Source organism: Dryobates pubescens, chromosome 9 (assembly GCF_014839835.1).
Source record: "Dryobates pubescens isolate bDryPub1 chromosome 9, bDryPub1.pri, whole genome shotgun sequence".
NCBI classification, from domain to species: Eukaryota; Metazoa; Chordata; class Aves; order Piciformes; family Picidae; genus Dryobates; species Dryobates pubescens.
This window is the reverse complement of record NC_071620.1, coordinates 12,797,364-12,869,187: the sequence shown is the minus strand read 5'-3', so window position 1 is coordinate 12,869,187 and position 71,824 is coordinate 12,797,364. Positions and strand designations below refer to the sequence as shown.

Here is a 71,824-nt window from a genome sequence, read left to right as displayed (position 1 = left end):
GTTTGGGTTTAAGCAGGGAGCACATAAGTCTTTGTACCAGTAGTAAGTGAGCCTGGTGTGAGGAAAAAGGAAAAGATTTCTGGTGTTCCCCCGTTTTCTGTGGTTTTCATTCTGTCTGACAGGCTGGCCATGGTCTTTGTATGATTTAGTGAGATTGCTGTTAAGCTTCTGGGAATTAAAACTTTTCTTGCCAGAGAGGAGACCAGCATTGCAGAGGGATTTCTCTGTTCTTGGATGCAAGATAGATTCCGGACTTTGAAAGAAGGTAGGAGAGACTCTTTTGCCACTGTCTTGACTCTGAATATTTTGACTTTTGTAAATAACCATTTTTCTAGGTATGGTGCATTATTTGTAGCACAAATACACTGATCTGTCTGGTTTAGTTGGCCAAATTATTATATTGCCTACCTAACCTTAATGAGAAGATAATTGATTGTCCATTTACCTGATACACCATACTGATAAAGTTCTGTAAATGAATATCTGCATTATAAAAATGAATTATTTTTTTTGTTTTAAAACCCAGGTGCCATTTTGGGGCAATAAACAATATAACATGAATCACACCAGGCACCAGTCTCTGTTCTTTGTCAGTCTGCCTGAGCTCCAAAAACTCTGTGCTGCTACAGTAACACTGAGTTCTTGCGTACCAGAATCCGAGGCAAGGAGCACACAGATAAAGATTTGCAGGTAAGGAATTTTGAGGGTTATTTCAGAAGCTACTGGTGGTTGTTACTAAACGATTTTAATGGCAGTACTAGAATTAACTGTGCTAAAATCAGCAAAAATCAAGTATGGAAAATTAGGTTTTCATTTTTTTTCTTTGCCTTTTTTTTTTAATAGGCAATTGTTATACCTCCATCAAGAAATCCTTTCTGCACCTGTTATTGGAACACTAAATCAAATTTCAGTTGTGATGGCGGTCAGTATCACTGTATTTTGTTTATCTTATACTTTGGGGGTTCAACACCACCTTTTGAAATATTTTTCCAGACACCTTCACTCCCTTGTACACGAGTCAAGAAGGGCTTTCCAGCTTGCACGTTCATCCCAAGGACGTGCAGCCTGTTGTTTCTTGGTCAGTCTGAACCAAACTAGTACTGATTAATAGTCAAGTGTCTCCATCACACATTCATGCATGTTTCTCTAAGAAGTGTTTCATTTGAGAATCAAGGGTAGACAAAATTAAGCTATTTAATGCAGACTTTTATTTTTGTGCATTACTAATGTAGATGACAGCATATTTCTTCTTACTCTTTTGATGAAATGATCTTTTCAGATGGTGAACCTTTTGTAAAACAGAATGGACTCAGCTGGTAAGATGCCACCCAGTTGAGAGCAGCAGGGGCAGAATTCTATGATTTTGTTTTGAGCAGTCTTTTGCTTGCTTGTTAATCTATCTTTAGCTGCAACTGAGATTACACTGACAAATGCCTGAACTAATTTCAGTTATCGTTCTGCTCTAGAATACAGGATATGACATTTGTATAACTACGCCTTACGATGTTTTTCATAGGCAAAATCACCAATGGAGCAGAAATTAGTTTGTGGTTTGCTGAAACACCCCATAATTTCAAACACTCAACTTTTTTTTTTTTAAAATTTTTAGATACCATTTTACAAATCAGGGATATGCCAAGCCTACATAAAGCAACAGGGAGCTACTGTAAGTGCTGAAAGATGTCACAGGATTGTTATGTTTCTCTGCAATTGCTGTTGCCAGGGCCTGCAGTTTGCACTATGGAAGCCAAGTTTCAGGGTAAAAAAGTCTGTCCCATAGACAAAATGTCTCTTACAAATGTGCCTATAGTAAGTATGCTTTGTCAGAGTCAAAATTTTTAAGACGTTCTTGAACAATTTCACTAGATTTCTCTGCTGCAGTGGGATTCTGGTCCTGCTCTGTGGCCTTGGGGTTTGACCTCAAGGCAATGGCAGACCTGCCCTTCAGGCTAGAGAACTGCAGCTCCCCTGTAGGTGTCATCTCTTCAGTCTGTGCTTTGTAGGTTCCACAGCTGCAGGTTTTCAGCCAGTTGAACTGTCTCCCATTCCTGTTTGGGGTCTATCCAATCTGTGTAGGACAGTGTCAGAGAAACAAAACAAAAAATATAGAGAAGAAATGGAATCCAAGAGCTTAACAGCTGGTGTGCTTTAGACCATTACACTTAGGAACTTACATGTGGATGCACTAAAATTTCTGAGTCAAAAGGCTGATTGGAATCCAAGCCAGTAGCTCTCATGGTTCATTTGCACAGCCAGTGTGGTGTATTTTTCATTGTTCCAAGAGATATAAATGCATGTCTGGATTAGTAAAACATAGACTGCTCAAATCTGCTGCTCTTACTTTATGCTTTATGTTGCTACACGTAACTAACCTGTCATTGTTAGTTTTTCCTAACACCAGCTGATTAGTAGTACAAAGTATATTTAATAATGATGAGCTGGCTCCTTGCAGGCTCTCATTCAAAGCATTCTTCTGGTGGTGTATTAGTTAACTCTTTTTAACCCATTGTAGTTGTTTTCTTTTTCTTGACTAATGCCAACTGTCAACAGAAAGCTTTGTTGGGGCAGGCAAGCAGGCAGGGAAGTAGTACTGCTGGGTGAACAAAGCTATGGATGTCTTGTTCTAGTGATTGCAAGAAAATGTCTCTTGAGTTTGACAGCAGAATCTGTATATGTGAATTTTGGACATCATGCCTATTATCTGAAAAGAGATGCATATTCAATAAAATACTCCAGATTGTTCAGTTGGTCTCCTCCCCAAGACTATTATCAGAACCTGTGGAAATATTAAATGAATTGTTGTGCGCTTTACTTTGATGATGCGTGCAATTTAAATGCTTACATCAAATAATATGCTAATTTCTTCTTGTAACTAAATAAATGAATAGTAAAGATGTGTAGCATATACTAGGATTTGGCTCCAAAATGCAGCAGCAGTATTTTTTATCAATTTTTGTCTGAAAGATTTCAAATCTATTAAATTATTAATAATGTAATTAATAATTTTTCTTTTCTCATTGATGTCACTAGCTGGAAGCACCACAAACTGTTAGTCCACCTATTCTCCAAGCCTGTCTCTCCTACACACTTGTAGCCAAACTTGCACCCAGATGGAACAAGGCTGGTCATCTCTTGGTGCAAGGTATTTGTTTCACCTGGGTCAGCGATCAAGCATTTAGTTTTCAGTTCTTTATTGCTGCCTTTGTTTTGCATCATTTTCTTTCCGTCATTACATCATTCATTATATTAAATTATTACATTGTTTCTTCCTAGGATTTTTTTCAATTGCAATGTTATTTTTCCTTCATCTGAGTTCAGTTATTCCAGTACACAATCTGAATGGACATACCATTCACTTTTGCATCTTCTCATCTTTGTAATAGACCAAATACTTATTTCAGCTGAACACCACAAAAGTTGTTGGACAGTAAAGGTCTTCTAAAAATTGCACCTGCTTTTTCAGATTCTTGCTTTCATCAGTGACACTTCTGCCATGGTTTGCATGCTTTTCTAATACAAATGTGGTTTTCTGCCAGGCCCTCTACTTCTACCAAGTTCTGTCTCTTCAAATGGTAGTTCCTTTGCCTTGCACCTCCCTACTAACTCCTGCATAGGATAAATGTGAATCACCATAGGATGGAAAAATAGATCTGTTTCAGATACCATGGTGTGCTCCTAAGTAGAGCAATTGTAAAAATACTTCCAAATATACACTTAGAAATATGTGTATATTATTACCTTACTCCCAGCCACAATATTAACAGTATCTTGTTTTCAATATCTTCAAAAAATGTAGCTTACCGAATGAAATCAGTTTATTCAAGAGCAGCAGCTAGATGTAGATAGCTAGGTGGTAGCTGATATAAAACTGATTTCAACTGAAGACATTAAGCCACAGCAATGTGACCTGGTACTTGCAGCTTATCTAATCATATATGTTGCTAAACCTGGGCAAAACTGATGCTTTCTGGTAAAATAGCTAGTAATGCTACACTGATTTGCTTTTGAACCTAAGAAATTTATTAACTATTAGTCAATGAAAAATAGTTCTATATATAAATTCCTTACTGGAAGGAAGAAACAATGTGTTAATTGCTGTCCACTAATTATACTTTCTTATATCTTTCTTTTTTATATAAGATGTTAATGAATCAGCGACAAGTTAATTGATGAGGGGATTTTCTCTCCTTAAAGAGAACAAACCTTTCAGTATTCAGGACACACACAAACCAAACTGTATGATTTAGCTTTTTTTTTGCATAAAGACATTAAGCATATGGTTTAAGAAAATAACATCTATCTGTTTTATTTATTAAGGAAGAGATTTTTTGTCTTGTTCAGGAAAGCAAAATGCTGTTGGTAAGTACAGTATACTGTTAATGGTAAACTCGAGAGAGCAAGGCATGGTTACGTGTTTAGATGCTGCTCTGATCTCGGTATTATCAACACAGTGTCTTTTTGTTTATCATTCTGATTTAACCTCTGTCAAAATACAGTTGATGGCACATGATGCTCTGTATGTGAAAGTTGTTATCTCAGCTGCACCTTTAAAAAAATCACCCACAAAAAAGGTGATTTTTCTATTATCAGTCTGCAGCCACAGCTTGAAATTTGCCATGTAAAAGTTATGATTATTACAATTAAATGCACTTGTCTCAAATGATGTGTCTGGCAAGTGATGTAGAAGTTCCATAATCATAGACAGGGAAGTGAGCTGAAGTGACCATCCTGTATGTACTATGTTTGCTGTTCACAACAGTTAAGTCACAAAGCATGCTGCTTAGCTATGGCACAAATTGCAAGGTAATATTTTTATTCCAGTATAGAAGTTAAAGACATCTGGGGGCAATGGAGCCTGAATTTTTAACAAGGATACATGCTGAGGAACATAATACATTCAGTCCCTGTCTTACAGAGTGCTGAAAGCTGGGTGAATGTTCTGAATGTATGTCAATAAGTGCTTGCCATGGTCCTTCCCATTGACCACTTCTGGATGTGTAATACTGGGTAGATGACTCAATAATGGTCATGAGAACTGAATTTGCTTTGAAAAAAATCAGTGTTTGTGTATCAAAGATGTGAGTGTGAAGCCACCAGTTGCATGAACAGCCATGAATTCCTAGGGAAGTGTAATGCATGAATGGTAAGTCATATTTTTTCACAGTTAAAGTGTGCTTAATTTTAATTTCCATGTTGAGGAAGTCTAGCCTTTTGATTTTCAAATGCATCATTTTGACTAAGAATTACTTTGAATAAACATTTGGGTTAGCTTTTGTGTAACAAATGGACTGTAGTTCAGAACAGTGCTTTGTGCTTTCTTTTTGCTTTAGTTTTAGACCTCAATGTATCAGAGAGACAGCTTTGCATCAGCGTGGAGGCTTGTTTAATTCGGTTGCCACCCCCTGAGGTATCAAACAGCTGTATTTTTTAATGACTGTGCTTGCTTTATTAACAATTCTTTTCTGTTAGGTGACTTGCATTGTGATGGTAATTGTGTTCATTGACTATCTGCATCTGCTAAATGCACAATGTCCATATTACGTCTATAGTGATGCGTTCTAGCAACCATTATGAAAGTGAGATGCTAGACTATTTAAAACACTGTTCAAAAAACTCCAACAGAATACAGTATTGAAGTGTCTTTGTGATTCTAGATTTCCTTCTAGCAGTGTTTTCTAGAAGGCTTTCAGTGTCTCACTGTAAGACAAAGACAGTTTTGAGTAGCAACCTTAAAGTGAAGCTAAAAGTAAGTTGTCAGCACTCTGCTGAAAGTCCTTGTATGTAATTGTTCTGGAATCTGCTTCATTTTCCACACATTTTCCAAAATAGTGGAGTGACTTGGATCATGCTGTTTCTAAGCATAATTAGTAGATTCTTTAGGAAATTGTGGCTGAGGTTGAAAAATTACCATCCTCCATGACAGCCATGTTACCTTCACTGATTATGTGCATACATGAAGGAGTGTATTTGCCAGGCTTGCTGGTTTCTTCCCAAATAAGTGTTTCTGTTCAAAATTCTTCTTTCTTAGAAAAGAATAGAATTTATTGTGTGATGTAGCTGGACAGCATAAACATTAATGCTGTCTATAGGAATCCCATTCCAAATGATACAAAGCAATGCTGGAAGTAATCATGATGTGGTTTCTTTATCAGTTTGATCTTTGTTAAGCATTCCTAAAACAGAAATGACAGCTTTTCTTGTCAGTGAATAAATGAGAACCCTGGTAGACCATAGAGAGGAAAACGTTTTTCAAATCTCTGTTTGATTGGTCCTTACAGTCATGGTTTAGTCATGAGGTCTGTGGTGACAGGTTGGAGTTGATGATCTTTGAGGTCTCTTCCAACCTTGGTGATTCTGTGATTTTGACATTGTCAAAAAATGTGGGTTTTTTAATTCTGCCAGAGTGAAACTACATGTCCCATTATTTCTGTTTCTTGGATCTTTGCACTTGATGAGGCAAGGTGGTCTGTGCAGTTACTACACTGTCAAACATGGGTTTCTCATTTGGACTTTGAACAATGCATGAAAGTAAGACAATTCTTAGACTGAGAAATTTCTTCTTTATTCTTACTTATTAAAACACTTCAAATAAAGTTTAAATCTCGCTGAATTAAATAACCTTTAAACCTTGCACTTGCATAACTTTTGGCAATGTAGTTTCTTACATAAGGTTGTGTGCAATTTGATAGTAGGAATACCTTTTGAAATGGTCTGTGAGAGCTGATAAATAATGATGTGTATTGTGATACACTAAAAAAAAATACTGATTTTGTACTGCTGTAAAAATATTTGCAAATAACTTCCCCCCCACCTCTGTTTTCAGCTGGAAGAATTTGGTATTTTATCAAATACCTTAAAGCAGTTTGACAGCAATGAGAACATGGTTATTCACCAACATTCCTTATTAAGTAACTGGTGCTATGTTTTGCCAAGGTAGGAGTCTGTTTACATTTCATCAGCAATAAGCATTTCCTGGAATGATTGCCATGCCAGTTGTGAATTTGGTACTAGTGATAAGAACTCTTTTGCTTTACAGACTGCTTTAAATTTGGGAGTCTTTTTTACTTCTGAAGTCTCAGTGTTATGGAAAATGAGAAATACTAATCAGTGGATCATAAACCATATATTTAAGTGTATCAAGTTTAGTAATCTCTGCTATTTCTGTGGTATGCTAGGGCATTTTTCTAAATTTTTCTAAAATATAATGCTAGCAGGAAGTGTCAAGTCAAAGCAAAACCACCTTTGCCACAAATTATCCCTATTTTTGCCTATAATTTTCATCACACAAACACAAGAACCAATGATACATGTGCTTTTATTCTACATTTACTGGTAGTGAGTTTTAGAGACGTGAGAAATTAAGAGTTGTGGGTGTCAAGTTCTTTTCCATACTTTAAGAAATACTGCTATTGTTCTGTCATAAATTTATGAGCTAAAGGTATTAGTCCTCCAAACATAAAAATAATCCATAAATTGTTTCAATGCCAAAAAAGGGTTTGTTTTTTCCCCGAAGTCCAGTATATTTTCAGCTGAATTTTATTATACCCTTTCTAAGCATCCCTTTTTTACCCATGTACAGTATGAAAATGGGTCAGATCATAAACATCAGCCATGTAATTCCTTCAGAATCTCCTTTCCATTCCTATGAAGACTTTCAGATGCACTGGAAGAATATGGTAAGAAACAATACACACTGCTTTCATTTCCCCCCTGCCTTCTGTACCTATTGAATTTGTGTTTCTAATGCACATTTGTGTTGGTTTTGTTTTTTTAAGTACGGATACGTTCTTCCAGAGGATCATGAAGAGACAAAAATATATGCCAGTGTTTACTTCAAGCCAATAGGGGAAAGGTTCTTTACGTATCCTTTCAGTATATTGTTACATTTCCTTTACCTCTATGGCGACCTAAATTTTCAGTTTTGACTGCGCTACATTTTCTTCTTCTATTATTTCATAGAAGTCAGTGGACAACTGTTGCACTAGACACACAAAGTGGAGAAAATACATAGTCAAGTCTCTATATGTCGAGTAATAGTCAAATAGATCAGTCTGCTTCACAACTTTTGTAAACACAGTAATGTCACTCTGGGTGGTGATGTACAAGGAATAGTTAAATTCCCATAAAAAGTATGGCTAACAAGGATTTGTTTTGGAGAGAATATTCCTGGTAGGAAAGATCAGACTAAGGATTAATTATAATGAGTAATCTTTGCTATGGTAGGTTAGTATGGCATAGTCATATTGAGTTCTATAACTTTATAAGCTTCAGTTTGTTTAGAAAGTAAGTGCTTTTGATCACTTTCTTTTCAAAACCTTGGGCATGTTCATGCTTTCTCCCCAACAAAGATGATTCATAGTCATAGAAATGTAAAGAAACTTGTTATGTAACCCTGAATACTTGTTCAGGTACCCTTTAAGTTGCATTCGGAGTCAGCCAGTGCAGTATTTCCCCAGAATAGATTCAGAAAGTGTGTTGAACTCATTTCTTTCTGACATGAAGCTTAATCTTTCACATCTCTGTGGATTTCCAGTGAAGATGACAAGTAAAGCACTTTATGCTACACAGGAACTCTCCAGGGCTCCGGTGCGTATGAAGTTTTTTATAACCATATTAATGGCATGTACTTTGCTCATGGGAACAAGTGGTCTTTGTCACATTCAGAACACAGTAAGAGCGTGAAACAATGCTTTTCACAACAAGCACTATCAATTGTGTGACTTTTAAATACATGCAAAATTAAATATTATATTGCCATTGTTATGGTGTTGCTACATCACAAATACATTAAAAATATTGGATGATTTGGTGTTAACTAGTTGCTATCAATATTTGCAGTTCTTTAGACCTTATTTTACTGTTTTGCACATCGAGAACTTTCTCACACCTCTTCTGTAATAATCGTAACAACAATAAAAAGTATCATTATTGTAAAACACCACACTGGGAAAAAGTTAAAGTTCTGTGTGCTTATGCATTTAAAAACACTCAAGCTGTAAGATTCACTCCGTGGCTGGTGATGGAAAGGAGGCAAGTAATCAAAACTCCTTTAATTTGAGGTTGTGACAAAGGCTGAGACTCAAATTTCTTTGGTGGTAGTGTGTGAAAGAAGAAATGAAGTAATTAATTCTGAACAAAGAATAGTGACAGAAATTGCAGAGATTCTAAAATACTATAATCCCCTTTCAGAAAGCAGTTCCTGTTTATGTCTCCTTGGTGATCAAAGCTAGAATGGCTCCTCTTTGTCATCTGCAGTTTTTATAGACATCCAAACTATCTTTCTCTCAGAATACAGATGCCCTTAGAAGTCTTAAGAGATGAGGAGCTCTGTCAGTCAAACTCTCTGTAGACCTCCTCAAAAGGAGTAGGCAATACCCAGTTAGAAAGCACTAAAGCAAGATAATGACTGTAATTTAAGACTTTCCTTCTGGGAAGTACAATATTCCAGCATAGAATATAAACAAAGAGCAGGGAGGAGAAAGCAGATCTTCATTTATAGTGACAATAAAATATTGATTAGAAGTATAGTTCAGATTAATTCAAAACAGGAAAATGTATGGTTCTGCATTATATATTGTGACATATGTTAAGTTGATATCGTAGAGGGATGCATTAAGTAGCACTATCAGGTTTTGAAATCCACTTCATTCAATTTAGCAGCTCTTGTTGTATTGCAGGAAATAAAATCTGAGCGCACAAAATTGGCTGGTGAGATGGTTTGTGTAGTATCTCTAACACAGGAACCTCCAAGGAAACAGACTTTGTCTGCAATTCCTTCATCGTGCAGTATGGAAAACAGCCACTGGATGGAGCGTTTGATCAGAGAGCCAGAACAGCACACTTTTTTGAGTAGCTGTAAGGGTACAGAAAATGTTTCCATTGAAGCCACAGAGAAATCAACGAATAACAGGCAAACACCGGGAGTACCAGAGTTACCAGGTGGAAGATTTTTAGGAATGCCTGTGAATTCTGTCTTGGAACTCCCTCCCCCAAAAGTCAGCAAAATTATACCAATTTTCAAAGGACAGTTGATACAAATGAATGGAAGGAGCACAAATGACATGGGTGGCAAGAGGAGAGAAAACACTGAAAGACATTCACCAATAGAAATGATGGGTGTTTCATCTTCTATGCTGAGTCTGCACAAGACCAGCATAACTCAGGTTTGCAAACCTGTTCAAAATACGTCAGTCAAAAATCCTGCTCAGAGCAGCATACTTCAGGTAATAAATATGAAAACATACACAAAACGCACTACACGCATATTTCGGTGGAAAACACAGTCTGGCAGGCAAATGACTAATTCTGATTTTGCTGCTAGCTCAGTATCAGGTGGGAATTCAAGTGAAGTCAATCACAAGAAGGCCAGTTCTCCCTTTCCTAAGGATGTTGGGTCAGTGCTTCAGAAGACAAACACCGATCTGAGTCTGAACAGTTACGCATCAGCTCCTTCCAGTGCAAGAAGGGGAAAAAGGTTCGCAAGTCAAAGTACCTCACAAGTTCTTGAGAAACAACTCCAGTCAAACAGAGTACCTTTGCAGATTTGCAAATTAGACAATGAACTGACAAATACTGCTCTATCCCAGCAACAAACAAAGAGATCAAATGAAGAAACGGGGTTAAATATTTATGGATCTGTCTCAAATGCTACAATGTGCATTGCCGGCGGTGAAGCAAACAAAGCAGTATGCTATTCTCAGGCCTGCATCGCTGCAACAGCCACTCGGCATTCCAAATCTAACTCTGAACAGGTACAGTAAATAACAGAGCTTGTTCTCACAAATTCTGTATATTCTAAAACAACATGAAGCAGTAAAGAGCATGATTTCCATCATGTTCTACAATCATCCTCAACATAGTTTTCTAAAACTTGTACCATACAAGTTAATGTTTTCAGCCACCGCTGCTTCTCTTTTTCTGAAAGGGAAGATGATTTACTGTGTTGTTTGAGGTACGTGCTTTTTCTAGTTGGGACTTCTAAGGTAGGATAATTAGTTTTCCTTTCTTTAAGACAGTTTATCAGTTTATCAAGATTTGTGTGAGGTTAGCACAGTGAAATATTCAGTGTTCAGTCTGTCTTCATATGAAACCACATTAATGAAAAGAATCTCAAACCTCATCTATCGTGTCGTGCTGACTGCAATGTGTGTAAGGCTTTGTGCCGTTAGACAAACATGGAAGTTTTGCAAATACAAGTTTAATTACAACTTCACTAAAAGCACAAGTTGCAACAGGAAAAAATTCCTACTGTGCATAAAGAAAACTCTTCAGACTGAGAGTGGTGAAGTATTGGAACAAGCTGCATAGAGAGATTGTGGATTTGGTTTCCTTTTAGATTCTCAAAATGACTGGAATGTGGATATAGCTCCAAAGTTAGCTCTATTTTGAATGAAAGTTGCAATTAGATTACTGCTAGAGGTACTTTACAACCTAAATTTTCTCTTTCTGCCTGTTTCAGTTAATACAGGGGAAACAAGAAATTTTATTGAGCCTAGTTCTGGTTAAAATTAACCAGGATAAAATTAACCTTAACCATTGGTTATGTTGATGTTACTTCAAGCATGTTTGTCTCCTGCAAAAGATGCTGCTAAAATGAAAGCATTTAATGATGTTACTTAATGTAAATATATCTCTGAGGCAGATTTTCTGATTCTACAGAAAGCAGGGTTTATCCTGCCAAGTATAACTGTGGGCATTCTCAATGGCTCTGAAAGTGTCTCATCTTAAGTGCTTGCATTCAACAACATCCTGTGGAAATGAGTTCCAAAAGCCTATTTGTAATGCATTCTGTCTTTAAGTTATATTCTCTTCATTATTTAATATATTTAAGTAGTTATTGCATTACTAGATGGAGCCAGCATCAGCAATTAGATAATTTCCTACCAAGAATTGGTTTTTTAATACTTTTTCCTCTGGATGCTGCTTTGATGATAGTGGTGTGCACTTTTAAATTCCTCTTCATAATATCTTTTTATGATACTTGAATGTTACTTTTACCTACCACTAGGCTACTCTTCTGTTTCTAAAAATCCGCTCTTTAAAGCTCAGTTGTATCTTCCATCTCCCTCTCCGTATAACCACATTTTCCATGCTTTAACTACTCAGAATTTAGGCCCATTAAAAGGAACAACTCCCAAGTATCCAATGCTCAATACAACTGTATTTTCTTACATAGATACATTTGTTTAATTTCTGCTAATAGCCAATTGAGATGTTGTGCAATAACTCTGCTGAAATCAGAAGGAAAATTGGCTACATTTTTCACCCTTTTCATCCAGGTTCCTTTGCCTTTTATATTTCATTGCAAGTGTGACCCATGCTTGAGTCTCATTACCCAGTCCTCATTACCCATTGACCTGATGTGCTTTTGCCCAGTGAAATATTGTGGTACACAAACTTACCTTGTCAACAGACTCATTGACTATTAAGAACTTAAGAGTGTGTATCCATAATTTGGATTCTCCCACTTAATTAGTGCTTGTAAACATTAAATTTTAACTGTCATCTTTTTGTTTGGTTATGCTTTTAAAGCCAAGTACAAGACAATTCTGTCCAGCTGCAATCCATGCAGTTCAGAAGGGGCAGGTAGAGCAGCCTCAGGGGCCTGCTGTGGGAACACACTCATACCCTAGAGCTCAGACTGTAGCAGGGAAGAGAGGAGTTGGTGTGGGAGATGCCAGCCCAGATGCTCTGAGCTGGCCCCAGCCAACTGCAGCTGGGAAAGGCCCTTCTATAGGGCTGCAGTTGCTAATTACAGACCCAGCTTTGCAATGCTACAGCAGTAGGCAGGAGTCAATCTCACAAAGAAAACAAAATCTGCAACTGAAAATACCTGTGGTTGTAAGAATAACAACTCCAGTGTCCAAGAGAAAGAGTACTGAAGGGGGACATAAACCATAATACATAGTCCTTTCAACTGGGAATGACCCAACTACACTAGGGCTAGGGAGCATAGGAGCTAGCTCTACAGCTTGGGCAAACGGGGCAAGCAAAGAGCTTCTATCTGGTCTGGCAACACTGCTGGGATTGGGAAGGGACACTGGCCTGTCCTAGTCATGAGTCCCTAGTGCCCCATGCCATTCCTCTCTCTCCAGGCAGGCTGTGAGTAGCACAGGTACCAACCTGAGCCCTGCAAGCTACTTCTGGGAAATGGCAGGAGAGCAAGTTGTCACTGTCTGCCTGCCATGCTGCCACTGCTGGAGTGGATACCCAACTCTAGGGATACTTCAGCTGGATTCTCATGAATAGGAGCAGGACTGCTTAAAAGGGCTTATGATGATAGGACAAAGGGCAATGGTTTGAAAATAGAGCGGGGTAGATTTGGATTAGACATTAGGAAGAAGTTCTTTAACATAAGAGTGGTGAAACATTGCAATGAGTTGCCCAGAGACACCTTGTCCCTAGAAGTGTTTAAGACCAGGCTGGATGAGGCTTGGAGTGGGATGTGGCCCTGCCTATGGCCGGGGAGTTGGAAATAGGTGATCTTTAAGGTCCCTTTCAACTCAAGCCATTCTATGATTCCATGATTGTCTGCTAATGGGTGTAGAGATAGACTCTTCAATGATCACTAAGTTGTTTCCTCCTCTCCTGCATTAAAATATGACGGTGCCAACTGAGGATGCCACTAAATGCTTCTCTGAAGAATAAGCCATTGTCATCATTGCCAGTTTAAACAACAAAAAATGATCAGGATATTTTCAAAATAACTCTGGTTTTAAGTATTTACCCACTGTACATATAAACATACATTAAATTATGTTGGAAAATAGAAACCTTTATTAAGTACTTCTCAGATCACTTTTTAATTGAGTTCTTAGTATTACTGCTTTGTTTTGCTGGGGTTTTGCCTGGTTTTTGACGTTGTTTGTGTTGGTTGGTTTGTTAGCAGAAAGAAGAATGTTATTCAAAGGTAAAGAAAGCTAAAAGAAGTAAGCTTGCTATTTAGGATGTTCTACAGCACTGAAAGAAAACTGTAGGTATGCTCATTACACATTTTAAATATTTTTCTTTACAAAAATAATATTTCCTTATCTGTAATAACTTCTCTCTTTTGGATCATGGTAATGATATCTGGTGTCTCTGGTGGAACCACTTTACTAAACAAATGGCTTCTAGAGCAAAATAAGGAGGTAATAGAAACTAAGATTTTTGGGTTTATTCAACACTAGCAAATAAAGCTGTGCTTTATTTTTGTGAAGCAGGCAGTGTTAAATACAAAGACATCCTGTACTTAATAGAACTGAGAATTTGGCTTAAATTGGTAGTTTGATTGGCTCATTTTCTTTCAGACTGAAATAAACCTGGTTCTTGTGCTGCTGAGTTTCATTTGAATCTGAGCTGAAGTTAAAACAGGCTGTTATAAAATTTAATATCATTAGATTAAGTGGGGTGGCAAAATGCTAAGGTCTAATCCAAGGACAAAATGTCTGTTCTATAAAATGAATAATTTACAGCTTTGTGACCATATATTTCAACCTGCTTTGTCAATAATTGTCTTTCAGAATTAATCCTCCTTTGAATATTCCTTTGAATATTAAGAATACGTATAGCAGATGAAACCCACTGCTTTTATTGACCTAATGCTTATCACAAGATATCAGTAGTAAAACATTCAAGAAGGAGTAGCAGTAGTTAACTGCTTCAGCGATAAATGGAAGTGTATTTCTTCCAAGGAAAATATTGATGGTCACACAGACACAACGGCACAAATATGTGTATTACACAGAACAAACGGGAAAATGTAGCAACAAAAAAGCAAAATATAAACTATGCATCTTTTAATCTGGCTTTTGGCATTAATGGAAATGATAACAAGTAGCCAAATGTGCATTTTGTCTCCAAGATGAACTTTACATTCTTCCTTTTTTGTGAGAATGAATTTCCTCCAGAGAACATATATATCACTTGTCTGCTTTCCCTAAAGAAAGTCCATTGTATGGATGGAAGCATTCCATGTAGAACCTTCATATTTCAGTATTCAGCATATCCTATTCCTGGGTCTAGCATTTCCCTTCTGCTGCTTTAAGCCAGCAGTTCAGACATGGTCCTTCTTCAGAGGTGACCTGTTTTAATAGTTCAGCATAGATATCTGTAAGTTTAAAGTCTGTGACTTTGAGTGAGGACTGATGAACAGAAATGGTGTCTCTGAGAATGGTCAGAACATTACATTTTTTACTTTAACTCCCCCCCCCCCCCCTTATTTATGACTTACAATGCCGCAGGATCAAGTTGATTATGGTAAATATCACTTAAACCCTGGAGAGGAAAGAATGTCTTCCATTAAGTGTTTAAAATACAATGTTTAAGAACCCCATCAGTGTGGGATTTCACACACTCTGTCTGTAGCACTGGATTCTTCATTGATATTGATAATGTAAAAAGAAAACTAAAGCTGCAACAGCTTCCACTATTGGATCAGTGCCTAGAATTCTGATTCTGAAGAGCTTTGCTCTGAATTCCTTTATTATGTATTACTACGGTTGCATTCAGAGTGCATGTTTTCATTTGAACACTTGAGAATTACTTGTAAGATTTCAAATTTACTGTGTAGCAAGATTCATGGATGAGAAGGTCTTACAATGGAGTTCAAGGCAACAGAAAGGACTTGGCTCTATAATTCACGACAATAACAATAGTTTTTTACAATTATCATGCAAAAAGGGTCAATTTTCATGAGTAATGTGCCAAGTTGCACAGCCTTTTAACTTGTTCAGGAAATCACATCATATTCCTAATACTCTTTTTTGCTTTGCTGGTGAGAACAGTGGGTATGTTAATAAAACAATGTGAGAGAAATATTTAACATCTTAAGAAGCTGAACATTGGATTCTAATTCCAAGCCATTCTCATTCATTCTGGTTTTACCTATATGTAGACCATTCTCCACTGTCTGGAAAAAGTCTCGGACTTTTCCCTTGGCATAAAAAGAGCATATTGATATTAAGTACAAATTTGAGATACTCCCCTCCAGCCCCCATATGGATAAATTCTTGTTTTCCAGGTCCATGTGGACTGGGACAGTGCAACCTCCAAGGCTGCTGAGGTGTCCAGCCTGTGGAGTGGGGTCAGGCCATCTGCTGTCGAGTGAGATCTCTAGTCTATTAGGTCCATCTATTTAGGTTTTAACTGAATTTAGTGGGAGTTTTGATATCTAACACATATCTAGACAGCTAAATTTAAGTGGTCTAAATCTGGACCATCCCAAGAGTCAAGCTTGAATTGAGTTTAGATAAAGACCTGCCTGACTGCAGAGTTTTCAGGAGAGGTTTATATATTCTTTTAATGCTATTTTGTATTTGCTCTCCATTTTTTAAAAGTCCCCCAAAAGTCATCCTATCATTTTCAAATTCAAAACCTACTGTGGAAGTTTGGCTTCTCAGAACAATCAGAACAAAACTTTGATTTTTTTTCATTGCTGCAGGATTGTTCCTGGTTCGGAATAGTCTAATTTACTGTATGCTTGACCACCGAAAAATGCTAAAGAATACTTTCTAATCATTCCGTCTCTTACTTTCTTGTAGAACTGAGAATGTGGTGTGGCTACCTAAGCTCAGATGGTTAAGAATGTATGATTAGCCTCCCTTCTTTCATCTCTGAACTTACTGTAATATTTTGAGGGCTTTAAATTTGAAATCCCAAGCAGAATGGCAAGTAAATGCTGTGCATAAGAGGAAGTAAATGCTGTGCATAGTACCCTAGATTTATCAAGGAGAGAATTCTTTCTTTTTCTGTATAAAAATGCAAACATTTAACCTGAGGGCCCCAAATCCAAACTTTGTAAACATAGTACCAGTACAAATAGGCAATACAGCAACTTCTGTTTGCATATTAGCCATAAAGCTCTGCATTTTATTCTGGTTTCTTTCACGAGCTAAACTTCTCTGCTTTCCTCCATTCAGGTTCCCAAGACAACATTAACATTCGTGAGGATCTCTGAGCTTTGTGAATATTGTCTCTTTATTTTACATCCCTGGTACCTGTTTCTGCATGAAAAACTGAGGGTTAAATACATACAGGCGAATGTGCATCAACAGCTTCTCCAGACAGTTTAGGTTAACGAGCCTCCTCATTAACCTCCAAATTTAGCTCACTTCTTAGTTTTTGAACCACTTTATATCTGTCCTAGTACTCACTTATACACTAATTCTTCCAAGTTACTTTGAAGTTTTAAGTCTGTCTTTTCATGATATGATTATATTTAATTCTTTGCTATGATGTCTGGGCCTCTTTGTTTCATCACTAGAACATTCCTAAATAACTTTTCCTTGTCAAGTCAAATTGTTAGAAAATAAGTAAGTGGGACACTTTTTATTAGAGGAATAATCTCAAGGCTGGATTTGATTCAAGCTTCTTCATTCTTACTATAATTCTAAATGAATTTCCATTTCCAGAAAGGAAATGACTCTGTGAAAGATTTTTTCAGGTCCAATTGGTAATGCCATTCTTCAGCAGTTTGTACAGAGTGTGTATAGCTGGCCTTTGAATAATTTTATCAGCAGAAACCTATCTTCACTGTCCTCCTTGAAGGTGTAGTGTAGTTACAGATATATGGTATATAGGCTTGTTGTCCCATGTTCACTGGTTTTAAGTGAATGTTATTGTGTTCCTTGGAAAATAAGAATCAAATGCCCCACTAGCTCCCAAACTCAAACGATACAGAACTGTAGTTTAACACTTGCTTTGGATATACATTTGCACACCTTTTTTCCCTGAAGGAATTGCTACAGTGGAGCTTTATGTGCTTTAGGAAAACTCTTTTTAGGGTTATATTGCCATAGCTGTATGTTTATGTACTTCATAAACTTCTGTGGCTTTTTTTGTCTTTCTGAGTGTCGACTGTTAACATAGCTCTGTTTTAATGGTGGCAGTGTTTAAAAGGAGGTGGGTACCTCAGCAACATCTAACTTTTTCACATGTAATATAAAAAAAGGAGAAATCCACACAAATATTGCAAAAGTTTGAGCAATATGCTCAGCTAGACATCAAACTATATTTCCGTTTGTCTGGCCATTGGCATACAAAGCTACTTTGCAAATGCTAAGGATTCTTTCATAGGTTCATCTATATGTGCTCAATCTTGTCTTATGATACAAAAATGCCTGTAGAGAGTTGCATTCCTACTGTGCTATATAAATTAGTGTCCCAGGTGATCCACTTCCTATTGCTGCTTTTTAAGTGCTGCCGGTTGCCATCATTTGCCTGTTATTAAAAGAGGAGTAATTGTGCATTATTCTTGCATTTTCAGATGTTTGCATCATTCTGTGTTATCTGTTGTAACACTGACAATGCAGACAATTATTGCAGATCCAGTTTCTTCCACTTAAAATAAACTGTTGAATTACTCACTTGTGCTAAATTGCTGAATGCTTCCTAGTCTGTGCCGTAGCAGAGCACCCTCTTATTCTACCCCATCCACCCACTCCTATAAATGTGTACTAGGGTGTTGATAGTGAGTGGAGACATGGTGGGTGCAGGAGTGTTGTTGGAAATTACACTGATGGTGGTGGGGGGAAAGAGATGAGTGCTGTGGCTGCCTTCAGCGGATTTGGCGATGCTGAAGGAACCTTTGCTGCTACCTTACTCTTCACTCTTTATATGGAGGGGTTGTGCAAGCCTGTCTCAGTTTCTTCTTTTAATCAGTTCTTACTAACTGGGCAGAATATTCTAACTTCTGGCAGGTACATGAAGCTGTCAAAGCACCTGAGCCCTTGGCATCTAGCAACATCTGGAGCCTCCACACATAATATCTGCAGGTTATTTATGAGGATTAAAGGCACAGACCCCTCCAACCTGGCCAAGACTATAAAAATGGAACATCAGGAACAAGTGGAAATGTAAAAGTTTAAAATAATCCCTAGGTGTGAGAAACTGGTAAGAAATTAAATGGCAGAAGATGTCACCTGTGCTTTGATGCCTGCTGAGTTTTACAGTGCTTTATAGCTTTGTCATCAGTTTTCAAATCATCTGATTCTATGTCTCAGCAGATTCAGACTTACATTTTCAAAATCTTTCTCTGGTCACTCTTAGAGAGGCTACAGGAAGCTTCAGCTGAAGTATTCACAAGCAGTTCACATTTTTCAGTAAATATGCACATCCAGAGAGGGATCTCTTCTCACATATTTTCATAAGTTGACAGTGTTCTTTTCCTCCCTAGCCTTCACAGATGTAAGCCAGAGGGACTTCATACATACTTTCAGTTGGCATATGCTCAAGTGCTCTGTCAAATCTGAACTTAGATGTTTCTGAATTATATCATATGTGCTTATAACAGCAGGGAAGCTCGCTGTTCAGTTCTTTGGGTACTGGTTTCATACCAGCTTGTGTTTAATAGCTGGTTTAAAAGTGGTCAGATTAAGACCTCTAAAAGCACTATGTCATGATATCCCAAAGTAATGAGTAAATATAGCAACTGAAGGACTTTGGGCCTTAAGCTTTTTTGCATCAATATGCCCATCCTAGTTGGAAGAATTCTGTGGCATCTCTCATACTAGTTCAGGAGAACAATTCATCCCAGCCCTGCAAACAACAGTGTTCTGTCTCTTCACAAAACTGTGCTGTTCTGCTGGCCCATGGACAGTGCAGGGCAGCAGGTCAACCTCTCACCTAAACATGTGCAGGAGGGATGAGCAAGTGTGTTCTCCCTGGAATCTGTGCAGGACTTGATGCAACTTCTGAACAGCTCATTTCCCCTAGGCCAGCAGTAGGATCTGGGACAAAGTACTTACATTTTGGAAAATATGTGAAAATAGTTCCCGAGGAGCTGTCAGTTTTACCAGGAGCACACACAGCCTCCTGCAATGATTTGGTTTTTATTGTTCAAAACAGTGACAAGAAATCTCTTACTAAACCAAATATGTAACAGGGAGCCAAACTAGCTCCAGCAAGAGAATTTCAGATGTATTGAAAGCTAGTATGTCTGATCTTCTCACAGGGTGAAGCTCCATGTCTGGGATCAGAAAATCACTTTTGGGAACAGATACGGTGTGAGAGCAGCCAAATACGTGACTCTGTGTGTGTGTGTAGACACAGATACACACACATACATACAACTGTGTTTCATTACAGATGTTTCAGATGTTCCAGTACAGACAGTTCAGATGGGACAACAGCATTTGGCAGTTCCCTGTTACCAGGTACCAGGGGGTGATGCATGAGGCATAATTTTTCTTTTGTCACCCTGATTCTCTTGTCTACAACACAATTTATATCAACACCATTTATATTGACAGGAACAATCTGCCAAAGTTTAGCTGGCTTTAACTGTGCCATCTCATTACTGTATGAGATTAAGTACTACTAAACCATCTACTACTATTTAAATAAATCAGTAATTAGCCAAAGGTGCCAAGAGCTGCAGTGTGCAGTGTGATGTGAAATCTTGGGTGTTGGCAGCCTAATAGTAAGGGTTAAAACTTTCACTCTTTCCTACATGCCAGGACCTAACGCATCGATTTGTGCGCTGCAGGTGTGCCTGGGAGTTGAAATGGGTAGACAATCCAAAGTTGAACATAAATAAACATAAAGCATGTGGTTTTGTGCTCTTCAGCTTCCACAGCACAGTAAAACTCATTTCCCTTACTTAGGTGTGATATGGCAGCGCAGATAGCAACAACAAACATTCCTCTTACAAAGCAGATGGCTGCTGGTCTCAGCTCAGCAGTGAATAGTACCAGGGAAGTCAGCTAAGTCTGTTCAGTGCAAAGTGCTGGCCAGCATGAAAATAAGAAGGGTTATTCCACTAGGACGTGCTAGCAAAAGTTTACTGTGCCTACACATCCCAACTAGGTGCAGATACCTAATACAACTTTCTATGTTACATTCTTTTTATTATATTTATTATGCAGCAGAAGTGTTTTTGTTGTAACTGGAGCTGCATGGTTCTGGGGTATTTCAAAGCAGATGAGGTAAATGAAGCAAAATTAAATCTCTGCTGAAGAAGGGGAAAGAGTCATCATTCAAACATTACTAGGTGTAATTTTCAGACTTCAAAAGAACCAATTATCAGAAAATTGCACTTTTTTCATGTTCATATGATGGAAAATAATACAGGGCGGGGGGGGAAAGGACCCTTGGCATAACAGAAAGCATTCTGCAGCTCATTGTGGCATTGAGGTGACAGACAGCAACCCTGCAAAAAAGGACTTGGGAGTTCTGGTGGATAAGAAGCTGGACATGAGCCAACAGTGTGTGCTTACAGCCCAGAGAGCAAATTGTACTTTGGCTGCATCAAGAGTGTCCAGCAGATAAGAGAAGTGATTCTGCCACTTGATTCTGCTCTGGTGAGACCTCACCTGAAGTACTACACCCAGCTGTGGTGCCCTGAACACAAGGAGGACATAGGCCTGATGGAGTGAGTCCAAAGGAGGGCCACAAGAATGACTGGGGGGGTGGAGCACCTCTGCTGTGAGGACAGGCTGAGGGACCTGGGGTTGTTCTGCCTGAAGAAGAGCAGACTCTGGGGAGACCTAATAATGGCCCTGAAGGGGGCCTAAAAGAAGGCTGGAGAGGGACTGCAGGGACAGGGGAGATGGTTTGAAATTAGAGAAGAGTAGATTTAGGTTGGACATTAGAAAGAAGTTCTTTACCATGAGGGTAGTAGAACACTGGAACAGGTTGCCCAGGGAGGTCATTGAGGCCTCATCCCTGGAGATACTCAAGGTCAGGCTCAAGAGGGCTCTGGACAACCTGATCTAATGGAGGATGTCCCTGCTCACTGCAGGGATTTGGACTAGATGACCTTTGGAGGTCCCTTCCGACCTAAACCATTCTATGATTCTAACATGTGGCCAACATTGTAAAGAACTGAAATTGTTAACCAGTACATTTCTGTAGTGCCTTTTCCACTGAAAGAGAGACTTAAGTAAGACTCAGTTCCATAAGGTTTTATACCCTGGGAGATCACGTGCTCTGAAGGCTGATGAAAACATTTCGCAGAATCACACACAAAACCACAGAATGTTAGGGTTTGGAAGGCACTTCTAGAGATCCTCTAGTCCAACCCCCCTGCCAAAGCAGGTTCATCTAGGATGCTATTAGAAGTGCTTCAGAGAGGTGGACATTCAGGGTGAGAGTGATGGATTTCTATGTGATCGTAGAATGATTTGGGTTGGAAGGGATCTTTAAGATAATTTAGTTGCAACCCCTTGCCATGGGCAGGGATACCTCCTATTAGCCCAGGTTCTTCAAGGCCCCATCCAACCTGGCTTTGAAAGCTTCCAGGGTTGGAGCCTCCACAACTTCTCTGGACAACCTGTTCCAGTGCTTCACCACCCCCATGGTGAAGAATTTCTTCCTCATATTTCATCTAAATCCAGCTTCTTGCAGTTTGAAGCCATTGCCCTTCATCCTGTCACTATATGTCTTTGGGAAAAGTCCCTCTCAAGCTCTCTTATATGCCCCTTCAAATGGTGGAAGGTGCTGTAAGGTCTTCCTGGAGCCTTCTCTTCTCCAGGCTGAAACCACTCAATTTTCAGTCTGTCTTCATTGCAGAGGTATCTCGCAGCTCCTTTAGGAATGTCCTCACTAGAATGCCACCCAGAGAAAATGAACACTTTTCCCTATTGACCAAACCTGGGATATTATTTTTCAGTCTGATAGTCCTAATTGGATATTCTGCCTCTGCAGTTGTTTTAATTTAGAAAGAGTACCGATAAAATCCGGGCTCTGCAGGTCAGTGAGTGCGAGTGCATGGCAGTAATGGAAAGCGCACAGCTCCCAGTTGCTGGGCAGGTACCCAGCCCTGCTCGTGATTAAGCATACATCTTCATTAACTCTCATCTGGAGATGAATTGATTGATGCTGGCAGTGTAAGCTTAAGCAGTGTGAATCACCATGCATGTGTAAAGGAAAGAGCCACATCAGATTTTGCCTGTACTGGGAATACTGCGTGTGCCTACATCAGTTGGCTATTGGCATGCAGGTGCCTATTTAGGCCTGAGGCCCCAGCTGAGTGAGGGCTGCTGAACTGAACTGCCTCTCTGCTGTGCTTCCCTGGCAGAGCCAAAGCTGCTGGCCTTGGCATCAGAAAGCACACTTTCCCAGGCTTTTTCTGGGCTGGAGGGAGCTGACTGGGTGGGAGTGGGCAAGAAGTTTTGTTAAATCACAGAGACATTCCTTTAAAGAGCTGGTTTGCATGTCTGACATATGACTACAGTGATTAATTAATTTTAAATGAGTCCAAATTAAAAGGCTAAATGGTGCTTAGTTCCTGCATTGCTCTTTGGTGATAATAAGCCACCAGGAATTTATCACAATAATCTCACTGGGAGTTCCAGTACTCCAAATGCTGTATACAGCTTCATGGAGGAGAAGTCCCATCTGCTTGGATCTTGTAGAACGCTACTGGAAAGTTTTAAAAGTGCTATAGAAGAAGGGTGTTTTTCTGCTTCAGACCTTATAATATGTGGTGGGATTTTTTTCCACACGAGTTAAAAACTCCTTATTGTTATGCTGTCATATGGAATTTGTAATCCATGGTGGAGACCTAAAAGCAGTCTTATATTGGTGACTGGGAAGCAAAACACAGCGTGGGAGATCTCACAGAAAGTTTCTGTAGATTGAGTAGGAAGGTAAAGATACACAGAATGAAAGATTTTTGGTGAATTGAGCCCATTCCCCTGCAGATCGAGGGTGCACTCATCTAGCTGGAATCTCATCTGGATCTACTGAGTCATGCATCAGTAATGAGGTAACACTGAAAGTATGCATCATCAATTTTTAAGACAGCTACTGTAAGGAAAAAAACCATCAGACTTTGTGAAGAGTGTAACAGACTTGTCAGGGCTGCATCTTAATACCACAACATTTTCATTTTCATGTCTCGAAAGAGTCTGTATCTGTTTAAGTTGCAGGAGCACTCATTTATTGTACAGTTTCACACAGTACCCAGGGGAAATTTGATGCAGAGTTTAGCTCCTCCAAATCAACTGCACATGCCTGCTACTGCAGAATGAGGGATAATATTTTGAGAAGAAGTCAGAAAAGACTTGCAGTGTTTATCCAGGTATGCTAATGGTGCTACAAGAGTTGTACGGACCCTATTCCTTCCTGGGCCAGACACCAGCTAATTTTGTCTGTGACTACATGCCAGAAACGTATTTCTGAGCAGCCTGGCGTGCCCCAGGAAGTCAGACAGCTCCAGCCTCTCCCACAGCACCTGCTCTCTCCCACAGTCTTACCCCAGTCTGGTGTTTTCTTCATTTCCCAGACAGAAATCTCTGTCTCTAGTCGGTGTTTTCTTACCCCTGTATTGGTTTTTACACTTGCACCAGCCCAAGCAAAGATCCAGGGAGGATCATGTTTGCCAGTTATCTTCCAAGTTTTGTTTGGAGGGCCTTTGAGAAAGGGACCTTGAGACTTGTCCTTTAGAGCAGTAGCTCTTCCAAGGTGCAAGGGCAAGGGAATATGTTGCTGATTTCAGCTGGATGATGCTCTGCCCCTGACTGCATCACCATCTTTCTTCTAAACACTACATCCTTTTATGCCCAGTGATCACTGCCAAGAAATCTTTTAGTTATATATGTGGATGTATATATATTCCTCCAGTTGTGTATGTGGATGTCTGGAAAGGGATCCCATAGTATCCCAAGATGGAGTGACAGATAGACCAGCAAAGCCACCCCATCCCTGCCAGAGTTAGTGTTGACACAGAAGCCATCTAACAAGTAAGCTGAGCAAAGCATGGGCATGAGAAAAGCAAAGGTGTTTTTAACTGTTGCAAACCACTGGGCTTTGAGCTTTGTACTGGAATAAAGTCTACATCTGTGCAGGTGCACAGGGAAACCTAGGGGTGCAAATGCCGATTGCTCCATTCAAGGCTTCCATTCTGGCTTCCTATGGCTAGTGCAGGGAGCTCAGGACTGAATTTTCCCACCTCTTCTCCTTTTGTATAAGTGGCAGAGGTAAATATTAATGTGAGCCAAGCAGAGTGATTTCTGTGAGGCCAGATAGTTCAGGTCCTGGCTGTGCCTAATGCAAACGTGCTGCAATGGCTTAGTGGTAAAAGCCCATGTTCAGGGTCTGCCAGGGTGCCCTGAAGCACTGCAGGAGTGCTTCAGCCTTGGCTACCCAAGAATTAACCTAATAAAAGATTACAGAGGTGGCCTCAGAGATGAATCCTGTCAGTTTTGACTCTGCTAATTAATTTTCCATATGTAAGATTTGCCCCCAAACTATTCTTAGTATTTGGGGAATACATTTTGTTGCTTAGAGTTTGTGATTAAATGAGAAAGCAAGTCCTCATGCCCCTTCATCTCCCATTTATCAGCATGGCTGTGTTGAAACTAAAATAAATGACCTTAGAAAGAAGAAATTTATGTTACAAAAATACTCTTACAGTATGTATGGGAAGCATGTGAATAATCCTGAAATATGTTCAAAACAAAACCCAGATGACCCAAAGAGACTGAAGTAACATTATCTCTCCTTTATTCAACCCAAGCAGAATTTCAATCTGCTGCAGGCAGTCTCTGGAAATAGTACTTAATGCAATGCCAGAATATCCTGCAGCAAAGGTGCAGCACACTAATGTATGGATTTCCTTTGATTTCCTTCAGCTGTGTGGAAGGACATAATTGGATAACTGCACTAATGGCAATTGTGTAATTGATTCCTTCACAACGATTAGTTAAGTGTAGTGTTGTTGTTCTGTGGTAGAGAACAATGAGAATTTAGACCATTGCATCAATTATTAAAATAAATCTTTATGAGTTTGGCTTGTAGGGGTCTTTGAAACTCAGAAAGATAACTTTCTGGAGAAGTATTTTTCAGCTTTGGGGTGTTTTAGGGGTTTTTAATATTTTTTTTGCTGTTCCTGCCTTTGTCCCTGGGCCCTCTGCCTGATTTTACATCTCCGTGGGCTTCAGGACTGGTGGATTTACAAAACATTCTTGTGCTTGTCTCAGGTTTTCGGTATGTTTTTATGATACAGTTGAACTCAATAATCTTAAAGGTCTTTTCCAGCCTAAACCATTCCCTGATTCTCTGATGCCATCCTTCCAAACCCAGCCTGCAAAAGGAGAGCAGAGGGCCCCACCGCAGCACAGCGACATTAACGGGGGCAGTAACATTGGCAGTTCTTGAATCTGAGGGGCTGTGTAGAAGGAATATTTCAGTCAAAGTAGTAAAATATGTTTGCATTCAGTGCAAAACTTCCATAGCTTGCAATGGATGCAGACAGAGAATTTTTTTTTCTTCCCTCTGATGTGTTGTCTTCATTTTGGAGCAATTTGTATTTCTTCTGGGCATCTGAGGCCTCAGTTTCTCTGCCCACAATGATTTCAAGGTAGAGTTGGCAGAGAAGAAAGAGCTTTCTAATGAAAATGCAGCCAGTGAATGTCATAGTTGGGTCTTTCAGCTTACCCTCTATGAGTTTTGTCACAGATAGGTGAACAGTTGAGTTTTATTTCATTCTCTTTAGTCAGCCAGACTGTCAGCTGGTATTTCTTCAGAGTTTCCAGTGCTGTTCTGGCCTGTTCCTGAGACACTGAATTTCTCTAACTTCATAAACAGACACTTGAGGCAGACAAGAATGCAGATGATCATTACACAAAGCAGAACAAATATGGAGGGTATTTTTTTTTTTGCATTTTGCCAGTTCTCAATAATACCTGGCTGGAGAACTATTGAAACAAACCCATGTGCTTATATAATGCTCAGTGTCTTTTCAAATGCTATGAAAAACACCAATTCACTGTGAGATTTTAACTTAAATTCATTTGAATAAATAAATAAACGGTTTATCATTAAAAATGCTAACAACCCTTCTTGCAGAGCATTTTGCTTGAGTGGACATAGCTTGCCAGGGCCTGACCTTGTCTTACCCAAATCTGTCTTACCTCCTGAGAAAGACATTGTAAGAATAGATCGCTGGAAGCCAGTATCAGGCAGCTTTAATCGAGAAACAACTGAGAGTGATTAGCTATTGGAACACACTATGAGGAGAAGCAGAGGGCATTCCATGTCTGGATGTCTTCAAATCAACAATTACATCTCACATGGAAGAAATGAGTAATCAAGCAAATATTTTGGGGGCCTGAACAAAGGGTAGCTGTATGAAAGTGAATGGCCTGTGATCTAGGGAAGATTATAATATTTAATGGTTCCTACTGGGCAAATTAAAATGCTGATAATGCCAGTGTGACTTTCTGAACCCTGAACACTCTTGCAGATCTTTTCTTCTGAGTCTGCCAAACTCACAACATCCAACTATGGAAATAATTTTTTAAAGCCCCAATTTTGAATAGATGCCAAGAAAATCATGAGCCCACATGTCACAGAAGACATCTGTAGGTGAAAACTCCCCACAGCAGAGAGAAGCTGATTTTACCCTGATAGGCCATCATGGAGCCCAACTGAGAGATGATTTGCTCCCTACTGACACTTGGTATCCCCAGCTGTCAGACAGATGATTCTTTGACCTACCAAGTTATTCTAGATGGACATTGAATGTAAATGCTGCCAGGATTTGATTCTCTTCATGCTTGACAAGTTCAGAAGGACAGAAAGACATATTGAGCAAACAAACCTGTAAGTCACCACCAGCTCTCACAAAACACATTTTCCACCTAAGCATCGATTCGTGATAAAACATTTTATCACTATAAAACTGAGCTGCCAGGGGTTAAGGTAAGAGAACAGACTGTTACATGGGAAGCAAATAATTGCAAGCATTTGTTGCATTAGATCTTTGTGGTGATAGAGTTGGACTCTAGAGATCAAGGGTTGCAGTGGATGATCTTTGAGGTCTCTTCCAAACAGATGCATTCTGTGATTCTGTGAGTCTACTCTGAGACCAGCAGGCACTGCTCGAGACTGCTTGGTGTGCATTGGAACCCCTCCGTAACACAACCCTTGGTAGCAAGCATAGAGTTCATAATCAGTCAGTATTTAAAATGCCTATATGAACAGCAGCACATCTTCTGTCCATACATAGAAAATTAATAATAATTAGAGGAGGAAGAATTCCATAGCTTTTCTGTTACCAGTGAGTTATTTTCTGAGATATCAAAAGAGCTGCAGCTCTTTCAACCCATTTTTATAATGTCTCTCTTGCAAAGTAAGCAGATGTGTTATAATTTCAGGCCAGCACTCTAACCAGTGGGCTGCTTTGTTTTCTTTTGTTTTAAATCAGAAAGCAAAACTGGTTCCTTTGCTGAGTGGGCTCTGTGATCTAAAGCCACAGTGAGATATTTCCCCTGTTATCAGTACGTGGTTGCGTGCTTTAAATCGCTAACTTCTGAAACGGTTTTTCAAGTGTGCCTGCAATAGAATTTTTCATGTGGAAATAAATGAGTTTGTGAAGCCCTTTTAATTATTTTACCTCAGTGAAAAGATTAAACTCAAAGCCTCTCTCATTCCACATCCATGTTGCGACTTAAAAGAATAAAAGAGATTAATCATTTTTTGTGCCAAACGCAGAGCAAAGTCTGTTTCCGTCTTCCTTAAACACAATCTGAAAGCCATCAAATTCCCCCACCCACCTACTGTGTGTGAGTTGGTCATCGTCAAGTACAAATTAAGGACCTGATCTGCAATTGCTTCTGAATGGAGTCTCATAGGGCTGTGCTGGCAGCAGTGGGGGATCATAGGCTTGAATCAAAGCCTGCGTAGCACTGCCCTCATAGATGGAGGATCAGAAGCATCTCAGAGAAATAAAAAGGCTCTGAATTTGTAAATGTGGCCCATATATAGCTGTAACTCTGAAAGATTTGTTACTGCCTTAATTTTAGAAAAACTTGACATCATTTAATATCATTTAATAATGTAACTCTGGTGAGATCTCACCTGCAGTGCTGTGTCCAGCTCTGGGGTCCTCAACACAAGAAAGGCAAGAGCCTGTTGGAGCTGGCGCAGAAGAGGGCCACAAAAATGGTCTGAGGGCTGGAGGAAAGGCTCCTATGAGGAAAGGCTGAGAGAGTTGAAGCTGTTCAGCCTGGAGAAGACTCCAGGGAGGTCTTATTGCAACCTTTCAGAACTTAAAGGGGGTCTATAAGAAAGATAGGGGTAGTCTTTATAGCAGGGCCTGTTGCAGCAGGACAAGGGGTAGTGATTTTAAGCTAAAAGATGGTAGATTTGGATGAGGTATAATGGAGAGTTTTTTTACAATGAGGGTGGTGAAGCACTGACCCAGGCTGCCCAGAGAGGTGGTAGAAGCCCCATCCCTAGAAACATTCAAAGCCAAGCTAGATGAAGCTCTGAGCAACCTTGCCTAGCTGAAGATGTCCCTGTTTTCTGCAAGGTGGTTGGACTAGATGACCTTTAAAGGTCTCTTCCAACCCCAAGAATTTCATGAATCTATGATCCTATGATAATGGCCTGATGAGTTCTTGGATGTGAGGATGCACTTGTTGTGAGAGGTTGTTTGCCAAGCATGTTAGTGAGAAACTAGACCTCAAGATTTGTTTCTTCTTGATCTCATATGGTTTTGCAGTGCAATTTGCTTCCAGGGAGTAAAGTATAAAAACAAGGGCTGAACTGCAGCCTACTGGGCAGCCCTGCAGTCCCTGGGCTACAGCTGGTGAACACCACACCACACACTGCAGCCCCATGAAAACCTTGATTGCAGTGTGGTTTGCTGTAGTTTGCACTTAGTGTTTGTAATATGCATTTTAAATCAGGTGTGCATTAATGCATCAATTATCAAGAATGAGCAGCACAGTGTTGAGCTTTTTATAGAGACTTATTCAAGGGTAGCTGATTTTTAATGTGTGTGATTAGTTGCAACCAAAATTACAGTAATCAAAATGAAATTGTATACAAAACAGAATAGGAGGCATTTTACATATCAATGGGCCAAATGATGGAACAAATGCCAAATTGATTTCTAATGCTGGTTCAAATAAAATGTTTATAGGAATTACTTATGCTTTGATCTCAGCACTGAAAAATGTGCAGATTTTGTTTATTAAAAAATACTTCAAAGCTGTTAAACTGTCTGCTATCAGAGGGCATGCCCATATCTGTAAATACTATAAAGAGTGAGTTTGTTTTAGGCAGCATAGTGAGCATCGTTCACAGTAACAGAGGAATCCCAAGTGCTCTGGGAAGTTCACAGGATCACAGGATGTTAGGGCTTGGAAGGGACTTCTGGAGATCATCAAGTCCAACCCCTCTGCCGGAGCAGGGCCATAGAATCTAGTGCAGGTCACACAGGAACACATCCAGATGGGTCTTGAAGGTCTCCAGAGAAGGAGACTCCACAACCTCTCTGGGGAACCTGTCCCTGTGCTCCATAACTCTTACAGTAAAGAAGTTCCTTCTCATGTTGAGGTGGAACTTCCTCTGCTGTATTTTATATCCATTGCCCCTTGTTCTATCCCAGGGTGCAACTGAGAAGAGCCTGTCCCCAACTTCTTGACACCCAGCCCTCAGATATTTATAAACATTTATTAAATCTCCTCTCAGTCTTCTCTTCTCCAGACTAAAGAACCAGGTTGGAAGAGGCCCTTAGAGATCGTCACGTCCAACCTATTATCCAACACCACCTAATCAACTAAACCATGCAACCAAGCACCCTATCAAGTCTTCTCCTAAACACCTCCAATGGTGGTGACTCCACCACCTCCCTGGGCAGCCCATTCCAATGGCTAATCACTCTCTCTGTGTAGAATTTCTTCCTAACCTCCAGTCTAAATCTCCCCTGGTGCAGCTTGAGACTGTGTCCTCTGTTCTGGTACTGGTTGTCTGAGAGAAGAGACCAACCTCCACCTGGCTACAACCTCCCTTCAGGTAGTTGTAGAGAGCAATAAGGGTCACCCCGAGTCTCCTCTTCTCCAGGCTAAGCAACCCCAGCTCCCTCAGCCTCTCCTCATAGGGCTTGTGCTCCAAACCCCTCACCAACTTTGTTGCCCTTCTCTGGACACATTCCAGCAAGTCAACATCCTTCCTAAGAGCTCTGGGGCTCTCAGCCTCTCCTCATAGGGTGCATAATCCAGTCCCTTAATCATCCTTGTGGCCCTCTGTTGGGACTCTTGAGTAGATCCCTGTCCCTTCTGAACCAGGGAGCCCAAAACTGCATGCAATATTCCAGGTCAGGTCTCACCAGTGCAAAATGAGGGGGAGAACCTCCCTCAGTCTGCTGCACACAGTCCTCTTGATCTCCTTATGTCGAAGTCCCCTTTTGTTCAGGGTCTCCAGTTCCCAAGTGGTGGGTCTGCTCTCTGAAGACCATCCTTTGAGATGGGGCTTCTACAATCCCACTTTTGTGAAATGGTCTGGAAACTGTGGGGTCATATGCTCTGAGGCAGCTCACCAATTTGGGTTACTCCTAGGTATGAAAATTTTGGCATCTGCAGGTCCACTCCTTTTGCCAAGCAGCCATAGAACAGACCCTAGGTGTTAAGCCTAGTATGTAATGTGGCATAAAAATTACCCTACTTCAGTGCTATTTTTCTGTGTTCTTGTGGACATTTCTTAAAGCAGATATATTCTTTCCCCCCAAAATATTAGCTTTGATCAACTAGTAGTTTTCAGCCTTTAAAAAGTTGCTAAAAAAAAAATCCCAAGCAACTGGCTGTGGAAGTTTTTCACAAGAAATAATACTTAACTACCTTTGAATCCAATCCTAAGAAGCACTGCGCTTCTCTAGAGCAGTTTAAGCCCAGAACTTTCCGCGATGCCTGATTGATTGTTGTCTGTTTTCCCTGGCACAGCTCCATGCCTGTGAGTAATTTCTCTCACCAGCTCACTCAGTGGCTTCACTATGAAGAGATTTCCTCCTGGGTTTCAGATTTTTCCTGTGGCCACCAGGTATTCTGGGTTTCCTAATGGAATTAGTCTGGGCCCTCTGGCTGTGGTTTGACTGACAGGAAAAAGGGTTTCTGTTCTCTGAACTTCCTATCTGATGTTTATTCACCTGATTCTGTTTGTGCCCACTGCATGTATGTTTCAACATATTTCATCACCTGCTTTCTCCTGAAACACTGCCAGATGGCACCTCACATTTATAGCCTGCAATGGAAAGTAAATGAATTTGCACCAATCTTTCTCTTGACTCCAGGGAGGCTGACTTTGATGCCTAAGCTAACTGATCTCTTGCACCTCTAGTTTCTGCAGCTGCAGTGAAAGCATTGCTGCAACTATTCTCCTCTCTTCTGAAAAGACTGAAGAGAGAGGCATGGAAACCTCCACAAAGGTCCCACTGCTTGATTTTTTTCCCAGTGCTGCAGACTACAGAGCTGGTTGGTGCTTTAGAGCCGCCAACCACAGGACTAGCTTCAGTATTCTGTGTCAGGCAGGCAGGGTGGCAGCCCAGGGTGGTAATGCAAAACATGCACAATGGATGGAATGGAGGCTTTGAACTGAAAATGCTGGAAAAAAGGTCAGAATTTCTCTCTTACCTTTCCTCCAACAGTCTTGTGACCTTCAGCATGTCAGGCCAGGCCAGGCCTAAAAGATATTTGTGCTGGGGGATGCACTTAGCTAGAATATCCACCTGCAGTATCCACCTGCTCCTCAAGACCATTAATAATCAAAATGACTGTAGCTAACTGCTCCTTTTTATCATAGAATTGTAGAATGGTTTGAGCTTAAAGGTCAACGGCTTAAAGGTCAACTATTTCTCCACTAGATCATGTTGCTCAAAGTCTCATCCAACCTGACCCCTTACACTTCCAGGGATGGGGCATCCACAGCTTTCTCTGGACAACCTGTTCCAGTGTTCACTTTCACAGTAAAGAATTTCTTCCTTATATTTCATCTAAATCTACCTTCTTTCAGTTTAAAAGTGCTCCCCCTCATCCTGTCACTACACTCCTTGATAAACAGTCTCTTCCCATCTTTCTTGGAAGACCACTATAGGGTCTCCCTGAAGCCTTCTCTTCTCCAGGCTGAACAACCCTAACTTCCTCAGCTTGTCCTCAAACGGGAGGTGATCCAGCCTTCTGAACATCTCCTCTAAAAATCATTTTATAATGATTTGAAATACATGGAAAAGTTAGCAGTAGCAAAGCCTTGCTCTGTGGAGCTTTGCTCAAGGACAAATGCATTAACACCTGTGGGGTTCTCAGCCTCTGTGTCATGGGGCTCTGACTGTGACAGGGGCAACACCGGCATGGGAGAATACTGAGATGTAAAACCCCTCCAAATCAGTAGGTTACCTTCATGTGGTTTGGAGCCAGGATGTTTATTACATCTTTTAGAAGCTGACTACTGTGAGCTTGTTTATCAAGATAGCTGAGCCTGTAAAACACAGCTAACCCTTTACACAGTTATAGACTGTTGTGGTGGTAAAGTGGACCCACTAGGCTGGCCCCTGGGGTATAGGTACAGAAGTGACCCTGTGCTTAATATGAACTGAGCATGTAATAATTCCCCTAGGCCATAGAAATGAGGTTTTAGAATCATAGAATCAACCAGGTTGGAAAAGACCTCGAGGATCATCAAGTCCAACCTGTCACCCAAGACCTCATGACTACTAAACCATGGCACCAAGTGCCACGTCCAATCCCCTCTTGAACACCTCCAGGGATGGTGACTCCACCATCTCCCTGGACAGCCCATTCCAATGGTTAACGACTCTCTCTGTGAAGAACTTTCTCCTCACCTCGAGCCTAAACTTCCCCTGGCGCAGCTTGAGATTGTGTCCTCTTGTTCTGTTTGAACCACTGTTCTGTTTGAACCACTGTAGGTTGAATAAAGACTGAAATGTGTATTTATCTGTCGGTTATTTTGGTTTTGTTTGTTTTAAGGAAGGCCAAACACTCAAGAAGCTCTCTGTTAGAGGTCACCTGCTCATTTATCATTATTAAAAAGAAATTTACTTCTCTGCCCTGAGGTAACAAGAAGCACAAATGCAGCAGCGCATAACAAATGCTTATGCCAGAGCACAACTTGAGTGTAATTTCACTTGCAACACTTGTCGAGATGTTAGTCTGTCACTAGAACGGTGCCAGATTGCAGCTGGTGAGGATCTGACTGCTAATTTTCCACTCTCAATGGTCTGTACTCTTTTGAGAAGAAGTTCTCTTTAATAAAAATTCCATTAACATTATCCTCCTTCAGTGCCATCATCTGGGAAGAGTCTGCTTACCTTATTAAATAATATTATTTTTCAAATAAACTTATTCTGACTTTTCCTGGTTCTGATGATGAGAAAATCTCTAACTAATGTGAGAGGAATAAAAATGTGCTGCCTTTCCAACCCCCCCCCCACACACCCCCTGTAAGGAATATATTGTAAAAGATACCAGCTCCACCAGAAGTGTTTTTGTGAGAGCGTCTGTGGCTTTCCTGATAGCAGGGCTGTTAGACAGCTATTTTGTCTGAGTTGTAGTGGCTCTCTGACATGTCCTGTTTGATAACTGATGAGACTGCACAGCCAGCTTAAAATGTTCAGTGCCAGATCCTCAGACTGTGTAAAAAAGCCCCAGCGCTGTTAACTTCACTGGAGATGTGTCTATTTACACCAGCTGGCATAGTGTGAAACACAGCTATTGTCCATGAGGGAAGAGGATATGAAATGTCAGAGAGGCAGCCACTGACAAAAGGATTGTATTTGACAACAAAAGGAGAGCAGAATGAAATCCCCATTACTTTTTCAATGCTGCTATTAAATGCTCTTCCACTCGTTAATGTCACAAATGGCACACAGCTTGTGTCAGCACAGACCACAATTTATAATGTGCTAACAGTTTCTGAGAACCCTTCTACAGAAAGTCTTAAGGCAACCCGCAGATATTTCCAGGTTGCAACAGAGTTAGACCAAAGACCCAGAAATACTCATCCCAGATGTTAAGAAGCCAAAGTGTTGTTGTCAATGGTAACAAAACAGCTCTTAGCCAAATTCCTGGGAAGCCTGTGAGCCTACTGAAGACAGTTCGATAGATTTCTTTACTGTAGCCACAGAATGTTCTGGTCCAAGACAACAAAGCCCCTGGGTGGACCATAGACGCAGCAATTCATGCCAGTGATTTCCAGCTGCTTACTTGGTGGATGACAATTTCCCTAACTCACAGGAACAAGCCTTTTCTCTCTCTCTAAGCTCACTGATTCAGAGCAGTTGGGTTTGTTTTCTTTTTTTAGCAGATGGCATTCTCTCTTTCTTCTGCCCTGCAGCAAATAACACATTGCTGATTAGAAAATAAAGGGGGTTATTGCCTGCTTTTTGCAGATGTCATAAGGCATGACAAGGTATATGTTACTTTTATCCTTTCTGGCATACGAATGAACAGCTTCTGGTTTTTTTGGCAGTCCAAGCTGCGCGCTCACTGCAGTGGAAGTGGAAGGTGAGGCAGGAGCATCCATGGCTGCAGTCAACTGGATGCTGTTGCAGCTTCAACAGAGGAGGAATCCCAGCTTGCCTGGGCTTACTTCGACCTCTTGAGGATGAATTCAGTCTTCTGCTTCACCTAATATGGGCCAGATTTATGAATAATTACTATTTTTGCAGCATTGTGAACGGCCAATTTCAAGGTCAGTAGCACTGTTTTACTAATGAAAACTAAAATGGTTGAAAACTGTGCTAATTAGGAGATCTTAACAGACCCTGACTTTATGTTCAGCTCTGTTGTAGCTCATGTATGGGTGAATATGGTTTCATGCAATTCTAAATTAATGAGGAGTATGTTATTAGCGACAAGGAACTCTTTGTGGCTTATGGTTTGCTAAAGAATATTTCTTAAAAGAAGACTTTGTGCTCTCAGGGCAATTTATGTTGGAACAAGCGTGTCTATAACCTGCAGGTGTCTCATTAAATTCTGCTGGTGATTAGAAGAAGCAGCCATGTGCAGAGATGTTCATCAGGGGCTCTGTGATTTGTGTTGTCATGCTCGATTTTCCCCTAATAGCTACACGCTACTTAGCATCGATACTCAGCTTCTGTGAGCAGAACTCTGCAGAAAAGAGTTGGTTTCCATTTAGAAGCAAATGGCACCGAGCCAGCTATTGATTTATAGGCTGACACATACCCCTTTATAATGACCGTGAGAACATTTACTACTTACCTGTTACCTTCCTTCAGGAGTACATTAAAAATAGCGTTCCACTTGACAAACAGCAGCACACAGAGTGGTATTTTTACTGGTCATTTTCATACAGAGACCTGCAAAAAGGTTGCTTTACGCAAGTGGTGCTGGAGAGAGGTTCAGAAAGTTTGTCAGTATTCCCAGTTCTGGTTAAATGGTTTGGCCTGAAGGCAAGATGGATACATGCCCATTTCTTCCCAGCATCAACATGTGTTTGAAAACAGCAACTTGGCATAATGCTTTAAAAAAACCCCAACTGAAGACAAAACAACCAGCCTTTTGTATTTGCCATATATACTGCTGCTTTGGGGAGAAAAAGCAAAAATATTTGAGCTTCTAAGAGTAGTGATACATTGTTTAGAATCTTGCTATGTCTCCTTCAGCTGAACAAATAAGAGGCATTCATTTTCTTGTTTCTTTTGGGTTTTTTTCATATCTCTCTGCTAGTTACATGACAGCTACTTTTCAAAACCTTTGTGCCTCTAGTGCTTGGCTGGTGTAGTTTTGTGCTTAATTGTGCAGTTGTGCCTAAGATAAAGGAGGAGCAGTGGGGCGTTCTAAGCACTGAGGTTCTGTTGGGGAGGAAGAATCTAAGTCACATCAAAGGGCACCAAACCACTGGGCTAGAGTCCATTTTTCTTCTCATGTTGAGGTCTGGCAGTGATACACCATGAAGTTCTTTTACAGAGCAGGCCAGAGAAATCCAAACGTGAAAGCAACTTCAGGCATTATTTATTGCTCTGGTCTCATCCAGCACCTGGCATAATGAGGCCCTTATGCACTTAGCTTAACAGAGGCAACAGAGTGTTTAAACCATGATCATACTGTTCTAGACACTCGGATGGAGATTAAGTCTTGTGATTTGGGAATTTTGCAGCAGTTTCATCCTATTGGCAATGCAACTCTGCAGTTCCTTGGCTTGCATGAAACTCTTGTTCTTCCCATTCCTCAACTTCCTCAGAGCCTGAGTTGTCTTTGGCTGGGCTAAGGTGTGAAATCTGTGCTTCAGTTTAGAGTAGAAGATACCTGCAAACAACTGGATAAGGCACTGGTTAGATAGAGACTAAATATGTGCTTGTGGCTCCTTCTCATGAAGAACATTTACAGTTACAAGAAACATTTGGACATTTTGAGTAATGATAAAGAATGATCACTATCTTTCTCTGATTTTTAAACTGCAGTTGATGTTTTGGAAACTCCATGCTGGCACTAAGACATGGTGGTAGCCTGCTCAAAAGAGGCCAAATTAGACCTGATTTCTCAGGGCTTAGTCCTGTCAAGCTTGATTATATCAAAGCATGGAGACTCCACAGCCTCTCTGAGATCCTGTTCCGGTGCTTGACCCTCTTCACAGTAAAAAAACGTTTTCTTAATACTGAGCTGGAATTTCCCATGTTCTGTCTTGTGCCTGTTGCTTCTTGCACTGCCATGAGCTTCCAAGAAGAGTTTCTTCATCTTCTTTGCATGCTCCCATTAGCTGTAGACATCAGTCACTTCCTACAGCTAAACACACCCATTTCTCTCAGCCTCTTCTCATAATAATCTTCCCTATCTCTATGCAAGGCAGAGGCTGCATTTTTGTGTGTGTGTATGGTTTTCTTCTTCTAATGAAAAGGCACTGTTATCTTCTGCTTTTAATAGCACTCCACAGTATCAGGAGTGTCCACAGAGATACCTAGAGGCACCCTTTAACAGCCCATACCTATTGATTTGGCATAGTTCCAGCCCTGTTCTGCACTCCAGCATCATTGAAGCTTGAGGACACACACTCAGAGCAGCTAGTTTAAATATTTATAGCCATGTAGTTGCACACTCCAGCTACCAGACTTTTATCCAGTGTCCTACAAGGTCTGTGTGCCTGCAATGAAAACCCTCTTGCTTCCAGAGACAGCATCTGAACTGGCTGACTGCTTTGTGAACTCCTACACTACAAATTAGACCCAGCCTTGCTATGCTTTGCTGTCTAGAGCATGAAAGAATGAAGCCCAACAAATTCTTTCTCCTCCTTTATGCCTTCCAGAAAAACGGTCTTCTTTTGCAGTGATTACTCAGACAATTCTTATCTGTTTCCCATAAGGAAAAGCAGACAGTGTTAAATTCACCCCTGCAATCTTTGTGCAGCAGGCTGCATTGTGAGAGTGGATCTTTCTCAGCAAAGTTTGTGTGAGGCTGTCAGAATCCTGGAGCTGTGGGAATGGGTTGAAATGAATAGACAAGGAACTTCCAGTGGTGCTGCTTTTGTTTTGTTGTGTTTCACCACCCTTCTTAGCATGAATGTGGTGTTCCTCTGAGGTGCCTGTTTTGCATGGGAGAATTCTTGCAGCCCACACTGGAGGAGGAGGATGATGAGCAGTGCCAGGACTGGGAAGGACACCAGTTACGAAAGAAACTTTCTTGGAGGAGACATCTCAGCACTGGCAACAATGCTAGAGACTCACCCTCCAGTACCTTAAGAAGATCCATTAGAAAGTATTTTTTGTTTCCCAGTGAGCTTGCATGCAAAGAGTGGGAGAGTGAACATTATCTACCAACAAGAAGGGTCAGAGGAGAGGGGCTGAGCTACACCCTTCAGTCAGAAGGTTGGCCTGATCTCCCTGTTCATCACTCAGGTGCAGGAGAGAAGAATCCATCCCCTGAAGCTCTTGAGAAGCATCCCTGGATCACTTCTGAGACACCACAGCTGTGCATCACCCTTTCCACAGAGATTTCAGATGGGGAATAAAGAAAGCTCTGGGCTATAGGAAACCTTCTGTATCCTCACATTTATTAAATGAGTTTATTGCTCATGTTACTCCTACCTTGCCCATTTCAAATGCAAGAAACTCCTGCTGACATGATTCAAGAGCAGTCACAGAAATGCCAGTGAGTTTTGCTGGTGTAAATCCACCTTGAGCCATAAACCACACCAATATCACAAGTGAATTAATGTAAGTGAGTACGAAAGGCAAAATGAGCCCCAAAAGAATGAGGTGGGACTGAAGATCTGTCCCAGCTATTTAATGTAGATTCCATTTGCAGGCGTTTCAGTAGTGCTTATCGCTGTCCTGTCCCAGGCTTGGATTCATTTCAGCACTTTTGAGAGATATCTACTGAAATGGCATTGGAAATTCATGCAGTATACTTACATGATTTAATATCTCTTTGGTGATAATGCTTTGGCTAATACAATACAGTTCTGCTGATATTTTCTGAGAGTTGGAGACCACAATGTGATCCAACAAATTTAACTCTTTAATCACTTAAGAAAGCTCAGTGAAACCAATGGGGGGAAAGAATGCAGAATTTGATTAAACATTCCATTAATTTTTCATTGTATCTCTGCACTATGTGATGCTCATTCCTGTTGCTAACTACTCTTGCATTTCCCCAGTTAGGTAGAGCAGGAAAAATAGAAATACTGGTATTTGTGGACTGTCTGCTGAGCATTTGTTACATGAACTTAAGAGTTCAACAAACAGATGCATGAGTATTTGTGTGCACACACTGCCTTTACTCCACAAAGAATTGAACATTGACTAAAAGAAAGATCAAGGGTGTAAGATTGCAAGGATTAGGTTTTGTCCCTCTGTGCTCTGGTGCACTTTTGCCAAGACTCAATTGTAGCCATAATCTGTGTGGAAGTCTGAGTAATAAGACAAGGAACAGTGGATACAAACTTGAACACAGAAGATTTCACCTCAACATGAGGAGAAACTTCTTTACAGTGAGGGTGACAGAGCACTGGAACAGGCAGCCCAGAGGTTGTGGAGTCTGCTTCTCTGGAGGTTTTCAAAACCCACCTGGATGCATTCCTGTGAAGACTACCCCTGTGCTCAGCACTGGTTAGGGTACACCTTGACTCCTTTGTCCAGTTCTGGGCTCCTCAGATTAGGAAAGATGTTGAGTTGCTGGAATGTGTCCAGAGAAGGGCAACAAAGCTGGGGAGGGGTTTGGAGCACAGCCCTGTGAGGAGAGACTGAGGGAGCTGGGGTTGCTTAGCCTGGAGAAGAGGAGGCTCAAGGGAGACCTTATTGCTGTCTACAACTCCTGAAGGGAGGTTGTAGCCAGATGGGGGTTGGTCTCTTCTCCCAAGCAACCAACACCAGAACAAGAGGGCACAGTCTCAAGCTGTGCCAGGGGAGGTTTAGGCTGGATGTTAGGAAGAAGTTCTTCACAGAAAGAGTGATAAGCCATTGGAATGTGCTGCCCAGGGAGGTGGTGGAGTCACCATCACTGGAGGTGTATAGGAAGAGACTGGATGGGGTGCTTGGTGCCATGGTTCAGATAATTAGATAGTGTTGGATGATAGGTTGGACTTGATGATCTCAGAGGTCTCTTCCAACCTGGTTAATTCTATTCTATTTGATTCGATTCGATTCTACCCTAGGTGATCCTGCTTTAGCAGGGGCGTTGTACTTGATGATGTCTGGAGGTCCCTTCCAACCTCTAACATTCTGTGATTCTGTGATTCTGAGCATAAAAATCAGCAAAACACTTACTCCAACATACATAATCTAGAATCAGATAGGATAAAACTAGCATTGTTCCATTAAAAGAGAAATGACAAACACTGGAATAATTACATGGATATTTATTCAGTTATTATTAGACACAGAGTCCATTAATTAGGCCTTGGTTTCATGTAATGAATATCTAGCCACTGATAACTGTTGCTGAGATTGGAATGGTGCTCAGTAACAGTTGAACAAGAGAAAAAAAAAATTCTAATCTGCATTTTTCCAGGTATTCCTTTTCTTGGGATAAAAGGGAGGAAAAAAGGTCCATTTCCTAAGGAAAAAGATTCAACCTGAAATGTCTGACATGGAAATGGGGAAGAAGTAATTGTCATGCCTGTGAATTTTGAAGCACTAAACCTGTTCTGCTTTTAAAATTTGCTTTTGAAGGGGAAAGAAGCAGAGACCTTTAGATTATCAAACACAGACAAATGTTAATTCACTGAGGTACACGGGTTAATGGTTGCAACATCTATTTTTTGGTCTACTTAGTTTTAGCCACAGAACCTCTTCTTAAGAAACAAAAATTAACTTCTGTTCTTTCCTGCAGCTTTGCATGTCGTACCTTTAAGAGAATGAACCCATCCTGAACTCGATGGGGTCCTGCTGTAGCATGAATCTTGGAGAGATTATAAACAATTTAAGCAGGATGGGGGATTCTGTTTCTAACTAGCTACAAGCAAACCACTAAGGAGCCGGTGAAAGAAAATGAGAGGTATTCACTATAGTCTCCAGCTTGGATTACATGTATCTTGAAAGCACTAGCAGCAGATGCTTGTGGAAGTGATTATGCACTGGATCATATGCACATCCTTCTGGCTGCCATCACCACTCAGGCACATTTGTAGCATAGCAAAAAGCCCCTCCAGTTTACAGAAGAAAGGAACTCAAAGTATATTGCAGGAGGCACCAATAATCAGAGAGTTTAAAGGAGCTCAGCAATCACTCTGCTGCTTAGGGGCCAGAGCCTGAAGGATCAAAACTTTAGAGAAACCACAGGATTATGGATCATGGCCTTTCAGGGATGTCAGATTCTTTCTGTACTTTAATAATAACACTCTTATTGAGAAAGGAACTCTTTTCTCCTTTTTTTATATTTTTGCTGACATAGGCTGTTAGTAATTAGTGCAGTTCTCTGTATTTATGTAAATAGTAGTAGTTCTAAAAGCTTCTGCTAAGGTATTTTATTCAGCCTAGCTTTAGGCTGCAGACATCATTATACAGCTCTACAGCCTACTTGACAGATCCTTACACATGTACAACAAATGGCTCTGGAGCTGCCTGCACTATATCCCCTGTGTGGCTGGTCTGTTTTATTCTGAAGAACCACAACAAAAGTGTTTGGGATTTCCACCCCCACCCCCCACCCCAACTGATTTATTGACATTCTCTGATTTTTCAGTGCAGAGTCTCTTAGCCTCAGTACTAAGTTCAGCTGTCCCGGATCTTTATTCTTCCAAGCAACTCATTCTTTCCCTCCCTACATGTTAGTGCATTTTTCAGCTCCTGAAAGCCTAGAAACCTTTCTTCTGGTTTCACTGAAGATCCAGGAAAGTGGCAATGACTGAGGCTTCTGCAGAGTGACTCTGTTTATTGTTTGTATTGGCTGCAGGTCAGTCCCGACAGAGGGATTTCATGGTTCATCCACACCAGGCTCTGAGAGCATCTGCCAAGGTGGCTAACCTGATTGTACTTCTCCACTGATAATGGTTGTAAGTTTCTTTTACACTTGGAGGTCCAGATGTGTAAACTGATTAACACAACCACAAGGCTTCAATGTCACAGCCAGAAACTCATTAAAGCTGCTATTTATCACCTTCCTGCCCATTAAATACAACATGGTATGTGTTTTCTCCCATTCCTTTTTTGAAGTGAGGAGTCCCTAACTTCAAGTTCCTAATCCCATTCTTCACCTGTGGGAAGTGTCTTGTTCAGTCAATGATTCTAATCAAAAGCAAGTAAACCTTTCCTTCTCTTCTCCCTCAGTCCCAGCACTGCTATCTCTAGTGGTGCCTCGGGCAAAGTACCTGAATGCTGTTGGTGGAGGAGGATGAGTTTGTGAATTCACACCAGGGAGCAGTAGTCTCTACAGGAAGAAAGGCAGCTATAGCAATGACTCACTGTTCTGGGTTAGTCACCGTTTAGTCAACTTCAAAACACAGTGGGGACCTATATAAATCTTTAGGGGCAGGGTGTTTTGCTCTGTTTCACATCACCCTAGTGCAGAACTCTTGCTTGAGCAAAGAGTGCAGAACTATTAATTAAGCAAAGGTCTGAATTTGTCTTTCTTAAAGATTATGAAGTGCACCTCCAGCTGGACTCACTTCTTGTAAAATGTGTGAGCAGGCAGTGTATTTAGGTTACTGCAGAGCTGAAGCACGTGCTGCTAACCAAAATGCAAAGAGGGAATAAACAATGACTTAATGCCAATCCTATTTCATCGAGAGCCATAAATATGGGGGTAAAGTCGCTGAGCAAGGCACTAAGGCAGCAAGTGATAGAAATGAATCAAGAGGTAGTGCCACTTTTACAGGGCAAAAAGGATTCAGGAAGAGACTGATGAAGTAAAGAGATGGGGGCTGAGATCAATTGAATGGGAGCAGACTGCTTGGATTAAGTGGCCGTTCCCAATGCAGTCAAGTAGTATTAGTGAACCTGTATAAGAGGAGTAATCTTTTATATGGAGGGGGTGAAGAGTGTGAGGAGCCTCATGTAGTCTGGGATTTTGCAAAACTGCAATGAACTAGATACCAAACAGGGATACCAGAAGGCAGGAGCTTTGGAGATACCTGAAAGCGACAGAAATCAAGTAGAAACCATTCCAGTCCAAGTCAAGATTACAAACACTATGAAGAAACAAAATGGGAAGCAAAGGTGACTTCAAGAACTGTATGTACACCTCTCCTTCTCCAGATCTGACCACTGGGGGCTGGGTGGAAAAGCCTCTGCAAAAGATTTTGAGCTTTCATGAAATTTCTCATCTGAATCAAGATGAAAAGTAAACATCAGAAAGTGATGAGGATTCTACCAGACTTCACTGCATAGACCAGGCAAAACACTGTTTTCCAAATTGTGATTGATTTCAATCTTATCTTCTTATTTTGCAAACCTCCTCAGTTTGAATTAACTAAAAGGGGGAAAATAGCTTGCAGATGTTTCCATGCAGAAACTGTCAAAACTAAGTATGTTAGACATTGACTTTAAAACGTTTTAAATTGAGTGTTTTGGTGTCTTGGGTTTGGGTTTTTGCTTTGTTTTGTTTGTCTGGTTTTGTGTAATTAGACTCTTGCAGTGAACGACATACTTTTTGACAGCTTTTCATTTTCTGTCCATACCCCAGGTCTGTTTCACTGCAGAATTTCCCAGCTATAGCTGCTGGCTGTTGAACTGCAATACAACTGTGCCAACAGCCTGGGTTCAACAGCACACAGGATTCTCATTCAATACCCGCCTGAGCTGGCTGTGTCCTCTGAAGTCTATGCCAGCTGGGTAGCTCTTTATGCTAGGGCTATTTTTGGTGGGCAGTGCTGCCAAGGCAGTATGAAAGGGACTTTGTTGGAAGGTACATGTGAGCCTGCTTCTTCATTGTCAAACACCTGCATAGATATTTCCACCATAAAACATGGGTGTAAGATAATGCTGTTTGCACTTGCCTCCTTAAGGTAATTGACACCAAAACCAGTGTTTCCCCTTTCTTCCCTGGTTTGGCCATTGGTGCCTGTGCTAAAGAGACTGAAGTATTGCATTTGCTTCACTGGCAGTATTTTTCTCTTCCATTTCCCGCATCTGAGTGCCTTTACAAGGTGCACAGACACTGAAGAATTAAACCCTGTGTTCGCAGCCTGTCACATTCTCCTTTCCACTCACAGGGGAAGGTGTACCAAAGCCAGCCAGAACTGGCTGCATCAGTGATATTCAGTCTCATAACCCAGTCAAGAACAAATGACCCATTCGTGTCAGTCTTGAGAGGCTTCTGAGGATTTTTCCCTGTATCTTGACAAGAAGAAGTGAAACCTAATGATCTGGGAAAGTGTGTGGTGTGGGGGAAGCAGGTCCCTGCCAGGTGGAAGTGGTTGCACACAGACTCTGCCAAGGGGTTGAAGAAATCCATCACAGGCAGCTTCCCTGCCTAAATCTTGCCAAGAAGTACCTTCTGAGCAGAGTGACATTCCAGTGGTGTCTTGCTGCCTCCAAATCTCATGTCCCTATGTTTTGTCCACCTGCTTTAATATTGAAATAGCATATCCAACAAAAATTTATCCTGCCTAGAATGCAAACCTGAAAATGGGAAGGGGAGCCCTGTTATGGCAGATTGAAACACTGCTGCAAAGCACTGAGTGTCTGCACGATGCTTGCTTTTCCCTGATGGTACCCTCCAGGCTTGGGAAGGAGAACAGAATTAATGGGACCAGAGAAACAGGAGGGTGATTATGTATAAGATCCAGGGGTCTCCAGCAGTGGTTGGTGTGTATAGTGAGTCACTCCAGACCTAGCCAGGATCAGTGCTTTCAGTAGGGAGATCATGTTGGAACATACAAATCCTGATCACAGCAGCAGGATCAGTAGCATCATTTGTACAGTTGGAGATCTCTGTGACTTCCCTTCCCAGGAATCCTATGGATTTGTACGTAGAAGGTTAATGAGACTTAACTGTTCCCATGTCTAGAAGGCTGGATTTTGCTGTGAGGGAGTGGCAAGAGCACAGACATGTACTGGTAATAATAGAATCACTTGGAGATAAAAGGCTACCTCAAGGCAGGATTAACAACATAACTGCATGTACTTCCTTCTTGAAAGGCACTTACTCTGACCTGTAGTTCAGAACCACAACTTATGAGTAGTGATGTTCTCCCAATGGCCTGTGCCCTATCTCCACTGTTCCTTACTAGCAGAAAGCCTGTAACAAGTGTCTACCTTGAATTTTGCTCTGTACAGCTTAAGCTCATTGCTTTTCCAGAAAGGAAATCTGGACAGGGCAGTTGTCTCCTAGTCCCTATTTATCAACCTCTTTCTGGTTCTGGAATGTTACCATGCTTGTCTTCAGTCTCTTTATCCTCAGACAAAATGCCAGTTTAGCCAATCTTGTATCACAAACCATGTTTTCACAAAGTGGGCTGTATTTTTTTAATTCATTTTTCCTTCACCTCCAGTGCTTTACTGCAACCTGATTCTAGTCTTCTTAATTTTCTCTTCTATCAGGACTTTGTTCTGGAATTAGTGTTTTTCCTATTCCCCTTTGCCTTCCTGCTTTTGCAAAGGATGATCTTAAATCATTGGAACATTGTTCATCTCCCTAGTAAGAAGAGAAGTGCAGACTGAGCACGACTTTACCAGTCAGGAGCTCCTAAGCTGTAGCTCTAGCTTAACAGCAGCTTCTCTTCAGCACCATCCCCAGGCAAGGAAGACAACCTTGCTCTATCTATGAGCATCTTGAGGTCTTGTGTGATTTTTACCATTGCAGTAGTTTACTGCAAGAAAAAACAAACCAAGCCAAAACAACCAACCAACCAACCTCACAACCACCAACAACCAACCAACCAAAACCAACCCAAAACAAACTAAAACAACACAAAAACTAATAACCCCAAACCACAAACAAACAAACACCGCCCCCCCCAAAAAAAAACCCAACCAAAACCAAAAACCCCAAACCAACTAACACTATCCTGAAAAGCTGAGCTAGTTTTGGGTATGTCAACTTATCTGGATATGTCAACATATTTGAGCACAAGCCCTATGAGGAGAGGCTGAGGGAGCTGGGATTGTTTAGCCTGGAGAAGAGGAGGCTCAGGGGTGACCTCATTGCTGTCTACAACTACCTGAAGGGGGGTTGTAGCCAGGCAGAGGTTGGTCTCTTCTCTCAGGCAACCAGCACCAGAATGAGAGGACACAGTCTCAAGCTGCACCAGGGGAGGTTTAGGCTCGAGGTGAGGAGAAAGTTCTTCACAGAGAGAGTCATTCGTCATTGGAATGTGCTGCCCAGGGAGGTGGTGGAGTCACCGTCCCTGGAGGTGTTCAAGAGGGGCTTGGACGTGGCACTTGGTGCCATGGTCTAGTCATGAGGTCTGTGGTGACAGGTTGGACTAGATGATCTTTGAGGTCTCTTCCAACCTTGGTGATACTGTGATACTGTAACATCTCCTAAGCAGAACCAATTCAGAAATGGAAGGTTTCTGTATACTCAGTGCTCACAGGCTTCAGGGCGGTTGAAAGGCTGAGGGATATAATGTCATAAAAGATTAGTTGGTGTTAATGTGTCTCACATTCTTAAACCAGTATTGTCAGTCCCAATATTGAAGAGTCCTTCTGAGATTAGTACTGTCAGAGGATGTTTTCTGGTGTTTTTTTCCCCTGTTTGTGGGGTTTTTTGTATCTCCACACCAAAACCAGCTCATGGGTAACATACCCAGCCCTGGACTTCAACACATGCAGTGTCTTCTGAACACACGTGTGCGATGCTTCAGCCACAGCTACACACATTTGAAAGGTAAAGCTAATTGCTTTAAATTAAGCCAGGATCTTTATTTATGTAACTGATTGCAAGAGAGTGAATTCTTTAAAAAAATAATAAATCCTTTTGTCATTAAAATAGCACCGTGCAAGAAAACCCTGGGTCTGGGCATTGTTCTGTTCAGAGCAAAGGGCGGATTATTGGCATTCCTGGGTAATTCTGCTCTCTGGCAAAGCAGTGCCTCTTATCAAGTGCTCTGATGTATAAGTGTGTGAGGGTTCGTTCACATGGGAAAATTCAGTGACATTATTCATACCTCTCTGCTGCAGAATATGAGTACCCACATGGGAATGCGACAAGGATATAATTATTTCACTCTAGAAAAATCCTAAGCACCTTGCTATAATTTCTCCACAGAAAGTGGGCTATGGCACAGGTAATGCAACACACCAGAGAAAAGGCATCTGGAGACATCAGCAAGGACTGCTTTGAACAAAAGCAACTCTTCAGTCAGGTGACCATACATTTCCCTGTTTAAGATTGTTTTCTCACACAGAGCACCCTGTTCTACTTTAAAAATAACCTCATTCTACAAATTAAAACAAATGCTGTGAATGTGCTTATCTACACCCTCTCACCCGTTGTTTTAATTGCTGATAGTAGTTTTGCTGCACTTACTTGTACTTTTCTTCTGTAAATGCATCCTCACCCTGAGCACTTCACTCAGACAGATGCTATCTGAGCAGTGGCTACAGCTCTTGGTAAGCAAACAATGTGCTGAATGCTGATGGAGGGGGCTAGCGCCAGCTCAGGAAAATAAGCAAGGACAGAATCCAGGTAATGTAAAACAATTTCACACTTGAAAGGATATTAAGAGGACGTGCTGCACCTGCAGCCATGAATTGCATTTGCATAGGAGAAAAACAATCTCTGTGCTCTAAGTGTAATAAAACAGGCAGGAGGGATGGGAGAGAGAAAGAAAATGCAGTCTGCCTTATCCACAGCGTCCCTCAGCAGTGGCTGGGATGTGACCTTTGCAGGTCTGCCTTTCGAGTCTACTCTGCCCTTTGCAGTTCTTGCTGGGTGACTCGAAGCAGGTGGTACAACTCAGACAGAGATTTCAGAGTCCTCTGGTGCCCAGCAGCATCCCCATGTCCAGGCTTGGCACACTCCTGCACAGCCTTCTGCAGCTGCTGCTGCAGTGAGAGGGAAACCGATGGTTCCCTGAGACTTGGGGAAAACCAGCGACGGAATATTTTGTCACAGATCACCTGAGGAAATGGAAAAGAGCAGATTGTGGTCTTTCAGGGGCTGCAACTAATGCCCTGCTGCTTCTCTGCAGCTGTAGCAAAATGTTATCTGAATCCAAAATGACCCCAGCCATTCAAAGAGAAGGGTACAGAAAAGAAGCATCCACAAAGGCTATGCTTTAGCTGAGGAACCTATCCTCAGACTGCTCTTGTACTTCTGCACACCAAGTGGTGAGGGTGAAGGGGTAGGAGAAGCAGCCTACATTTCACCAGCCTCCTCACTGGGTACAAGCTGGGTGACCTCTAAGACACCTCATCCCAGGGCCAGGAACACCATAGGCTCCCCTTTTCATACATCTGCATACTATGTCTGTAGAGTGGAAAACTGCAGCAATAGCCTCCCCCACTGCTTACATGTGGACAGCCCTGACTTGACCATTGGTGAGATAGCAATGCCAGTTCCCTGCCCCTGCTTCTCTCACTCTCTTGTCTGAGGCATTGAGCCAACAGCCACCCAAAACATCAGCAAATAATCACTAATGAATATAAATATCTGTTTGCATGCCCCAGGATGGGATTTCTGAACAAGGCTGGAACTTATGTGACCGTGTTTACAACCGAACTGTCTTCATCTCACAGTCTCCCAGTACATACCATGTATTTTATAGACAATGTGCTTTCAAAAGAAAAGGATGCATAAAGCAGCTGTGTCTACTCACTTGCAAGTTGTTATTGGCTCTCTGTGCTCCACATTTTTTGATTTTCAGATTGCATTTTGAAAAGCAATCAAAAAAATTACAATCTTCATCTCCTGTGCAGTTCTGTTCAAGGATGTCCCTCATTTTGGGTTCAAAAAAGGCCATATCCACATCAATGGCCACCACCTGTGGATCAAAACAACCCATCAGATTTGGCATGTCACAGCCCACGGGACAGGGCTGAGCACGCATTCTTTGCTGCTTGCTTTTGGAAATGCTGTGCTGAGAGCATCTGCCAGTGGGAGCTGGGATCACAATGAAAGGGCTTTTATTTCACTTAACTGAGCTGCACAAGTCTTATAAATATATCACTTTTAAAGAAAAACAACCACTTCTTACAACACCAGGAAAGGGAAATTTTTTTGTGGACAGTCTGAATCCCTGGGATCTACCAGATTGATTTGCCTTAAGCCAAAATGATCCAACCTGCAGACCGACTCTTTTGTTGTTGCAGTTACACAGATGGCATCTCCACCTTTTAATTATATGATGGTGCAAGACCATCCACAGAGTGCAGGGTATCATTTAAAATTCACCATTCAGACTAAACCCCTACATTTGGAATTGTGGAGAAGAGCAGTGGGATGCACAGAAGTGCCTGCACCTGGTACAGCTCCTGCAGACCTGCCATTGCATTCCATGGGTTTGCATCTTTTCAGCTGTAGAAGATATCCCCAACATTGCTGAAAGTTGGGACCAGCTTTGCCCAGTCCTGTTTGCCATGGTTTGACTCATGTATTGCGAATGGCTCTTGTTCTGCCTGTCCTGGAAGGTGGTCCGTGGCAGAGCCCAGCCTGAGTTTGGTGCTGGTAGAAAAAGCAAGGACTGAAGGAATTAATCAATTTTCTCACCCTGACACAAGGTTTGCAAATAGTGAGCATGCAGCACAAAGAGGTCTGCACAGATACTGCTCATCTTAGCTTTGAGACATCTCTGGGAGCAAAGAGATGCGGTCTCAGTTTCTGCCAGTGTCACTCCAGCCATGAATACTTCACTTAGGAAAAATCACAGCAATAAATATGGAAAGAAAGGAAGCTGGTAATTGGACGACAGCTGCTTGACACAAGACAAACTGTGGGTGACCCCAGTGAATGCAGCCTGCACCGTGAATGCAGCAAGCAGTGTACACTCAGAGTCGTGATTAACACCTGACTGTCAGGGTCAGAGATGCTTCCTTGCAGCCAGACACATGTTTTCATGGAGGAAAATGCCTGAGACGGGGGCAAAGTAGAGTTACTTAGGCTGAAATGATACTCTCACTTTTAAGATTCAACCCCCCAAATAACAGGGGAAGCTGAACTGTGTGGCTGGAGCAGCAGCTGGATCAACCCTGGGAAGGAAAGATGTCTGATGTGGTAGGAGGCCAAATAAGCCTTCCACAGGCAAAAGAAAGAACAAGGTCTAATCTTTATTTTATTCCATTTCTTTTTCCCCAGGGAAAATCTTAAAGAGATGAGCATAGCTTAAAAACTGAAGTATTTTTAAGCTTCTCAGAGAGCTTGGTAATGATGATATGGCCTAAGGAATTTCACACGTTTGGACAAGCAATTTCATGTTCATTCTCTTCATTACTTCCTTAAGCTTTCTGCTGTTCCGCTGTTCACTTTGGGGAAGAGACAGCAAAAGCAGAGCAGGGATTCCCCAGTTCTAGGGTTGCTGCATCAGCTCCCAGGTGGGGTCTCTGCCAGCATTGAGCACTTTTGACAATCTGATCAATTACTCTGCTAGGAGAAAAAGATCCACCCTGGTTCCTGAACGTGTGGCTGCCAGAGGGTTTGGTAGTTTCACTGAAGTTTCATCTCTTACAAAAAAGTGTGGGCATCCAGCCAGACCCTCTGAAGATAGATATCTACCTAGAAACAGCTGTATTTTGTTCAGGTTTGTTATGATTGTAATTAATGAAGGTACCTAAGAAAATGCAGTTAGAGCCCAGCCTGGTTCCTGACCTGATTTCAAGTCTTGTTTAATGTGCTGTAATCTTCCTAGTTCTCTCTGGGGTGCTGGTAAAAGCGGAAGCCCTCCTGGAGCACTTTATATTCACTCAGACCTGCTTCGAGCTCTGCACCTTATGCAGCTCCACAGCATCTTAAAATTCCCTTAGGTGATCTACCAGGCAGTAATCTCTCCCCTCTGTGCTGCAGAAAAAGCATGTGAAGGCTGGAGGCTTAGCTCCACCATTTGAAAAAATAATCCTCAAAGTAAAACTATTGCACTTCAGGCACATTTCTCTGGGCATTAGCAGCCTCATTACTGGAATGAAGAGTAGTGGTACTTCTATGGGTGTTCATGATTATCCTATACAGAACACAAGAAACAAACAACTGAAAAAAATTACTTACACATAAGGCAAGGGGTAAAAAAAAAAAGGCTGCCTTGCTGTGTCCCCTTTCCAACTGGTTGGTAAAGCCACCTAAAGTTTCTGCTTCTCACTGTCCTTCCTTCTTCGCTGATCACAAGCTTTCTGCATGTGTCATCTCCATCCCAATCTCTGCAGCTTTCTGACTGAATCTTCTGACTCCCTCCCAGGAGCAAATGGGGCAAAACCAGGCAATACCAACAAGCTGTACATAATGCACAACTGGGAGAAACAGGTGTGAGCAGCAAGTCACTTTTTGTGTGTTTTGTTTGTAAGTAATTCTCCTAGAAAATACTAAATTAAATCACTTTACTGTCAGAAGGTGATTGCTGCCTTTTTGGAACCCAGAAGTCATGGGAGTATCCTGGAAGAGCAAGTCTCATATTTAATAGTCTTTCTCTCTTTCTGTCATAGAATCACAGAATGACAGGTTGGAAGGGACCTCAAGGATCACCCAATCCAACCTTTCTTGGGAAAACCACAGTCTAGCTAAGATGACCTGGCACCCTGGCCAGCTGAACCCTAAAAGTGTCCAGTGTTGGAAACCCCACCACTTTCTTGGGGAGGTTATACCAACAGCTGATTCTTCACTTCGTGAAAAACTTTCCTCTTGTGTTCAATCAGAATCTTCTTAGGAGTAACCTGTACCCACTACCCCACATCTTTGCCTTGTGAAAAGAAAGGAATCACCCTCTTCTTTGTAGCCACCCTTTAAATACTGGAATGTGGTGATAAGGTCTCCCCTGCTCTGATGCATGCCTGGCCACACACACAGTCCTACATAGCTGAAAGCTGGGCAAAGCCTGCCCTGAGGAATCCCTGCTGTACCTCACTTTGCCTCAATACCGGTAGGTTGTTTCAGTTTCCTGCTATAGCTCCTCACCCATTCCTTGTTCAGCTGCTGTCCTGCACCTGAATAAACAATATGAGGCAAGGGAAGGGTGAAGGGGAAGCACTGTAATTGCTCTTAATGGCTATATGTTTAGGCAATGTTTGCCTAGTACTTTGAAGATGGGAGTGCTATATTAACACTTGGCAAGTACTGAAAATAGCATTTAAGACCTTGAAAATGCTTCATGTTCACTCAAACTCCAGAAACTCCACTGATGTCACTGCAAATTGTAAGCCTGGTTCAAACACCTACTTACTCTTTAGTGACCCCATCCCTACACACAATTCCCACTGGAACCCGTGGAATTTCTGCCCACAGAACGTGCAGCAGTGTGGTGCTGGGCTACATCACTACTTAGAAAACTTGTACAGCTAATCAGGTCTGAATTATGGCTGTACAATGAAAAGCCAAGGAGGAACATACCAGGGAGCTTCAGGTCACTGTCTGTGGATCACTTTCAGACCTGACAAGCTGAGCTCTAAAGCATAAATGTTTGTGTTTGGATGTGGGGAGTTCCCCTTGTGTCAGGTCAGAGAATTCAGCCTTAGCTTTCAAATTCAAAGTTTCTCCTTTCAGCATCACTACCAGAAACTGTTGCTGTGACTCAGATTACAACTCCATTTACAGCTTTTGAGATCTCCTTACCTTCTGGAAGTATCCCTTACCACATCCAAGGGACTCTGCCAGTGCTAGTGCCTTTGAGGAGGTGAAAAAAAAAATCAGAACAGAGCAAGCAGTTCTCAAAACAAGCAGCAGGATTTGGTGCTTCTGAAATATGGCTGCACATACCACAAAGAGGAAAAGCAGTAGGGAATCTCCCCTGGCACTTAAAAATATGTTGGTTTTGCAAATTTTGCCCAAAAGCTGTACGAAGAGAGAAATGTCATTTTTACACAGCCACTTTCAGACTAGAATTTGACCTCAAATTGCTGCAACACTACCCCAAAGACCCAACTTACTGTGAGATCACGCCTGATAGCGAAGTTTTCTGGTTTGATGTCACACAGGTGAAGTCGGTGAGAGAAATCATTATCAAAATGCTGCACCATGTCCAGAAAGCTGAGTGCAATGTCAGTGATGGCTCTCACCATGCTTCTATGGCCAGCAAGTGAGGGACCAAACACATTTTCCAAGGGAAAAAGAGTTTTGTGCCAGGCATGTCCAGCTGTGAGATACTCCACAGCATAAAAGTGTCCACAAGAGCCCATAATTCGTAGCACGTGTTTGCTGAAGTCCTGCAGCAAACTGAAGTAGATATATTCTTCCTGCTGGAGCAAGGACCACATGCTGGCCACCTGTGCTTTCCAATGTGGTCCTTTCTTCCTTATCCATAGAGGCCCCATGGTATTGTTGGATAGTTCTAGCCCCAGAACATTTTTGACCTCCAAGGCTACCATCAGCAGAAGCTCTGTTTCAGGAATATCCTCTGTTTCCACCTCCTCTAGGATACTTAGATGCTGGTAGCTGGAGAAGATTTCCTTTTTGGATTTCAGGATGATGGGCTGGCCTCTCCAGTCAGCCTGGATGACCTTCTTACCTCTGTCATAGTAAAGGCAGTGTTTGTACACCAGCTTCTGTGCCACACACAGGTCTTCACAGAGGTCACCAGTCAGGGCTCCACTGCTGTAGTCAAGACACTGCCGAGAAAGAGAATACTCATAGCAAGACCATACACCCATGGACCACTTAGTAGGCAGACAAACAGTCAGCAACAGTCCTAAGCTTGAGAGGCTTGCATCAGTTGCAGTACCACAAGCACACACCTTCTACAACCATTGTGTGATTCATTGGTTTCTCAGGAGGCTCTACAGAGTTCTTACTAAGGGAAGTCATAGACTGGCTTCAGTTGGAAGGAACTATAAAGATCATCTAGTCCCAACCCTGCTGCTGTGGGCAGGGATACCTCCTAAGAGACCAGGTTGCTCAAGGCCTCATCCAGCTTGGTGTTAGACACTTAGAGGGATGGGGCATTCACAACTTCATTGGGCAACCTATTCCAACCAACCTCATAGTAGAGACCTTCTTCTTAATGTCTAATCTTGCTTAAAAACAGGAATTCCTGGGATGGCAAAGGACAGGCTATTTTAAGGCAAAGAGATGGACTAGATGAACTGTTACTCTGAAGTTTTTGCCACATATTAATTCAGTAAGACAGGCTTTGAACATATTTGGCTGCACTATGTGACATTCTGGGCTGCAACAGTTTAAGGCACAGGAGCTAACTTGGACTGTAATGCAGGACTTTGGAAGGTTCAGCACAGCATCACTGAGACACCCCCACTTCAATTACAGGAAAATCCATAGGTTGATGGATTGCTGGCACCTCCTGCAGCTCTGCATGTTTCAGCCTTGCACTTGCCATGCCATGAATGCAGCTATAAGGACCTCCTCCTGCACTACCAGGAAACACAAAGGTTGTACTCAATGCCTCCTGGACCAAGAACATTCAGAATTTTTAAAGATGTAAATCTTGTAGGACAAAATTAATTTCCCAGATTTTATCTGTAAGGCTTCAGTATGAATTTCTTCAATAATTTTGGCTTTAACTGGGGAAAAAAATCAGCCTGTGAAAATGTGAGAACTGCTGCTTGATAGTTAGGTGGTCACTGCAAATTTGTACAAGAACTACAAGGATTCCCTCACTACTCCTTCCTTCAACCCACAATCATTTCCCCACCATCACGTCCAAAAGTGTAGGCAGTTGATATATTCCTATGGGCATTGGGAAGCACAGCTGCAGGGACTGCTGTGGGTGAATCAGAGTAGAAGGGATGCTCGAAGGTCCCTGGTGAAAGGGGAATAGACTGTGGTGGTGTAGAAAGCCAAACATCTGGGAGGTGGCTTGACACTGTCAGCTTTCTTTATTACTTTCTGGCATTTGAACTTTCATTTAAAGAAGTTGGCAGCTCCTTCTGCATGTGGAGTACTTTCAAGGGCTGCCTGAGCCCCACCCCATGTGTGACTTGCTGTTACATGCACAAGAAACACGATCAGAAAATTCAAGTGATGTATTTTCTTTGGACAACCTCTGAGGTGGGCACCAGAAGAATATGTTCTGACCCAGGCAACGTTCAGATTCCAGCCTCAAACAACCCACAGGGGAACGGGTGCAGAATTAAGGGCTGGTGATAAACTGACTAAAACAGCTCAGTGAGGGTAGTTCAGACAGGCATAACATTTATTTCTGCACTGGTGTTCTCACAGCCCAGATGAGAACATTCAATGCCAGCAAGGAAAGCCTGAATCCAGGGTGATGTACATGTGTAAAACACACCCACATCCACATCAGGATGGGCAAGCAGACTCAGTGGGCTGTCCACAGACTTTAGAGCACGCAGATCAACGTTCTTCCCTTTGAAAATCTAGTCCTATGACTATAACATAGATTTATTTTCCCTTTTATAATAGGAAACGTAATTTTCTTAACCAAAGTGCTTTAGCAGTACCTAACATCTGGAACTCTGAGCAATTTTAGAATGAAGATTACAAACAGAAGGAATTTTGGTGGGGTTTTTTGCTTTGAAGCTTAAGTATACTCAAATTTAAAATCTCTGCTCTCCTGTTGAGAAAACAACCACCTACCTCTTCTTCTGCTACAAGAGAATATATAACTTAGTCCTGTAATTGGGTCCATATGGGTGAACATTTGCTCCTGTGGACAATTTTACTGTAGACCAACAAGTTCACTCTTAGCTCATATGCGTGAACCTCTTGCATCTAGAAGAGCACATGTCCAGCAGGCCTGCAGCCAAACATGTCAACATGCAGCTTATTTTCCTGTGTTGCCATCATGTCATTCTTAATGACATTAATGAGAGAAACTCTTTGTGGAAAAAAACAGTCTCAGTTGTATTTCCCAGCCATAGGAGATGAGTCATTCTTGAACCTAGCTGCTGCTTAGGGCTTCTCCACTGTTCCAGCTGAACCCATAAATCTTTCATAGACTCATAGAATGGTTTAGGCTGGAAGAGACCTCCAGGATCATCTAGTTCCAAGACCACTGCAATGGGCAGGGACACCTTCCACTAGACCAGAGATTGCTCAAGGCCTCATCCCACCTGGCTTTGAACACCTCCAGGGAAGGGGCATCCATGACCTTCCTGGGCAACCTGTTCCAGTGTCTTACCATCCTTACTGTAAAGAATTTCTTTCTAATCTTCAGTCTAAGTCTACCCTCCTGAAGCTTCAATGCACTCCCCCTCATCCTATCACTACAAATCATTGTAAAAAGTCCCTTCCCAGCTTTCTTGTAGGCCCCCTTCAGGTACTGGAAGGATGCTCTAAGATTTCCCCAGAGCCTTTTTCGCAGGCTGAACAGCTCTGACTCTCGCAGCATGTCCCCATAGGGGAGGCTCTCCTGCCTTCTGATCACTTTCATGGCCTCCACTGGATCTGTCACAGCAGTTTGATGTTCTTCTTATGCTGGGGGCACCAGAGCTGGATGAAGTGCTCCTGGTGGGGACTCGTGATAGCAGAGTGGAGTGGGAGAATCACCTCCCCCATCCTACTGGTCACACTTGTTTTCATACATTCCAGGACATGGTTGGCCTTCAGGACTGCAAGTGGACATTGCTGGCTCATGTGGAGTTTTTCATCAACTGACACCCCCAAGCCCATTTCTTCGAGACTGCTCACAAGCCTATATTTGGGCTTGGGATTGCCCTGACCCAGGTGTAAGGCCTCACACTTGGCCTTGTTGAAGGTCATGAGGTTGGCTTAAGCCCACCTCTCAAGCCTGTCCAGGTCCCTCTGGATGGCATCCCTTCTATGCAACATGTCAACTGGACCACACAACTTGATGTCATCTGCAAACTTGCTGAGGGTGCAGTCAGTCCCACTGTCCATATCACTGAGAAAGATGTTAAACAGCACTGGTCCTGGTACCAACCCCTGAGGGATGCCATTTGTCACTGGCCTCCATTTTTTTGTCCCTCAGGTACCTGAAGAAATTGTTCTTATTCTTCTTTATGTCTCTAGCCAAGTTTCATTCTAGCTGCACTTTTGATTTCCTAACCTGATCCCTGGCTGCTCAGACAACTTCTTTGTAGTCTTCCCACAATGGCCTGTTCTTGCTCCCATTCCTTACAGACTTCCCCCCCCCCCCCCCCCCCCCCAAGTAAGTCTAGGAACACCTGGTTGATCCAGGCTGGCCTCCTGGCACTCTTGCCTGCCTTCTTCCTTCTTGAGATGCACTGCTCCTGGGCTTGGAGGAGATGGTCCTTGAATACTGACCAGCTTTCTTTGGCCCCTCTTCCCTTCAGGGCTTTGTTCCATGACACTCTGCCAAGCAGATCCCTGAAGAGAATGAAGCCTGCTCTCTTGAAATCCAGAGTAGTGAGCTTGCTTCACCACCTCTTTGATGCCTTGAGGATCTTAAATTCTATCATTCTGTAGTCACTGCAGCCAAGGCTGCCCTAAAGTTTCACATTGCTCAACAGTCCCTGCTTGATGGTGAGAATAAGGTCCAGCATAGCACCTTTTCTTGTGGGTTGCATAGCACCTTTTCTTGTGGGTTGCTTTAGCACTTGGAGGAGGAAATTGTCATCAGTGCAGTACAGGAACCTCTTAGATTGCTGGTGTCCTGCTGTGTTCTCCTTCCAACAGGTATCTCGGTGTTTGAAATCTCCCATGAGGACCAGGGCTTAGGTGGCCTGTTAACAGACCCCCACTATGATGTCACTTTCCCTTGCCTTCCCTTTAATCCTCACCTATAAGTTCTCTGTCACCTCTTCCTCTATTCCCAGGTAGAGCTCCAAGGACTCCAGGTGGTCCTTGATGTAGAGGGCAACACCCCCTCCCTTCTCCTCTGCCCGTCTTTCCTGAAAAGCTTATACCCATCTAATCCCACACTGCAGCCATGGGAGCCATCCCACCACAAGTTAGTAATGCCAATGACACCATAGCCCTGCAGGCTATCTGTAGCTCTTCTTTCTTGTTCCCCTTGCCCTTAGCGTAGAAGGATTTAAGTTTGGGCTCTGCTGAAGCTGATTGGTTGACTGCGGTTCCCTTATCCTGCTCTTCAGATGCTCTCTTTACAGGCTGAATTCCAACTCCACGCCCAGGGTGCTTATTAAAGTGGGATGGATTGAGGATCCCTTCTCTCTTATTAACCCAGTATCTGACAAACTGTCTCTGAATCAGATTCTTCTTACACTGAACTGTTTTGTAAACTAGAATCTATAAAGGAGGAGATGACCAAGAGGTCCCTGGTTTCACAGTGATGAAATACAGATCAGCCTCCCAGAAACAGCATTTTCTGCTGGTCACCCAAGTAAGCAAGAATTTCAAAAAGGCTTCCTCAAAAGCTATTGAGAAGTTTGAACAATTTTCAAGGTGTCTCTTTTTGCTCACAGAATTTAGTGAGCTGTGAGTCCCTCAATAGCTTTAAAAAATCCCTGATTTCCTGTTCATTATACTCTAGAAGGTCAGCAAAGACTGACAGCACCTTCATGTCCTCATTACCCACCCCATTGTTCAAACTTCTAGTGTTTTATATTTGTCATGAGCATACTACACTAACTAAGCTTAGCTCCCCAGTCCCCCCACTATATCAGTTTTTTTTCAGTACCCACATGGGTTTTGTGTTTTCATTCCCTCCCTGTTTCTTCTCTTGATTTCCCCTTCTTCCAACCTTAGAAGGACAGATGTCAGAACTGAACACTGTTGTCCAGTGCTGCAAAGACTGTCAACAGCCCTACCCTAATTCTCCTTTATGGAGACACTCAAAGATTAGATCAACCTTCTAGGCGAACTCCACACTAGCAGTTCATGCTGAAGCAATTATTTAACCCCTACATCCTTTCCAAAGTCACTGAGGTTTACAAGACAGTCTTCCATCCTATTGGCTTAGCTTGTACTCTTGTGCTCCCCAGCGTTCTAGCTTCAATTTTACTGTACTGAAACACATTTGGGTGGATTAAAAACACTTAACCAGGTGATCCACATTAATCTGTCATGAAAAGATGGTCTGCTTATTATTTACCAACCCAGGAATCTTTGTGCTGACTGCAAACTTTACAAGATTTAATGTCATCATGATGGCTGCTGGTAAAAAGAAGAATCAGTTTCCCCCCCCAAAAGTCTTCCAGAAATGGCCCTCCACGCTTCTGTCATGTCTTAATGACTGCATTTTGAGATCTGCTGATGTGAGAGTTTTAAATCTACCTAATGAGCACCCTTTGAATGGCACTAGGTGCCAGATTCTTAAAAGTAAAATATGAAAGTGATACAAAGCCAAAAGCCTCATAGAAAAGCAGCTGTACTGCACAAAATGCAAACATGGTTTGGACTCGCTCATCTCTTTCTGTTCAAAATTGGCTACATCATTTTTAATATCCTTAGTATGCTGATCAAGAGAAGTTAAAAAAGGCTGAATTTAAATTCACATCAAAGTTCAAACGAATGCAAACCCCACTAAGGATTTATATAATTTTAAATAAGTTACTGTACCAGCATCAGTTTTGTGCAGATCAGGCCCAAGACAGAGTCCTGACTTCTTACCAAGTACTTCTATGTAAATTCAATCCCGAGCAAAGTTTTGGCACACATCAGAATTAATCAGTGTCTCCAGGGAAAGCAGAAATTGATTGCTACAATTCAGTGTGTTCAGTGTAAATGAAGACGAGACTGGTGTTAGGAAAGAGTAAGTGGTTTTTCTGAGAGTTAAACTTGACCTCTGCAAAATGGCCACTGATGCCCCAGCCTTCCCAGTGCAGCACACACTTGCACAGATGTACCTTTTGCTCAGAAGGAGGAAATTAACCTTCAGAAATACCACTTGCAAGGGTATGCCACCATGCAATTGTCATGCACTTGCTTCAAATAGCTCATCTTCTCTCCTGCTGAAAATATGGCAGATGACTAGTAAAACAACTTTTCTTAGAAGTCAAACTTTGCTTAATACAAGGCATGAGATTCCAGATATCCAACTGTTTGTTTCACAGCCCAGTTGCACTTTCTATAACTGTGAAAGTCATGCCACGCTTGGAAGAAGTGTAAAGACTTGTTTCAGGGCTGATGAAGATGAGCTCTTTTTCTAATTGTACCACTACAAGGATGACCTCTTTCCAACATGATCTGAGAAAACTGTCACTTACAAGCCTTAACCATGCTATTGAAGACTCACCTTCGGAAGCGGAAACAGATTAGCACAGCAATCTCAGCTACCCTTCCCCTGGAAGGAAGGCCTGAAACTGACCCATCACACCTTGACAGAGACAATCCAGGCTTGTGCCTGAAATGTGATTCCTGCCCGGCCTCTGGAAGTGGTGCCTAACTCTGTCCAAACTGAAGAACAGCAACAATTCTCTCTGTCCATTGGTTTATTGGCAAGCGTGATGGCAAGAGCCAGGTCCTCCCTGAGCTTGCAGCTCCTTGCACCTCCGTACCTCTGTGCTTTTCCCAGCCATGTAAGGCGGGGGCAGGATTCATTCCTTCAGCTGCAATCCCCAGCTCAGCTGTGCTTCAGGTTAACTGCTGGGGTAAAGAAATTGTATCTCACTGCCATTAAAAACACAGTGTCAGCACCGCTGCTTATAGTTTCTCTTCCTTCATTATAAAGAATTCAGGGAATACCTACGATGGGGTTTTGCTTGCTGCAGTCATAGATTATTTCATTTCCATTAGGATTCTTTCCTTCCCACCTAACCACTGGCACTACAAATACCTTAACTCAAAACATTAACCCGTGCTGTTTCTCTTCTTGAAGTGTTTCCTACACAGTTCTAAATCTATGGGGGTGGTTTTGGTTTGTTTGGTTATTTTTTAAGGGAGATTTTGATGATTATTCTCAAGTCCTTTCTTGATTTTTCAGTAACTACACCTTAACCAACCCCTGCCAACCCCCGCCAGACATAAAGGAAGCATTACAAGCCGTGAGGCATTTCTGAGGGAAGACTTTTGCACAAACACCTTTTAGGCTAGATAAAACAAAAACCTGGAGGGAGGTTGTTCGTTTTCCCACCCTTCCCCCCCAACTCCCACCCCAACTCCCACCCCGCTCCCCTCGCTTCGGAGCGTACGGGATGCCGAGCTGCCCTTTCCAAAGCTCTGGGGAAGCGCTCCTGCACCCCGTGCCCGGAGCCGGCCCGCTACCTGCACCTGCCCTCGCCCCGAGAAAGGAGGCAGGGAGGGAAGCAGCCTCCTGCCCGCCGAGGCAGCGCCAATGATGCGGCAGCTCCGGCGGGACGGAGCCGGGCAGGAGTGTCCCGGCGGAAGCTCGGCTGGGCGCTCGGTTCCTCGTAGCCCTGACGGACTGCCAGTGCCATATCCTGCCGGGCAGCCCCCGGGGAATGCCCCGAATCCCGCTGGGGCACGTACCAGCTTAGCCAGGATCTGGTGGCTTTTCTCGTCCGTGCAGCGTTCGGAGAAGACGCTCCTGTGGAGGAAGAACAGTAAGGCGCTCACCACCATCCAGCAGGCAGCCCAAAGGAGGAGGAGCACCAGGGTGCATCGCCGCCAGATTTTGAGCCGCAGCCGCTTTAAGCCGGGGATGCCCCTCATCGTCGCGCCCGGGATAGGCTCATAGGCGGCCGCTTCAGCTGCTGCGTCCCCGAGCGAAGGGCAGCGGCAGCGGCCGGGGGTGCCACGCTCCCCACCTCGTACGCTTGTCCCGCTCCCCGCCGGCGCCCATCGCCAAATGCCCTCCGCTCCGCCACCTCCCCACGGCTCCGCCGTCGGGCACCGGCCCCGCTCCCGCCCCCCCCCCGCCTCCCCACGGCTCCGCCGTCGGGCACCGGCCCCGCTCCCGCCCCCCCGCCGCTCCCCCCTCCCTCCTCCCTGGGCCGGTGCTGCCCTTATGAATACTGGAGCGCCCCTTTTGAATTTGAGCCACGTAGCTCCGCCGGCTTTTGTCTCCTCTCCCCCGTGCCAAGCGGCCCCTGCGGCCACCTCTGCCCGGGCTCCCCCCCTCCTCCCGCTCCTTCGCCCTTTGAGTTGCTCACCCGAGAATAAAAGGGGTTTTGACTGGTGATGGAAGCTGCTGTGGGAAACCTTTCACACCCCGGCGGCTGCCCGACACTCGGAAAGGGGCAGCATGGAGACGGAAGGTTCATTCTGGCGAGAGCTTCACCTTCCATCAAATGCGGGGGGGAAAAAAACCAACCTTCAAAGTTGTTTATTCTTGAGGAGCTTGTCCAGTTTTATCCGCTAAGGGAGAGAGAGAGAGAAGCGACTCAGGTGCCCACCACAACCGCCGGTGCGGCCACGCTGGGTTAGCCCTTGACTCTCCAGCAGTTTCCACAGCCCGTCCCGGCCGCGGGGATGCGGCTGGCTCCTGCCCCGCACCCCCACGGCCCTCGGAAGCCGCGGGAGGAAGCCAGCGGAGCGGCCCCATGGAACACAAAGCCAAACCAGGGCAAGGTGGGCGGGGTGCAAGGGTGCCCTGACATCGGGCAGAGGCAGTATCTGTGGCTGTCTCTCCCTGAGGAGCGGTCAGCTCCACGGTACTATATTTGACTCTCTTAACGTTTCTAAGGGGTCAAAGACCCAGATGTTTGTTCGTGTGAGGCAAGCAAGATCCTGGTATCCTCTCCTCAGTCAAGGTGCAGATGTTCACTGCTCAGACCATCACAGTCACTTTTTTCTCCCTTGACTCCCACTTCATAGCATCCCACCACTACATTTTTCAATGGCAAAATTCACATTCTAAAGTACAGCCCAATGTAATAAAGGTGTCTCTGATTCAGGTTTACTATCAGGAATGATGAATAAGGACCAAATTAATTTTCTTTTCCTTGTATGGTTGGTTGCCCCAGGCTACTTGCCATCCCATAGCAGAAAGATAAATTACAGTTAATGAAGCCACTCAGAGAATAAATTATTTACCAAAATGAGTAAGAACAGGAGAATGTGGCCCATGGATGGAGAGTTGCAGAATAATTTGATAGACTCGTTTTAATGTGCATTTTGTATAGTATAGGTGTGCATTTTGTTAGTATATTAATTTAAGGTTAAAAAGGGAAAGTTCATTGATGGAGAGCTGGATTCAAGGATATATGTTCTGTACCATCATGCCCAACTTCATGGAAAATATTTCCCACTACATGCTGTTAAAAAAGAAAGATGTGTCTATTGATATGGTGGAATTTTACCTTCAGAACAGCAAGGGGAAGAGCACAGGTGCCTGGTCAGTACAGTTCTCCCCTACATAGCAGAGCAGGGCTTGAAGCAGAGCTTCTATGTAGATGGCAAACTATGACAGAGAAGAAAATGGAAAGATGAAAACACTGCTGAAACAGTTCCAGCTTCTTAGGAGAGGGGAAGAGGATTCACGAAAAGCAAACTCACTGTCATCTCCCAAGAGCCTCAGAGGCACTATTGTTATCACAGTATCACAGTATCACTAAGATTGGAAGAGACCTCAAAGATCATTGAGTCCAACCTGTCACCACCTGTCACCACTCTCCCACTCTCCACATCTTCCATGGTTAGTGTGTTCTGCTCACTCTCTCCTTCATCACATCATGTCTTCACCTGCAGAGGCTGTCTGTGACCGTATTTTTTTTAATGTTTTTTCTTTTTTTTCCCCCAATCCTTTTTCCAAGAGGAAGCTTCCTGTTGAGGCCCTGGTGATAACAATCTCTTTCTTGGAATGTAGCAAGCAGGAAAGACTACCTGGGCAACCAGAAACTGAAAGCTTCAATTCTACTTCTCAGTCTGATACAAAATACTGTCAGAAAGTTGTCTCTGACCAGTTTTAGCTGTTCAATTGGAAATTCTTAGGTCACTAAGTGGGGAAGGGCAAGAGGGAGTCTTGCTTGGCCATTCCTCTTCAGGGAGTACCAGCTAGGCTTGGACAGAGCCAACCATCACCCACTGCTGCTGCCACCTAGGAGGGAAAACTGCAAATCTGCCTTATTGATGTCTGGAACAAATCTGAGGTGAAGAGAGATGTATCCAAAATCAAAGATGGATGCAGATGGTGGAGAAGATGCAAGCATCAGAATATCTTCCTCCTCCTTGGTCCTGAGCTGTCTGGGTAATTGTTTAGGCACTACCAAATGTTATATATATATAAATATATAAAACATTTTATTTTTGAAAGTGTGGACCTTGATTTCTCTGTCAGCATTCCCAAAGGCTAATGCCATAGAATCATAGAACAGTTTGGCTTGGAGGGGACTTTTCAAGATCATCTAGTCCAACCTTCCCACAGTGAGCAGGGATACCTTCCTCTGGATCATGTGGCTCAGAGCCCTGTCCATCCTGACCTTGAATGCTTCCAGGGATGGGGCATATTGTATATTATTATTTCATGTCTGTGAAATTCTGTATGTGTATCACTTGTGTGTTAGTGAAAGTTCCAAAGCCAAATCTTAGTTACTCCTGACTTTGAGCTAGGAACAAAACATGGAGACCAGATCTGGTTAGGTATCATGGCTGAACTGCTCTAATTGCTGTGGAAACAAGCAAGCATGTTCTTCCCTGCTTTTCATCCACTGTTCCCATTTTCCTCTTGGTCTCTCCTGCCTAATGCAATCCTCTCCCTAGGAAGTGATGTGTTTCACTGTCCAGTGAGTTACCTTGCTAACAGAGAATGGTAAAGCAGTCCTTTGCTGAGATTATCCTCAAATGGGTTAGGAAGTCCTGAGGATATCACCAGCCATGCTGGGAGATCTGCAGCAGGGAGGTGTGTTGCAGGGCCAGCCACTCTGGGATGCAGGAGGCAGGACTGTCCCATTGGCTCAGCTGTATTGCATGCCTCCACATCACAGGTGCAATTTGATGCTGCAGATAAGGTGATCTAAATGGAAATGGTTGCTGAAGGCAAGGGTTCTGTTCCCATTTGCACCCCAGCCATGTGCCTCCACTGTCTACTTGGCAGCTGGATCAGGGTAGTTAGCGCAGAAGGCAGCACCTGTAGGTTTCTGAGTGTGCTTTTTATTTCCTTCCAAGGTACCAGCAAAAATTTGCTGGCTTTTGGGAAGTGTAAGGAGCCCACATCCTCCCTTTGTTTTTGGAACAACTTCTACACATAGCAAGTGCCATTCTGCCTTCAACATACAGGTGACTACTGCTTTGAAGGGTTGGAGTAAGAAGAAATAGACTAAGCAAGTATGAACAGTTTTCAGCATAGCTTTAATAATTTTTAAAGTAGTTTCAATAAGAAATAAAAGTAAAAGGTGACAGGAATCTAATGAAGCAACTGCAAGTTGCATGACATTCACACCAGTCTGTTTACTAGGTTCATTTTATGATCGATCCCCTTGCAGGCATTTTCAGGGAATAAAGCCTGGCCTTCCCAAAAGATTTCAGTAGAGCATTCAGACAGTGGAAACAGTTTGTATCTGGTTTGATCTAGTCTCTGAACTTTCAAATATCCCTCCAGCTTTAGTAACAATGAAAAGTTGGACAAATCTGTCAAATATGTGTGTGTGGGGGGTACACATACCTTCATGTATGTACCTGTATACATATGGACATATGCATAGACATCTTTAGAATGGAACAAGGATTGACCCAGAAAGCTTGGGTTTAGCAAAAGATAAAAGCCTAGGTGATTTAGGATCAGAAACTTTGACCTTTAATAGCAATCTGTTGCTAGCTGCAAAAATTCAAAGCTAGTTTTACATGTCCCTAAACTTCAAGGTTCTTCAGACTAACAGAGTTAATTCTAGTCCATCCTCTATAAAATATGCATCTGAGCATCTCTCTGTCCCCTAGCAATTTTCCCTTGGAAAAAAAAAAGAAGTCTCTGCATCAGAGAAACTTTGCTTCCTGTGTATATGAAAATGTGACTATTTCACTTTATGTTCCTGGATTCCTAAAGGAAGCAATATTCCTATTCTAATTTTAACTGAGAATTAAGCTTGATGGAAATTAATTAGTAGAAGCTGAATTAAAGGAAGTGATATCAAGGCAGTAAAAATAAACTTGGACTAACTGCATTAGTTCCTACCCTATTAAATTGCCAAACTGTTTGAATTACTGCTTAGAGCACAATGACAATGTCAAGTTGGTCTCCTCTTCATCACTGTGTTGGGCGCATCACAAAATTGTACATCACTGGTGACAGTTGAGAGTTGGAATAACCAGAGGCTTCAGTAGTCCGGAGCAAGGTGCCTTGGCATTGCCAAGGTGAAGGAGCCTGGCATGGTGTCTACCTGTGCTGTCTCTCAAGACGTGGTCTCAGCAGTTCCTGAAGCAAGGATTGTTGGGAGTCCTCAGCCCCAGGAGCTGCTGAGCCCACACATTTCTCTGGGTTGCAAAAGTTGTATTAGGCTGACAGTCTTTATTTGCCTAACTACTTAATTCTTTTGAGTTTAAAAGAAAAAACCAAATCACTCATTGAGAACTACCTTGGCACTCAAGTTAATGAAATGTAAAACAAGTTCATTAGGAGGTTTTGTCCCATTTGATTAATTTCATCACCCTCTATGATTAGCATGATGCTATCTCTGGAAACAGGGTACGATCCTGCTAATCTATCTCAGGACACACATGAATCTCTTATTTTCCTGCTAGAAGCTCAGGAAACTTTCAAGTGCTGTTCAAACCTTGAAAATGTATTTTAATGTATAAATATTTCTTTCTGATTTCCTGTGGCAAAGTTGAGTTGCTGAAAAACATCACAAGGTTTTGACATAGGTTTGAACATGTCCTTTAGGCAGTGAAATTCCCCTGCAGAGCACTGAGTCTAGCAGAGGAATCCAAATGCATTTTCTCATTTATGCCATTAATCAAAAAGAATATGTTTCAGCCTACTCACAGAAGTTTTATTGCACCAACGGGCAGTGAGTTTATTGGGTCATGCTGCAGAACAGAAGCAGGAAAATGGCACGATATAAAATACAGAGTTTAGCTTCGTGGACAAGGGAAAAGGCCTGTGCACAAAGCTAAACTTTGTATTTTATACAAGGGAAAGTGTTTAGACAGGAAACCAAACCAAAACCAAACCAAGCAACTTACCCATGTATACACAGAATAAAGAATTTGTGATGTATTTTGTCCTGTTTGCTTTTTAATTTGCAGCAGTTATTTCTTAGGCAGAGTTGCTCATGAAAACCAAAGATGCTTTTTTTCTCCTTCCCTTTTATGACTTTCTAATTTCCACTCCTTCCAGCTAATCTCCATATTAGCCTCATGCCAGCTTTTCCTTCTCATTTGGAAACAGTACTGCCTGAAGAAGCCAGTCATATACCTTGGCAGTGAGTATAGCAGACTGTGGTTTACTTGTAATTCTTCAGATTAGATGGAACAATCAAGATGCAAAAATACTCGGGAATTTTTGTCCACATAACAAAAATTATGCCCAACACAGCATTGCCTAAGGCTTCTCTGCTACATTCTTTGCTATTTGTGTCTGTTTGTCTATTCACCAACAGGACAAAATAGCTTAATTAGCTGTAAAATGAAGCTCAGTCAGTCTATGAGTGGAATTATAAGTGGAATTGTCTTGACTGGGATTGGCAAGCAAGTTCTCAACTCAGTGACAATTTCTCTAGTCTAAGTAGAGGCTCCCCAATGGAATCCGCTACTGCGTGTCATATTTTTTTGCCTGTCTATGTGTGTGAAAGGGGGAAATGTCTGCCTGCAACGCCTGAAAGAAAGAACAAAGCAGGGAATATGCTACAATCCTTTACCAGTCTTTCTATATGCAGTGTCTATTCTTCATACCAAGTTCAGGCCAAGTGATCTCATTATACCAATACTGAATCTGGCTCTTTGTAGCCTCCCTTTATGAGAGTCTGAAGCAATTCCAGAAGTATTTTGAAGCTGGACTTAAGGTTGTGTAGAAATAAAAAGAAACACCATGTAATAAGCTAACTCCCTGTGGCCTCTTGCATTGTGTGGTTATTTACATGAGTGATCTGAAGTAATTTCAACAGGATTTTGCACAGGGCTGCGCTCATCTGGATATATATTAGCTCTAAAGAGCAAGCATCTTTTCTAGTCTAATGACTACAGTATATATTGCAGTGGCTTGATTGAGAAGAAGTTTTTCAGGCTTGGATACTGTCAGAAAAGTTACCACGTTGTAGATTTAAACCAGTGCAGCTCTATCACTGCAGACTCTCTGAACTTAGTTTATGTTAGGAATTTGCACAAGGCTGATTTTAATTGCATTTCACTTGCAGACCGATCTCAGATAGCCAAGGCCTCCCCACCTGCATCTTCTTGTGCCACAGATTTTAAAATGCAGCCCAGGTGTTTCCAGAGAGCTGCACACTGTTACTAGGACAGAAATGGAAAGCAAATAACCGATCCTTGGAGATGGAAAAAAGCATCACCATTGCAGGCACAAGTGACCACCAAGTGGATACTTTCGATATTGCACATGAAAGGTTTTGTAGACTGCAAAGACCTTCCAGAGGGAATCTGTCCCTGTTTGCTCTATTCACATAAGCAAGTCTGAACTCATAGCATTTTTTCTGATTGTTTTGCCTTTTTTTCCTTTTGTGTACTGTGCATTTAAAAAACACAAATGTAGCCATTACATATGACAGGTCATGGTTCTGTTACAAGTGGATATGTCTGTTTCTCGAGTTCTCTTCTGAAAATCCACATCTGAAATAAAAAAAGAAATTGAAAAAAAGAAAAAGGATTATCAGGATCATGGGTGCCTCACAGTGTCAGTTCCTTACAACTTGCTTTCAATTATTTCTTTGAAGCTCTTTGTTGCAGTTTTTTTGTGAATGATGAATGGCTGGGCATGGAGAAAAGTGCCAAACAACCCAGTCGTGAAATTCAATTTTCTATCACTCTTTGCAAGTAATTAGCTTTTCTCTAGGTAATGTTAGTCTGCACACATCCAATGTTGTATAACATTTGCTTAGGGATGAGTAGACAATTTAGTTGCTGCACTGCTAACAACAGGTCTCTCATAATTATACCAAGGTCAAATACTCATTCTTGTGAGTGACTCCTCTGTGTTACTCTTGAGCAAGAAGTCTGTGTAGGATCCTGTCCAGGTGCCTCAGCAGCAGCAGCAGTGCCACTGCTATATGGTGTTCCTCCTCTTTCATAGAAGTACCCTCTGGGAGCTTGAGTGGCTCTGGTGGCCAGGCCTATTTCTGAGGGATCATTGCTACACAGACATCGCTACAACAACCAGTGTAGCAAAGGAGGAATGATATGGCACTGCCTTCTGTTTGGAGCAGAGCTGTCTATGTCTGAGAAGCCTCAGAAGTGGTTTTCCACATCTTCTTCTGCAGGCACAATCTTTGTATCCATCATGCAACGCGCTTCCTTATACAAAAAGAGCAGAGAGGAGCATTTGCTTCTCATCAAAGCTACGCTGGGGTGTACGGTTTACTTGGTAGACTTCACTTGGTTACTTCAGGAGATGTAACATTCCTCTCTGTCTCTTCCTATGCTATTTTAAAATCTGGCATTGAGTCAGCTCTTCCCATCAGGCCACAATGGGTTTTGTGAGCTGTCCTTTGATGAGAAACTAAGTTGGCTGAGAAACACTTTACAAGGCAATAACATATATTTTGAACAAACTTAATTTGTTGTGGGCTGGAGCCAATAGCCACGGCAGTTAGCAGAAGTCATCCCATGGTTTTTAGTGGCTTGGGCAATGTAAGTATCTTTCAGTTTTAGGGCGTATGATTGCACTTGTGCAATGGATAGTAAAAACTTTGTCCTTTTTCTTAAAACTAGAGTTTTATAAAAGTTTGGGAAATGCCTTTGTGTAATAAAGCTTCTGTGCCAGAACTTCTTGTAACTGAATTGGCATTACTTTTCTTGTTTTTTTCCCAGAGTTACGTGTTGTCATCCTTTCCTGCCTTCTGTTTTCTGTCATTTTACTTTAGTACAATCACATTTTCTCCCCTACTTGACTCTTTTTTTCCCAGTTCTCCTTATTCATCAGTGATTTACTCTTTCTATTCTTCTTAGCTTGTAATTACCTGGGAGGTCATCTCTCTTCTCAGAAAACCTTGAGCATTGTAGGAATCCTTCTTCCACATCCTTAGCAAGAGGCTTCTTTTGAAGTGGATTTACTTTTGATTTTCAGCAAGGTACATAAAAGTAGATACCATTATTGGAGAGTATTTAATATTCCTTGGGTTTGTGACTGTTTCCTGCATATAGCTAAAGCGTGTGCTCAGCCCATGCTGTACAGATGCGCACACACATGTTCTTAACAAAAGAACTCCTAGCGAGCCTCTCAAAATGAAAACCAGGGATTGCATTAATTTGGATATGACCCTCAGAATGGGAAGAGGGGAGATCCACCAGAGGGTGGGGAAAGGAACCATGGTGAAACCACGACAGGCATTGAAGAGAAGTCCTGCAGAGCTGCAGTCTGGGAGGGAAATTCCATCTGGGGAATCACTTAAGTGCCATTTCATTGAGGAGAACATGCAGAGCTGGCCAAGTCTTTTTAATATTTATTTTTCACTTTGGCAATTCAACAACTTACAAAAGACTGAAATAAAATCTCCCAACACTCCAAAATATATTCAAGGAGAAACTGAAAATGACATCTCCTCATGCACATGGTGTGTTCTGTGCACTTTCAGTGTGGATAAACTGGGCATGGTGTTGGGATGAAATACAGGGTAGTAGAGATTAAGTTGCAGAAGGGTAAATGTTTTGGCACTGGGGCTTTGTGGTCATTCCAAAGAAAAGTGCTGGACTGAAGCAGTCTCCAAGGGCTGTGGTTCTCATCTGCAGTCAGACCACATGTAGCTGGGCTATTGACCCTTTGCTTGCCTGTCTATTACACTTGCTTGTTACATAATACACATACAACTGCTCCCATTTGAGCCATTGCCTTGTATTAATGCAGCGCAGCAGGGCATGCAGACAGAAGCACAGAGTGCTTTAGGGATTCTAGGTGATGAACAGGCATTGTACAAAGAGACACAGGTGCACCTTTACTCCTTTTAGAACACCGGCACAGCTGGACTAACACTTCAGCAAGGAAGGAATAATTTGGCATGGCTGTTCAATGACTTTCCAAGATATGTTGGCTCTGCAGTTTGTGAGCCAGTCCTCCAAGGTGCTAGTGAAGAACAATTTATTAGCAGCCTCTCCCATCAATTTTTCATCTGTCCCTCAACAATCAGAAGAGGGAACAGAACCTGCCATCTCTGAGACAAAGATCCTCAAACTAGAAAGTCTGCCTGTTCCTGGGCAACATTAGGGCAGTGCAATGGGATGTTTGAACAACCTACATAACAAATTCAGAAGAGTTTCTTTTTGTCCTTTTCTCTGCCACTCTCTTTAATTTAAGGCAGCCTCTCCAGCCCTCTAGACAGGTTAGGCCAGTCTTCAAGTTTGTTTTTGGTTCTTAATATCACCTTTCCAACATGTCACTGTTGCATCCTGACAAGAAGACACAGAAAACACAGACTGCATTATAGCGTACAGACTCAGCGAAACAGCACTCACAGAGAGTGGCAAAATCACTCCAGATAAAGCTAGGGGGGGGGGAAATAAATAAAGGAGTGAAGAGTTATGTAGCACTGCACAGTAAGACCCTTGTATTCCACACTATGCTTTCATGGTTTGCAGATAAATCTATTGCCTAAGATGAGAGATGCCTAAGATGAGAGAAGTTTATAGGGATCAGTAAGGAAGAAGAACCCTTAATCCTTAGCATCCTGGGCATCCTCAGCATCCGATCTCCCACTGCAGGGCACAGAGCACAGCTCACCAAGTTTGTGCAAACCAAGCCAGAAAGTCAACCTAGCACAGTAGCAGCCACCTCGCTG

At 42.2% G+C, this 71,824-nt stretch overlaps 2 protein-coding genes across 2 annotated transcripts; one reads left to right on the top strand and one right to left on the bottom strand.

Moving 5' to 3' along the window:
* Positions 1-556: 556 nt before the first annotated feature.
* Positions 557-10,760, top strand: C9H18orf63 (chromosome 9 C18orf63 homolog). The gene is made up of 11 exons (XM_054164417.1): positions 557-690; positions 844-922; positions 1,610-1,666; positions 3,031-3,142; positions 4,318-4,359; positions 5,331-5,407; positions 6,824-6,933; positions 7,580-7,676; positions 7,776-7,861; positions 8,409-8,670; positions 9,621-10,760. The coding sequence occupies exons 1-11, from the start codon at positions 557-559 to the stop codon at positions 10,758-10,760; spliced, it is 2,196 nt and encodes a 731-aa protein (XP_054020392.1).
* A 36,195-nt stretch (positions 10,761-46,955) lies between these two features.
* On the bottom strand, positions 46,956-61,827 carry DIPK1C (divergent protein kinase domain 1C). The gene is made up of 4 exons (XM_009902715.2): positions 61,479-61,827; positions 53,120-53,797; positions 48,874-49,038; positions 46,956-48,175 (listed from the first exon to the last, which is right to left on the bottom strand). Exons 1-4 carry the CDS (start codon positions 61,659-61,661, stop codon positions 47,960-47,962), a joined length of 1,242 nt encoding a protein of 413 aa, XP_009901017.2. The 5' UTR covers positions 61,662-61,827; the 3' UTR covers positions 46,956-47,959.
* Positions 61,828-71,824: the final 9,997 nt, after the last annotated feature.

Coding starts and splice junctions, on each gene's coding strand:
- DIPK1C (XM_009902715.2), bottom strand. CDS start 61,661: ATGAGGGGCATCCCCGGCTTAAAGCGGCTGCGGCTCAAAATCTGGCGG. Junction 49,039..53,119: donor CTATCAGGCGTGATCTCACA/GTAAGTTGGGTC, acceptor TTTGATCCACAG/GTGGTGGCCATTGATGTGGA. Junction 48,176..48,873: donor GAGCCAATAACAACTTGCAA/GTGAGTAGACAC, acceptor CCATTTCCTCAG/GTGATCTGTGACAAAATATT.
- C9H18orf63 (XM_054164417.1), top strand. CDS start 557: ATGAATCACACCAGGCACCAGTCTCTGTTCTTTGTCAGTCTGCCTGAG. Junction 923..1,609: donor AAATTTCAGTTGTGATGGCG/GTCAGTATCACT, acceptor TAAAATTTTTAG/ATACCATTTTACAAATCAGG. Junction 3,143..4,317: donor TGGTCATCTCTTGGTGCAAG/GTATTTGTTTCA, acceptor TTATTTATTAAG/GAAGAGATTTTTTGTCTTGT.